This window comes from Neoarius graeffei, chromosome 17 (genome assembly GCF_027579695.1).
Source record: "Neoarius graeffei isolate fNeoGra1 chromosome 17, fNeoGra1.pri, whole genome shotgun sequence".
NCBI classification, from domain to species: domain Eukaryota; kingdom Metazoa; phylum Chordata; class Actinopteri; order Siluriformes; family Ariidae; genus Neoarius; species Neoarius graeffei.
In genome coordinates, this window is record NC_083585.1 from 19,211,683 (window position 1) to 19,283,771 (window position 72,089).

General features: G+C 42.4%; 5 protein-coding genes across 5 annotated transcripts in view; 4 read left to right on the forward strand and 1 right to left on the reverse strand.

The window, feature by feature from the left end:
- The first annotated feature begins 21,887 nt into the window (after positions 1 to 21,887).
- LOC132901116 (odorant receptor 131-2-like) lies at positions 21,888 to 24,025 on the forward strand. The gene is made up of 2 exons (XM_060943476.1): positions 21,888 to 22,804; positions 23,983 to 24,025. The coding sequence occupies exons 1-2, from the start codon at positions 21,888 to 21,890 to the stop codon at positions 24,023 to 24,025; spliced, it is 960 nt and encodes a 319-aa protein (XP_060799459.1).
- A 3,444-nt stretch (positions 24,026 to 27,469) lies between these two features.
- On the forward strand, positions 27,470 to 28,474 carry LOC132901118 (odorant receptor 131-2-like). Its single transcript, XM_060943477.1, has one exon. It carries the CDS (start codon positions 27,470 to 27,472, stop codon positions 28,472 to 28,474), a length of 1,005 nt encoding a protein of 334 aa, XP_060799460.1.
- A 7,943-nt stretch (positions 28,475 to 36,417) lies between these two features.
- On the reverse strand, positions 36,418 to 38,115 carry LOC132901119 (zinc finger BED domain-containing protein 5-like). Its single transcript, XM_060943478.1, has one exon. The coding sequence runs from the start codon at positions 38,113 to 38,115 to the stop codon at positions 36,418 to 36,420; it is 1,698 nt and encodes a 565-aa protein (XP_060799461.1).
- A 20,184-nt stretch (positions 38,116 to 58,299) lies between these two features.
- LOC132901120 (odorant receptor 131-2-like) lies at positions 58,300 to 59,304 on the forward strand. The gene has a single exon (XM_060943479.1). It carries the CDS (start codon positions 58,300 to 58,302, stop codon positions 59,302 to 59,304), a length of 1,005 nt encoding a protein of 334 aa, XP_060799462.1.
- A 50-nt stretch (positions 59,305 to 59,354) lies between these two features.
- Positions 59,355 to 72,089, forward strand: part of LOC132901121 (odorant receptor 131-2-like) — a gene marked incomplete at its 3' end in the record, with an annotated part of 20,401 nt that continues 7,666 nt past the window's right edge. Inside the window, exon 1 of the mRNA XM_060943480.1 lies at positions 59,355 to 59,386. Within this exon, the coding sequence (XP_060799463.1) occupies positions 59,355 to 59,386 (32 nt within the window). The remainder of the gene's footprint in view (positions 59,387 to 72,089) is intronic.

Sequence of the window (72,089 nt, forward strand, 5' to 3'; positions counted from 1 at the left end):
CATCGCGCCCTCTCCGGCCGAGCCGGGAGCCATCGCGCCCTCTCCGGCCGAGCCGGGAGCCATCGCGCGCTCTCCGGCCGAGCCGGGAGCCATCGCGCGCTCTCCGGCCGAGCCGGGAGCCATCGCGCGCTCTCCGGCCGAGCCGGGAGCCATCGCGCGCTCGCTCAGTAAACTAGCAAATCCAGTAAAGGAAAAACTTGAGACTGAAAGGTTTTAACAGTCATCCAAATGACTGAACGTAAATATTGCTACAGTAACATACTAGCTACTGTTGTTGACATTAACTAGCTTGCTGTCCAAAATGGTGGACACCGGGGCGTCACGTGACCCTGTGACGTCAGGTGAAATACCTCAATAGTCCACACAGAACCGGCCCGACCCATCGGTCTTGGGCACCAGGACCACCAGGCTATTCCAGTCACTGTGGAACTCCTCGATTATGCCCATTTTGAGCATGGCCTTGAGTTCATCCCAGACCACCTTTTTTTTGTGTTTGGGCAGGCGTTAAGGGTGGTTGTGCACTACCACCCCCAGGGGCATCTCAATATGGTGTTCTATGAGGTGGGTACGGCTGGGCAGGGGTGAAAACACATCGGAAAATTCCTTCTGCAACTGGGCCACCTCTGTGAGTTGGGCCAGTGAGAGGTGGTCTCCACAAGGGACCGGAGTCGATTAATTTGGAGCTCAACGTGGGCAATAATACAAGCACTTTGTCTCCCGGCGTGAACGCTCTAAGGCGCGTGCCCCTGTCATACAGTCGGACTTGATGTTCTTGTGCCTGCCACAAATTCTCCTGGGTTAAGTGAGTGAGTGTGTGGAGTTTTGCCCTCAGGTCGAGAACATATTGAATTTTGTTATTACTAGGCGAAGGTCCCTCATCCCAATTTTCACGTAGTATGTCCAAAATTCCACGAGGCTTACACCCATATAATTACGCATCACAGTCGTCTGCCCTCAGCCACCACCGGCAGGCGTCCCGGAGTTTGTTGGCCAAACGTGAACAGCCAGACAACCTCCTCCAAGCACAGTGCATGGAAGCTGTTCCGGGGAGCAGCCAACATGCTGGAGAACGGTTCTCTAAGTCCACGTGCACAAGCCAGCTGTTGGCGGGGAGCTGCAGTGGGGCAAGCTGTGCCTCGACGGTCAGAAGGGGAAGCAGGCGTGCTGCGTGCTGCTCGCCCAGCCAACCCCACACCTCGGCTACTTGCTTAAAGAGTGCGAGGAAGGCTTCTGGATTGTTGTGCGGACCCATCATTGTTAGGGTGAGGTGGGAAGGGTCCGCTGCAGTGGCGGTCAGGGACCCCGCTGACGCGAGCAGGTGCCGGAACGCCTGGCGGGCTTCTTGTTGGGCCAGCCTCAAAGCTTCGAAGCATTGTTCCTGATCCTTTCGGAGGGCGATCAGTGCTTAATGCTGGTTCTGCTGTATCATGGCGAGGGCATGAAAGAGGTCTTTGAAGGGTGAGGACTCCATGGAGGGGCTCCCTATTGCACTCCCAGGTTTCAGCACTACTGTGGAAGCTGCCCAGATGCGGGTAGAAGACAGAAGTACAGCAGGCAGTTGTTAGCATTTAGATGCACTTTATTATGCTTTTCAGCACAACACTTTCCCAACTGGGACAGTCACATGCACACACAGACATACGCACACACCGTTGTGTTCTGGTCCCAATCCACCACTCCTCTGCTCTCCTACTCCTTTTATACAGTGCCGTCACTGCAAGAGACATGCAGACACACATTAATTGACAACAGGTGTAGCAATTTGGCCACTCACCTTCCCTGACTCCGCTCTCCATTCACAAACCGATGCTCAGCCACGCCCCCACTGCCACAAAATTCTTTCACATTCTTGCTTGATATACAACCTTAATAGTACAACAGTCTGGGGTCTTCGTTGTCCTTTTTTGCACTTTATAATGCACCACACATTTTGTCCACTGCTTTTTTCTTTATATATGTTACCTCTGGGTGATATTATTCATAAACATTGTATTAGTTTCCACTGTTATGCTGATGACACACAGTTGTATGTGTCTGCAAAACCTGATGAGAGACACCAGCTTAATAAAATTGAGGAATGTGTAAAGGACATTAGACACTGGATGCTTATTAACTTCCTTCTGCTTAACTCTGACAAGACTGAAGTATTTTATTAGGACCACATGCAGCTAGAAGTAAGTTTTCTGATTACACAGTAACTCTGAATGACCTTTCTGTTTCTTCGCATGCAGCAGTAAAAGACCTCGGAGTGATTATTGACCCCAGTCTTTCATTCAAATCTCACATTGATAACATTACTCGGATAGCTTTCTTTCATCTCAGAAATATTGCTAAGATAAGAAATTTAATGTCACTACATGATGCAGAAAAACTAGTTCATGCTTTCTTTACCTCCAGGTTGGATTATTGTAATGCCTCAGCTTTACTCTCTGGATGTTCCAATAAGTGCATAAATAAGCTCCAGTTAGTTCAAAATGCAGCAGCAAGAGTCCTTACTAGAAAATATGACCACATCACCCCTATCTTAAAGATTTTTGGGAGGGGCTTTTTTCACCTCCATTGGACAGGACAGAGACAGGAAACGAATAGGAGAGAGAGATGGGGAGGGATCGGGAAACGACCCCAGGTCGGGTTCAAACCCGGGTCCCTGGACCCACAGCACGGCACACCATCCACCCGAGCCATGACGCCCCACATCACCCCTAGCTTATCCACACTGCATTGCCTCTCAATCAAATTTCATATTGATTATAAAATACTACTATTGACCTTTAAAGCACTGAATGGTCACGCACAACAGTACCTGACTGAACTTCTGCTCCTCAAAGACCCGCCATGCCTACTGAGATCAAAAGGTGCAGGCTATCTGCTGGTACCTCATATAGTGAAGGCTACATCAGGGGGCAGAGCCTTTTCTTACAAAGCCCCACAGTTATGGAACAGCCTTCCAAGTAGTGTTCGGGAATCAGACACAGTCTCAGTGTTTAAGTCAAGGCTGAAAACATATCTGTTTAGTCAAGCCTTTTGTTAATGGTGTTTATAAGGTAAAGGTGTAGATCTGGAGGGTCCTCAGACATGGAGTGTTTTGGTAAACTGGGATGTACGGATGCTGTCAGTTTCCACTCACTTGTTCACTCGAGTTTGTTGACGGTGTAGTGGCTGGCTGCTTTATGTCCCGGGGCTCCCTCATGCCTGTGTTACGTTCTGGCTCTCCCCTTTTAGTTATGCTGTCATAGTTACTTGCTGGAGTCCCTGCTTGTACTCCGTGCAATATGTAAACTGTTTCTACTTATTCAGGTGACATTGGGCATACCTAACAACCTGTGTTTTTTCTCTCTTCTCCCCCACCCCGAAATCTGTCCCTCTGAGTTACATGTCGGTCCTGGGATCGAGATGCTGACCTCTTCTGCTCTTCGAACCTGCCTGATCCATCCTGGTGCCCTGTGTCTGGTTGGAGTCTCATCGCATCACTCCTGTGGAGGGCGGCCCCATGTGGACAGTTGGGGGTCGCGCCTGGAGGACGCTCTGGACTCTTGCAGTGGTGTTTTTGTGGCTGGGGACTGCAGTTGACTTGTTGACTTTGGGACTGCAGTTGACTTGCTGACGTTGGGACTGTGGTTGTCGTGAATGGTTTTGCACTCGGGTTTCCATTGGCGGGGGGTTTATAACATCAACGAAGCTGACTTTGTTAGGACTGTTAATGTTAGTCATGTTGTCTGTTGTTGCCCGGATGGGGATGGGTTCCCTTTTGAGTCTGGTTCTTCTCGAGGTTTCTTCCTCGTGTCATCTGAGGGAGTTTTTCCTTGCCACCGTCGCCACAGGCGTGCTCATTGGGGATAGATTGGGGATAAAATTAGCTCATATTTTAAGTTGTTCAAATTCTGTAAAGCTGCTTTGCGACAATGTTTATTGTTAAAAGTGCTATACAAATAAACTTGACTTGACTTAACCATACATTTTCAATGGGAGGCAGACAGGGCTATTTAGCACTGCAATCTATTACTACAAAGTCATACTGTTGTAACACATGCAGAATGTGGCTTGGCATTGTCTTGCTGGAATAAGCAAGGAATTTCCTGAAAAAAATATGCCGTCTGGCAGCATCTGTCTGGGTTAACCCATGTGGACACTTACAAGGACATAGATAGGCTACAAGTGGGGCCCATGTGACCACCATCCTCTAGCCCCACATGGTCGCCAATATATCTCATCCCGTGCGGACCATAAGTAAAGCCAAAAAGTGGGGCTTATGTGGACCAAAATCCCTTGGTCCTACGTGGGAACCTTATTCTGTTAAATTATAAGAACTTAAATTGGAACCACTCTGGGTTACTTTATTTTATAGTACATGCCCATGATAGCCTCAGATTCTTGATTTTTACTGACAAGAGTGGAACCTGATATGGTCTTCTGCTGTTGTAGCCCATCCACCTCAATATTTGATGTATTGTACATTCTGAGATGCTGTTCCACTTTCCACAGTTGTAAAGAGTACATACAGTATTTGGATTAATATAGACTTCCTGTCAGCTCTGAACAGCATGGTCATTCTCCGCTGACCTATCTCTCATCGAAAATGTGGTTCAGCCTGCAGACCCTCTGCTCACAGGATGGGTTTTGTTGTTCGCATGATTCTGTTTAAACTCTCAATACTTGTGCTTGAAATTCAACAACCATGCCACGATCAAAGTCACAGAAATCACATTTTGAAAAATTTTTTCTTCATTCTGATGTTTTATGTGAATGTTAACTAAAGCACTCAGCTGGTATCTGTTTTTTTGCATGCATACGCACACATGTTTAGAATACTGTAAAAAAGTTCAAATTTTTGAAAAAATAGCCAGATGGGAAGAGTTGAGACAGCTCGTATCACGGGTTTTTTTCTTGTGGTTTACAAATATAAAATTGTTTAAAAATGTGGGCATGTACCTGCATGAGGATTAAGCCATTTCATTTCTTTTTGAGAATGGAACTGTTTTGTCAAGTCAGGTTTTGGGTAAACTGACAATTTTCTATAACTGTACCAGTATTGAATGGTCATACAGTTCATATGTTACAGGTATTGATAACAAATAAAAATTAAACATGTAGACCTAGGTATTTTATTTTTTCTCCACTTCTGTCCACCATGGCTCAAGGTTCCGAACATAATGTCTCATGTCTCCCCACAAAAAAAAATGACAGAAAAAGTGAAGTCAGTATATGAGACAAGCTGAGAAATGAATGTTGTGGTAAGAGGGTATAGGAAATACTTTCTAATGCAATATAAATGTGTTGCTACCTGCAAAGAATTTCACACAATCTGCAAAAGCTGAAAACTTGTCCCAAGTCTCCCCACTGTATCCTACCCTGACATTAAGGATGAGGATGATAATAAACTGAAGTACTAATTGTTGGTAACTCAACTTGTTTGGAAAACAAGCTTTTCAATATGAAATATTTCACAAGACTGTGACTCTAAGCAGTATAAAGTAGTGAGATTGATTGATTGATTGATCTGCCTAATTTGACTTGTTTTAGTCGTCACTGGATGATACTTTAAAGAGAACATGCTGTACATGGCCAAAGTATGCAGATACCTAACATGACATCCATAGGCGTTTGTGGTCCCATTGCAAAACAGTGCGCATTAAAATGGAGTTAGTACTCCCATTGCTGCTATAACAGTCTCCAATCATTTGGGAAGATTTCCACTAGATTGGGGAATGTGGCTATACAGTAGGGAGTTGAGCCCGTTCAGCTACAAGAGCAACAGTGTGGTTGAAGCCATGATCTTGGGCAAGAAAGCCTGGCACTGTTTTAATTTATCCCAAATGTGTTCAGCAGTGGGTTTGAAGTCAAGGTTCTCTGCTGGCCACTTAACATCTTCTACACCAACCTGACAAGCCATGATTTTATGGACCTCGTTTTGTGCACAGCGTATTGCCTTAAAGTGAAGTTCTTTTATACACACAGTGTGTATATATAATATGTGTATATATACACACTGTGTAATATATATATCTCATCTCATTATCTCTAGCCGCTTTATCCTTCTACAGGGTCGCAGGCAAGCTGGAGCCTATCCCAGCTGACTACGGGCGAAAGGCGGGATACACCCTGGACAAGTCGCCAGGTCATCACAGGGCTGACACATAGACACAACCATTCACAGCTATGGTCAATTTAGAGTCACCAGTTAACCTAACCTGCATGTCTTTGGACTGTGGGGGAAACCGGAGCACCCGGAGGAAACCCACGCGGACAGAATATGCAAACTCCGCACAGAAAGGCCCTCGCCGGCCACGGGGCTCGAACCCGGACCTTCTTGCTGTGAGACGACAGAGCTAACCACTACACCACCATGCCGCCCAGGCTTATTCTATTAACTGTTATAAAAATAAATTGCATAGAAAGTCTATTTTCTGTATTGAATTTCAGTAATAAAAAAATATATATTTGTATCTGTCCCAATGTTCTTGTCAACACTTAACTCTGTTATAAATTGCATAAAATCTACAAAGACTTTGAATAATATACATGACACCTGCACTGAGAGAGGTCACATCCTCTGGCAGGAAACTTCAGAAAGGCAGTGAGGTATGAAGTGTCCCATTCATTTGAACAAAATATTTAGGATACACCAACAGTTGATTAATTATTCATCAAATCTTTTATAACATTCTGCTTATGTACATGCCATGTGGTAGCTAGTTTGAGGTTAGCATTCCACACAAAATGGTGGAAAATGTCAACTCTGTTATCAATTCTGTTAATGGATTGCCCATTTTAATGATAACAGAGTTGATGCCGACTAAGAGAGTCAACACTTGAAATACACCAACAATTTTATATGAGAAAAAGTTGGAAACAGGTCAACATTTTAGTTTGCCAGCCGCTCACACCAAGGTCCAATTTGTAAATCAATGCATCAATACTGGAAGCAGCAAGATATTTGCCTCTCCTTTGCATCACTTTATTGAGTGAGTTTTTTCAGTCAAAACTGTCCACTAGATATGACAGCTGCACGACCCAAAGAGGGTCATCGTGTAACTTGCAAGTTCAGACTTAGTATCATATAGAAAGGATTTGACCTCTGCACGCATTTCATACAAGTGTTGCAGTACTTTACCTCTGGAAAGCGAGCTCATGTCTATGTGAAAGAGGAGTTGTTCATGCTCAGACCTCATATCCTGACAAAGCAGTGAAAATAACAGATTATGCTTTGATAGATTTCATTTTCTTTCATCTTTCTTATATATTGCTCAGTTATGGACATTTGGGAATTCATAGAACAATCAAAATGGTCAGTATGGCCTTCCCTTGCTCATGACACAAGTTTCAACATTGCCATATCTACGTATACACAGCTCTGAACCACTAGACACTTGGCCACTGTACTACTTGAGTCCCTTCCAATACCACACCTAAACTTCCTACAGCCATGGAAACCACTATTTATGGCCCTTTTCCACTACCCTTTTTCAGCTCACTTCAGCTCGCTTCAGCTCACTTCAGCCCGACATGGCTCACGTTTCGACTACCAAAAACCAGCACGACTCAGCTCGCTTCAGCCCTGCTTAGCCCCTAAAACTCGCACCGTATTGGAGTGGGGCTGAAGCGAGCCAAGCCGTGCCGAGTGAGGTTGGGGGCGTGAGCAGACACTCCCCTGTGCACTGATTGGTGAGGAGGAGTGTCCTCACATGCCCCGCGAGCACGCTGGGATCTGTAAACACCGCAAACCCGGAAGGAGAATAATTACGAATTACGAGAATTTCTGAAGCCTTATGCGCCTCGCCTCATCTATACGCTCTTGCCAGTATCTGTCCGCGTTGTCGGTGACAACAAGCCACAGAACCAAGACCAGCAACACTAACGACTCCATGTCCTCCATGTTTATTGTTTACTATTCGGGTCGTGAGACTACTGCTTAAAAGACCACTGATGTCACTGTTTGCGCTGCTTAACAACATCACGTGACGTCCACCCACTTTCGCTAACTCCACCCAATGTGTCCACCCACTTCCAGCCAGCACGGTTCAGCGCGGTTGTAGTCGAAATGCAACTCCAACAGCCCCGCTCAGCCCGACTCAGCACGGCACGGCTCAGCCCGACTCAGCCACGTTTGTAGTGGAAAAGCGGCATTAGTTATGTGTTTCTGCATTATGGCATACCAGAAGATATTGTGTCTGACAATTTACCTCCAGTGGGGAGGCCAGTTTACCTCCTATGTATGGAAGGCAACAGCTCAAATTTAAGGTAACAATATCTGAAAGGGACCATCTGCTTTCTAACAGACAAGTAGAGCAGTTGGACTAGAAAATAGGAAGATACCTCAGGTCCTATTGCATCCCAGATATTTTAAGAATCATATGCCCTGAAATAAACTGTTCTGATCCTCATTGTTAGGTTTTATTATATGTAGGTTTATATAAGTATTAATTCTTGGCCAAGAAGTTAGCAAATTATTTTGTGACAAAATTATATTATTAGTTGAAATGACCTTATGTCTCGGCTGGACATTGTTTGGGAACATTTTGTTTATTTTGATATGAAATGTGTATTTTTGATCAGAGATGTGTCTGAACTACGCCAAGGTCTGTTTTGATGTCAGATCGACCCACACACACTTTAATGTTGAATCTGAAATCTGTAATGGTAGAATTAAAGCTGCATTAAGTGATTCATGTTAGTTAAGACTTTATATTTTAGAGCTTTTTTAAAGATCCTTTTTTGGACTATTGCATATACTATGGTAGTGTTATGGTATGGATTTAATCGATGCATTTAGTGATTAATGTTAGTTTTATAGTTTTAAGTTAGTTTTATAATTACAGAATATAATTTAGGATTGTTAAGACTTTATGATTCTAAGGTTTTTAGCTTAAAAACATGAAACTAATTTAGTTTTAGTTTTTGTAATGAGTTTAATTCTGAATCCTGTTAGTTGTTTAATTGTTTTCTCTCTGACATATTCTCATTTTTCTTATGTTTCGTGTGACTTTCTTGTTTGAGTTTGTTGTTGTTTTTTGTTTACTTTCTTGTGGCGTTCTTTGTTTTGACATTGTTGAAGACATGTTGTTATTTGTTGTTTTGCTTGTGATTGTCTTGCTGTGTGTTAGTGAAGTCGGGATGTGATTTGCTGACTTAGCACGCATTCATGTGTTAAGAAATTATGGTTTTAATATGTTAGCTATTAGATCCTTTTCTGTGTAATTTGGCATTCATTTCTGATGTATTTGACCTTCTTTGAATAGACTTCGTAGACTAGACATATCTGTGTTTAAAAATTCCATGCTCTATGTTCTATCTGACCTGAAGTGGTGTACGTAGGCAAAGACCTTTAAAATCTGTCTGTACCTTGCTGTCATGTCATATCATCAGAAATATGTTATTATATTATGATTGATTCAAGATTTATACACACACTGATGGAGATTATTATTATTATTTCCAGATCAAGGTCCCCTCAATTGCACGCAAGTGAGGAGACGAGCATAGCTGATGTCACAAGCTGACATTCCTACACAGACGCACACACATAACACACACACGCTAGCACACATACACACACACACATACACACACATATGTAGACAAAACATAAACACAGAGATAAATGGATGCTATAAAATGTTTTCAAAAATGTTTTCATTTCGACGAAGTGACTGTGAAAAACTGGCTGTGAAACCTTTCTGGTTTTCCTGGTCTGTTTCTCTCGCGGTATTTCGTCCCAGATCCGAGGGGCACGAAGGCATCAGGGGTCTCGAGAATTAAGGACCGTTCAGACTGGGTTGGACCCTAACAATTTGGTGGCCCGTATGGGGATTACTTCCAATCAGGTAAGGAGTAAATTATTTTAATTGATTAATTTGATTGGTTAGACTTCCGCCTGGTTGGTAGTAATAAAAAGAAAAACCCAGTTGTTTATTATTTTGGTTATGTTATTGGTAATCCTCGTGAATAGGCACGGGACGTTTTTGGTGAACCTCATAGACTTTTGTTCATGGAAAGATTAGATTTTTTGGTGAACCTCGTGGAAGAGCCATGAGAAGATTGGTTATCCTCGTGTAAAAACACAGGACGGTGACCCTCGTAATTTGTTTATGGGAAGAGTGCGCTTTATGAGTTAACCCATAATAATAATTAATCTCGAGACTGATTCCTTCGTGCAGCCATTATGGGGGGTAATTGTAATAAGGAGGTACTCAGACCCGATTCTGAAGATACTCCACGGGATTGGATGAATCGATGTGATTTAGAACTCTACACTACTCCTTGGTTAGACCATTTAGCCGAATGGTCAGGAATACAACCTCAGTCTTTAATTCATCCTCGTGCAGGAACTTTTAAATCAGACTACCCTGTTTCGGCACATAAACAGATATATGAAGGATTTGGCAACCCAGAATGGGATTATGATTATATGACCAGAGGCTATTTAGAATGGATTAAAATGAAACCAATATGGGATGATTTTCATGGAATTAAAGAAACTAAAGAGCAAAAGAATTCAGTACCACACCCTAAGCCTGACGAGAAAGTAAAACCTGCTTTGTTTAGATCTACAGCCTCTGCTCTCCCGCCGATGTCCGGGAGAGCAAGAAACACACCTGCAAACATTCCTGTAAATACACCGGCAAATACTTCATGTCCCGCTGATAGCGTTCCTAGCGTATCTCTTAACACAGGTGCTAAAAGTAAAAACCCCTCTGTAAGCTTAAGAACGCTGTTAAAAAGAAACGAGACGAACGATTCCAATACAGACGATGACTCTGATGATGATAGCCCCATAAATGCAGCTTGTGTGTGGGCCCGAAGAGGAAGAGGATATAAGATCGATCCGCCTTCGGCATCAGAATTAAAAGATATTATTAAGTTGTTGCCTTCGATAAACAACCCACTTAACTTTGTAGAAATGCTCTTAAGAATGTGTAGACATAAACAGCTGGTTGGTGCAGATTATAGTTTTATCATGCATGCCGTTCTAAGTGATAGTTATGATGAAGCTGCATTGCTGGCTGCAGTGCCCTGCCTAGGTCCTGAGAATGATGAATACGAAGTAGTTGAAACTAAAATAGAAGAAGGCGGCAAAACCATCACAAAGCATGTGCTTAAGTTCTACTGGAAAGAGACTGATAGAGCTATGACAGAATTAAAGGACCAATTGACGCGCTATCTGCTCTCACGAAAACAGGCTAGCCGTGATCTTTCACAGGTTACTAATTGTAAACAGGAGAAGGCTGAACTCACTTCAAAGTTTCTGACATGTTTTAGCGAGACGTGGACTTGTTTGGGAAATATGCAACTGAATCAGCAGCAAAGCAATCCTCTCTTTATTTCGACATTTTTGAATAATTGTCATCCTGATATACAGAAGGTTTTGAAAAATCATTTGAGTGACTGGAGTAATATGATAGTGAGAGCCCTAGGGGATAAAAATAGAACTTTGGAGGGAGATGGTATTCTGGATGGTAAGCAGGTGGCTTGCCTTTCTGTTGCTGGTGGTTACTCACAGCCCCATGAGGACATGAATAGACAGAAGAATCGGAATTGGGGTAATCCACAAGCCAGGGCGGGGCCCTGGAATAAGGGATGCCCTGGTAGTAGATTGTGCTATTATTGTGGTAAAGAAGGACATTGGCGACGTGAGTGTCGAAAGAAAAGGGCAGATGAAGACAAGGCATGGCATATGTTCCCCCCTTCTTCTTCTAATCTTCAGCGTGATGTGTCTCTTCCTCCTCCTCCCCCTCTTGCTTTGCCTGCCCCTACGGCAAACCCCATAGGTCCATATCGAGCATAGAGCTGCCTACAGAGCTGTGACCCCATGATGCTACATTGTTCTTTTGACTCTTATCTAACCAGTGATTTGCCTGTCATGGAATTAGCTGTAAATGGAGAGGTGCTTCCTTTCCTAATTGACACTGGTGCTACGATGTCCTCAGCGGGAAATTCCTACGAGGGTCCGATTTCTAACAAAACTGTTCGCTCTGTGGGAATTGATGGGGTCCCTTTTTCCTCGCCTTGCACTCCTCCGTTATTGGTAACCTGTCCCGCTGACACAGCACTTCGTAAACATCACTCTTTTGTGTTGATGCCACAGTGTCCTTTTAATCTAATGGGGCGGGATCTAATGAGTCTGTTACATTTATCCATTTCATTTCAGGGATCAAAAATGACTATTTGCACTCCTGACTCACTGCCTCCTGCTTTATCTTATCTTTCTTCACATGTGACTGTGCCAAATATCTCCGCTGTTTGCATGGCTTCTGTAAACACTGTTATTTCCTCTACGGACCCTTCTACAGCTTTGACTGAAATCCCCTCCTCTCTTTGGGCTGAACAGAAGGACGAGGTAGGCCTAGTTCATTGTGTTCCTTATGAGGCTAAGCTCAAACACATGTTTCCTGTCTATGTTAACCAGTATCCTCTCTCTGAGGACAAAGCCAAAGGAATTGATGTCATCCTCCAATCCCTCCTTGAACAAGGGGTGGTGAGAGAGTGTACCAGCCCGTACAATACACCTGTCAATCCAGTACCTAAACCTGATGGTACCTGGCGTTTTACGCAGGACTTGCGTAATATTAATGAACTGATTGTCCCTGTGGCACCCATTGTACCTGATGTTTCCTCTGTAATATCACAAGTTCCTGCTGATCATTGCTGTTTTTCCGTTATTGATCTCTGTTCTGCTTTTTTCAGTGTTCCCGTTGAAGAAAACACACAGCCTTTGTTTGCGTTTATGCACAGACGGAAGCAGTATACTTGGACACGCCTACCGCAAGGTTTTATTGATTCTCCGGCTGTGTTTTCAGCTGTAATTCGTAATGCACTTTGTGACCTCTCCCTCCCCCAGGGCTCTGTGGTCCTGACATACGCAGATGATCTTCTGGTATCCGCCGAGTCACCGGAAATCTGCCGAGACGCATCCTTGCGCCTGCTCCAACATCTGGCGCAAAAGGGCTTCAAGGTTTCCAGAACCAAGCTCCAGTTCTGCAAGGACACTGTTAAGTACCTGGGCTTTGAACTTTCACAAGGTTGTTGTAAGCTGTCAGCTGATCGGGTGCAGGTGATTCTAGACACAAAACGCCCTGCAACTAAACATGCACTGATGTCTTTTCTGGGTCTTATCAACTACTGCAGACAATGGATCCCTGACTGCTCCTCATAAGACAAGATTCTCCGTTCTGCAATCTCTCATCAAGATCCACAGCGACATCCTTTGACCTGGACTGACACTATGATTAACGCTTATCACTCCATCAAAAGCGCTCTCTGCTCAGCCCCAGCTCTGGGTTTACCTGACTACTCAAAGCCCTTTCATCTCTACGCCTGTGAACAACAAGGTACGGCGTCTGGTGTTTTGGCTCAGGAGCATGGAGGGGGGATTCGTCCGTGTGCGTTCTTATCTAAAACATTAGACACTGTTGCTCAAGGCTTGCCTGCGTGTTTAAGGGCTGTCGCCACCTGTGCTATGATGGATTTAGATGCAGAGAAATTGGTTTTGTCTCACCCACTGATCTTGTACTCGTCACATCAAGTTAAACAGGTATTGCAAAATTTACAGACTCAACATATGACTGCGCAGCGATGCTCCGGGTATGAAACCATTCTCTTTTCTACTGACAATCTCGAAATTCGTGCGACATCCTCTAATACTGTAGGTCACACTCTCGAACGCCTTCTTAATTCTCAGGGTGACACTCTGGAGTACACCGATCATGATTGTCTATCTGAAATCTTGCATACTACCAGTATCAGGCCTGATCTCTCCTCCAGCCCTCTGGAGATGGGGGAAGTACTCTTTGTTGATGGCTCTTGTTCTAAACCTTCAGATGGTGTTTTCCTCTGTGGTTATTCTGTGTGTTCCCTGCCCGATATTGTGCACGAGGCCTATGCTCTCCCTTTCTGTTCCGCTCAGGCAGCCGAGTTGTATGCACTAATGCGTGCTTGTATTTTGTCTCAGGGCAAGGATGTCACAATCTACACAGACTCTCATTATACCTTTGGGGTGGCTCATGATTTCGGGAAGATTTGGCAGTCTCGAGGCTTCCACGCCGCAGACGGGAAGCCCATTTCACACTCTACCTTAGTACAAAACCTTATTGATTCTTGTCATCTCCCTAGGTCACTTGCCATAATTAAGACTAAAGCGCATACCTCGGGAAACACTCCTGAACTCGTGGGTAATTCTCTTGCTGATCGTATGGCAAAACTTGCTGCTGCTTCTGGTGTCATGTCTCCTGGCCTAGACCCTTCATCATGTAATACGTCTTGTCTTGCTAGTAGCCTGATCCCAGATTTAGACCTTATTTCTTTACAGGCTTCAGCTTCTCCAAATGATTCTGCCTTTTGGCAGTTACAAGGCGCTTATGTCGCCTCTGATGGCCTATGGTACGGCCAGGATGGCCGCCTTTGTCTTCCATCACATTGCCTTCCCTTCCTCGTGCGTGAATTTCACGGCATGACACACCGTGCACGAAGGGGGGTGAAGGGGGACATGAACAAACTTTTTTGTATAGCCAATCTAAACAGTTTGGTGGACTCAATTCTTGAGAGATGCCTCATCTGCGCACAAAATAATCCCTCTAAAGCAGTCGCGAAACATGAGTGTTTACCCATACCTACGTCTCCATTCTTAGAATGGCAAATCGACTTCACACACATGCCTCCCTGTGGGCCGTTTAAATATCTCCTGGTGATTGTGGACAAATTCTCTAAATGGGTAGAAGCCTTTCCGTGTTCTAGAGAGAATGCAAAGGTAGTTACTCGTATTCTGGCAAAAGAAATAATACCTCGTTATGGGGTTCCAGATGCCATAGACTCAGACAAGGGTACCCCTTTCACCTCAAAGGTCACACAAGACCTTTGTAAGTATCTCTCACTAAACTGGCGTTTTCACATTCCGTACCACCCTCAATCTTCTGGTATTGTAGAATGTACTAATCGAACATTTAAAGACAAACTAACTAAGGCTATGCAGACCAAAGGTTCAAAAAATTGGGTAGACCTATTGCCAGCCACCCTGGCTGAAATTCTCATGACATCAAAACCTAGTCTCGGCGGCTATTCCCCCTACGAGATTATTTTTGGACGACCTTTCCCTCTCCCCTGGAGGAAGGGGACTCTGGCTCTGGGTACCTCTGATTTGAAGACACATATGGATGAGCATTCTGCAGCCCTTATCAATAAATTGCATGAAATTTGTACTAAGGTCAATAGTACAATATCATTTCCACCATCAGCAAACACACACCCCTTCCAAGTGGGAGACAAGGTGCTGGTGCGACTTTTTAAACGATTTGGACAATTGGGAGAACCTAGATATAGTGAGCCTGCAGAAATAGTTGCCATTACTCTTACTGCTGTTTTAACTGACCTTTTTCCACAGTGGAGCCATGCCACACGACTGAAAAAGGCTCCATAACAAAGTTGTGTTACAATGATCAGTTTATTATTAACGCTTTTTTGTGTCCCTACACAGTCTCTGTTCTCTCTCTCTTTCTCTCACTGTGCTCTACATAGATTTGACCTGTGTGCAGCCCTGGCTGACTGAGAATCGGGTTGCTGTCTGCGAGACGTTGTGAACAAAAAGGGGAAGAGATCTCACGCCCAGTTTGGAACCAATCATCCACACTACAACCATGATAGTCCTCATCACGGGTTTCGTGACTTCATCTTTGCTCGGGGCAGGGCTACCCGCCCGAGCTTTTGTGGCTGCTTCATCTCTGCTCGGGGCAGGGCTACCCGCCCGAGCCTTCGTGACTATTTTCTTATTGCTCAGAGCAGGGTTACCCGCTGGAGCTGGACCTCGAGACAACATCTTCTGGCAATTCGCTAACTGGACTGCACGGACTCACACAAACGAAAGTTGTTATGTATGTCATTTGATGCCGTCTTCTACTATTATTACACGCCCACCTTTGCCGCTATGCTCTGAAGCTTTATATTATGCTTGGGGCCCAAAAGGCCAACCTTTTAAATTTTGGGGCCCTTTCTGTAATTACTCTCCGCACCCTTCTGTGGTAGCAATGTTAAACCAGACTTCTTTAGCATATGGCACAGATACCCCTGATATTATACTGCAAGATTCTATCCTCACTACCCTGCAAGTAGATATGCCTTCCAATTTCACTTTCCCTCACTGTTTTAGAACGAATTACTCTAAAAAAAGTAACGTTTATTTGGGACACATTCCTAAGTCTCAATGTAAGCAGATATATGATCAGAATTCCGCCACCTCTCCATGTCCTCGCTGGGTCCCGAATTCATGCCAATGTAACCCTCCGCTAACTGATTGTACACGCAACAGTATCGGGTATGTCAATAACACATGTAGGGCTCATCCTAATTGTGTTCCACCACACCCTAATAATTATCCTGGTGTTAAATTAGCATTAAACTGGTACTGGTACTGCAGTAATAGTAATCTCCTTGTTTCTTTTCCCATCAAGTGGCATTTGTGCTCCCATACGACTCAAAAACGCTATGACTGCTATCCATCCTCTCTCTGCTCATCGCCCAAAACAAGATGTCTATCATAATTTCCCACCCTTGGAACATCATCTTACTACTAGGTGGCACCGTTTTTGGACATCAATGTGTCCTCATTTTGGCGTAGCTGATCTATGGAGGAATGTAGAAATAACACATTATCGCTTAGCCAGCTTTGTTAATGAAACCATTAGAGCTGTCGATGGTATTAGGACTGAGTTAACCGCCGTACATCAAATGAAACAGATCGCTCAACAACTAGAGCATGATGAACATGGGGATACGGCAGGGTGGGTGTGGTTTTCTAGACTGTTTGGTAAATGGTCTGCTATTCTTTCTATGTGTATCCCTGTAGTGGTGATTTTTCTCTTGTTTATTTTCCTGGGACCTTGCATTTTGAAATGCTTAATGGACAGAATGCATAAGATGAAAATTTTCTTACCCACAAACCCCTGCAGAGAGAAAACAATGTATATTATCATCCTGCTAGGGTGTAACACTAATCTAATTAAAATCTAGTTAATACTGTAATTAGTATTAAAGGGGGGGATTGTTAGGTTTTTTTATATGTAGGTTTATATAAGTATTAATTCTTGGCCAAGAAGTTAGCAAATTATTTTGTGACAAAATTATATTATTAGTTGAAATGACCTTATGTCTCGGCTGGACATTGTTTGGGAACATTTTGTTTATTTTGATATGAAATGTGTATTTTTGATCAGAGATGTGTCTGAACTACGCCAAGGTCTGTTTTGATGTCAGATCGACCCACACACACTTTAATGTTGAATCTGAAATCTGTAATGGTAGAATTAAAGCTGCATTAAGTGATTCATGTTAGTTAAGACTTTATATTTTAGAGCTTTTTTAAAGATCCTTTTTTTGGACTATTGCATATACTATGGTAGTGTTATGGTATGGATTTAATCGATGCATTTAGTGATTAATGTAGGTTTTATAGTTTTAAGTTAGTTTTATAATTACAGAATATAATTTAGGATTGTTAAGACTTTATGATTCTAAGGTTTTTAGCTTAAAAGCATTAAACTAATTTAGTTTTAGTTTTTGTTATGAGTTTAATTCTGAATCCTATTAGTTGTTTAATTGTTTTCTCACTCAGACATATTCTGATTTTTCTTATGTTTCGTGTGACTTTCTTGTTTGAGTTTGTTGTTGTTTTTTGTTTACTTTCTTGTGGCGTTCTTTGTTTTGACATTGTTGAAGACATGTTGTTATTTGTTGTTTTGCTTGTGATTGTCTTGCTGTGTGTTGGTGAAGTCGGGATGTGATTTGCTGACTTAGCACGCATTCATGTGTTAAGAAATTATGGTTTTAATATGTTAGCTATTAGATCCTTTTCTGTGTAATTTGGCATTCATTTCTGATGTATTTGACCTTCTTTGAATAGACTTCGTAGACTAGACATATTATCTGTGTTTAAAAATTCCATGCTCTATGTTCTATCTGACCTGAAGTGGTGTACGTAAGCAAAGACCTTTAAAATCTGTCTGTACCTTGCTGTCATGTCATATGATCAGAAATAAGTTATTATATTATGATTGATTCAAGATTTATACACACACTGATGGAGATTATTATTATTACTTCCAGATCACACACATACATACACACACATATGTAGACAAAACATAAACACAGAGATAAATGGATGCTATAAAATGTTTTCAAAAATGTTTTCATTTCGACGAAGTGACTGTGAAAAACTGGCTGTGAAACCTTTCTGGTTTTCCTGGTCTGTTTCTCTCGCGGTATTTCGTCCCAGATCCGAGGGGCACGAAGGCATCAGGGGTCTCGAGAAATAAGGACCGTTCAGACTGGGTTGGACCCTAACACTCATGTTTGTATCTTTATGTAAATTACTACCTAACCATACAAGAATAGTGAGAAAATGGGGGGGGGGGATGCGAATAAAACAATAAAACATACATGTCAAGTTATATGGTTTCCCTGTATTTTGAACAGGAAAATGCAGTTTTTTGGCTAATACGGCGTACACTGATTTTCATACAGGAAAATTCCATTTTGTATCAGAGATTTTTTCCGTTACTCCGAGAAAATTAGCATCCATCATTTATTTTTTCAAACACGCATGCCCAGTGAAACGGAACTATTTTTGATTTATCTGGTTTTATAGTTGCACGTGGTTTGCTCTGTCATTTAAGTCCATCGGCTCAGACTGCCCATACTTCTGTGATGGCTGCAGAAGTTATGTTCTGCCAATTTCTCGTGGAACACAACATCCCCCCGACTGTGACAGACCATTTTTCGCAGCTAGCAAAAAAAATGTTTCCCGATTCAAAGACTGCACAGGTAAGCATTTGTGGGGTTTTTATTATTATTTTTTTCTTTTTAAGTTTTTACTATTTGCATTTAGGAAACCTTCCTCCATTATGATGATAATTTAGGGAGGCGATACTGGGAGTCACCATTTATACAACAGCAACTGTAGTTACCCGGCAATTTCTGGTTTCGCTTCCCTAAACATTTTAATTGCTGATAGACATTATATGTAGACGCAGATGACCAACACCTGTTACTACCATCAGTCGTCAGTAAACTGGAAAATGACTGAATGAAGAGTAATGGTGGTAACGACCTTTGGTAACCTGTCTCTAAAATGTGCAGTAGGGGATGGAAGCAATTTAACACCTTTATTTGTCACATGCACACTTCAAGCACAGTGAAATTCATCCTCTGCATTTAACCCATCTGAAGCAGTGAACACACTCAGAGCAGTAGGCAGCCACACCAGAGCACCCACCTTGCTCAAGGGCACCTCAGCCCAAGGCCACCCCACATCAACCTAACTGCATGTCTTTGGATTGTGCAGGAAACCAGAGCACGCAGAGGGAACCCACACAGACAACATGCAAACTCCACACAGAAAGGCCATCGCCAGCCGCTGGGTTCGAACCCAGTACCTTCTTACTGTGAGGCGACCGTGCTAACCACTACACCACCATGCTGCCCATCTACATGTTTGCCATGGAAAATAATAGATGTATATTGGGGAAAGGTCTTCGCTGTAAAAACTGCTCTGGGTGTTGCCAGGTTTCCAATGCTGAAACAACTTTTTACTGCTTTGCTGTGCCTCCCACATAGCAATGCAGATAGTGAGAGGGCTTTTTCATTGGTTAGGAAAATTCATACTGAGTACAGAAAAAATATGGCTGCAGACACATTAACTGCATATCTGCAAATTAAAATGAAGTGTGATGAGGAGCTACAACTGCTACCCAAGCAGTGATATTATAGCTAGTGCCAAATATGCAACATCTTTGTACAACAAAGTACTCTCCAAAAAGGAATAAGATTTAAATTCTTGTTATAAATTACTGGGAAGGGCGGCATGGTGGTGTAGTGGTTAGCGCTGTCGCCTCACAGCAAGAAGGTCGGGGTTCGAGACCTGTGGCCGGCGAGGGCCTTTCTGTGTGGAGTTTGCATGTCCTCCCCGTGTCCGCGTGGGTTTCCTCCAGGTGCTCCGGTTTCCCCCACAATCCAAAGACATACAGGGTAGGTTAACTGGTGACTCTAAATTGACCGTAGGTGTGAATGTGAGTGTGAATGGTTGTCTGTGTCTGTGTCAGCCCTGTGATGACCTGGCGACTTTTCCAGGGTGTACCCTGCCTTTCGCCCGTAGTCAGCTGGGATAGGCCCCAGCTTGCCTGCGACCCTGTAGAAGGATAAAGCGGCTAGAGATAATCAGATGAGATGAAATTACTGGGAAGATTTTCAATTCCATAATTTATTAATATTTTCACTTATCCTTGTTTGCATAATATACTTGATGTGGTTCAGTCATCTTTAGTTGGATCTAACACTGCTTGTGGTGTCAAGTCTTTTTTCTCAAATGGAACTTTTAGTAACCTTCATATACTGTTTGACATGATTATATATAATTTATTACATGTAACCTACTATTTTAATTAACATACCTACTTTGTACTGCTGTTAAATTTCAAGTCATTTTCTTTGGTGGAATGTAATATTGTAGGTGATGTCAATACTTGTCAAATAGAAGTCTGTGTAATTTTTATGAACTATTTAATATTAATACAATTTATTTGCAAAATTTACATCAATAATTCTGGTATTACTGATACAATATATATTTAAGAATTAAGTTTATAGTTCAGTCATTCTCTTTAGTAGATAATTGTTTACTTGACTGTACATATAGTCCTTTTTAATTCAGTTGTTTTCTCTGGGATCTAAAATTTATTTTTATTCAGTATATACTTATTTGATCCCTTTAACTTGATGCAGTGTGATAAATATGCCTATTACAATTGGAGTATATAATGTGGAATAAAACAATTGGGGCTTTGGATTATATATTTGAATTTTTTCTCTTGTATAAGGGCTCATGGGTGTATGTAAGGAAAAAGTACAGATTTTGTAAGGGCATGGGTAACTAAAGGTTGACATGTATGATAAAACTTGATTACCTCATAGTTATGATTTGTTTCCAAAAGGTCTCCTGTTTGTAAATGCATGACTGAATGAAGACCATTACATCTTGAACTAGAAGGGCACTTGGTAGAGTGCATATGTCTGCTAAGCCACATATTAGAATAACCACAAAAAACCCTCCTGGATCTGCGTGCATTGCTGGATCCCGAATCCACATACATACCTGGATTTGCATCAACATCTAATCAATTGATCCTTGGCCCATGGACCGCATTTCTTCAAAGTTCATCAAAATCCTTTCAGGACTGTTTGAGTTATGTTTGGAACAGACAAACAAACGGAGGCAAAGAAACAAACAAACCGGAAGTGAAAACATAACCTTCTTCTCCAAAGTTGGTGGAGGTAAACATTTAAGATGTACAAATACTAATCCTGTTTGCATCTTTATATAAATCACCATCCTAACATACAAGACTAGTGAGAAAATGGGGAAAAATACAAAATGGAAAAATGAAAAAAGCTTGATTACCTCAGTTATGATTTGTTTCCAAAAGGTCTCCTGTTTGTAAATGCATGACTGAATGGCTCACATTACATATTGAAACATTCAGTAAGTACTGGTATTATTCATATGTTGAAATTGAGATGTTAACTTTGTTGGGAAGAAAAATTGCATTAAGAGTACAAAGAAAAGCTCTGCATCAAAAGGATATAATTAAATATTACTACTAACAGCACCAATACTGGTCATTCTCTGAGCATAGTGAACTACTGTTAGACCCACTCCCCTCCCACTCACCACACCACCACCACGTGAAAAGTATAAATCCCTGAAAAGCAAACATTCCCCATATCATATTGCTTTGCACACACTGGAACAATTTATGTCCTCCAGCAGCCTGTTTATTCCCTCCTATACACATAAGTATATTTTTGGTGTTGTACAGTGTCTTTTACTTAGAGGTCTTTATTCTACAGACATGCAAAGTGCAGGAGCAAACAGTAACTCAAGCAATAATTTGTTATTTAATTTTTCAAGCTCAATGACTGAAAGACTATTGTTGTTGCAGGTCCTGGTTGGGGTTTTCCTCTATATAAACTGCTTGATGATATACACATTTTTTAAAAAGGAGGTTTTTAGGGAAGAAACGCGATACATTTTGTTTGTACAAACCCTATTTGTGGACTCTGCTCTTATGCTGTTAAGTGACTTGCTTTCAGTTGGAACTTTTTTTCAGTATGCCATGCACATAATTCCTTGCAGTATCATTTGTACAGTTTCGGTTTTTCTGATCTGCTGTACACCACTGACTTTGGTGGCAATGTGTCTGGAACGCTATGTGGCTATATGCATGCCTTTGAGACATGCTGTCATCTCCACAAGCAGGACCAGATTATATGGGGGTTTTATCATATGGACTGTCAGTTCTATAATTCCATTGTTCAATTTCATAGGATATTGGGCAGTAGTCCCACCTGCTGCTCAGTACTCCTATACAGTGTGCACTGTGGAGCTAATTTTAGGTGAATCATGGCAGGCACACGGACGTGCCATCATTTTTATTATCTTTTTCCTTTTTTTAATCATTATCATTGTCTTCACCTACATCAAGATAATGATTGCAGCTAGAGCTGCTTCCTCTGAGAAAAAGAAATCAACCAGTAAGAGTCTCAGGACTGTGCTGCTTCATGCATTTCAGTTGTTTCTGTGCATAATGCAGTTTTTAAACCCATATATTGAAATGGCATATTGGAGGGTTGAAGAAATAATGTTCCGGAAAATACGATATTCCATGTTTATAGCTTTTGTGATTGCATCACGTTGTCTCAGCCCATTGATTTATGGTCTCAGAGATGAACATTTTTTTCATGCTTTAAGACATTATGCTATGTGTGGCACTGATTGCCATTTCCCAACATTGCTTGAAGTCAAAAAATTGAAAATAAGACCAATTTAAATACAATGCAGGACATAACTAATAAGTGATTATTTTATGTGATTTTTAGATTGCTTGATGAAAACAGATGCTTTAATGACTGTGCTAAAATTTTCTAACAACTTTTGGTGAATTGAATATTTTGGAATTTGCTTATACAACAAAAAATGTGGAAAAATATATGCCCCTGAGGCTGAATTGTCTTAAATACATTTTGATCAAGGCGTATTGTTGAAATGTGTTATGGTTTGAATGTTGAGTATCAAATGTCATTTCACTGTTACTGTCAAACACACACACACACCAACAACAACAACTATTAGCTGACAGTGTCTAAAAAGTATCCATTGTATGGGGTACACAATGATGTCTCATTATTTTTTTTTTATTTAACAGTCTGTGTGTTGTGTGTCCTTGTTGTTTGTACAAAATTTATGTAGAAATAGATGTACCATGCTTTAAAATAGAAATTCACAAAAATCAGATACTAATTTTGCTATTCACATAGCAAATACTTAATTTATAAAAGAATCAAATTATTGTCAGTCCATCCTAATATGTCAAATGCTGGTTATGGATGACGCCAGATACAACCTCAAATGCAAAAAAAGTTGGGATTCTTGGTAAAATGTAAATCAAAACAGAATGCAATAATTTGCAAATCCTTTTCAAACGGCAGCTCTGGAAAAAATTAGAAGACAGCTGCAAAATTATCAGTTTCTCTTGTTTTACTATTTACAGATATGTGTTTGAGGAGCCGTGGTGCAGTTGTTAGCACTGTTGCTTCACAGCGAGAAGGTTCTGGGTTCGATCCCAGTGGTTGACAGGGTTCTTTCTGAGTGGAATTTGCATGTTCTCTTTGTGTCTGTGTGGGGATGCAGAAACGAACTGTCTGCAATTCTGGCAAAGCCAACCAAACATGGCTTGCCTCCATCCTGGATTAGGTTTGGCCATGATGACGATGTTTGAAGAACATGGACTTCTTAAAAAAAATTTCCTTGAACTTACAATGTTTCCTCCAAACTCTATATAAAAATATTGTCACCTACAGTATTTAGTGGCAGAAAATGAAAACTGGTCAAAATAACAAAAATGATTAAGTGTTTTCAGACCTTGAGTAATGCATAGAAATCAAAATCATATTCAATTTTAAACAACACAATACTTTGAACTTAGCATGAGTTCAGAAATCAATATTTGGTGGAAGAACCCTGACATTTAATCACAGCTTTCATGCGTCTTGGTATGCTCTCCACCAGGCTTTCACATTGCTCTTGGGTGACTTTTATGCCACTCCTGGCACAAAAATTCAATCAGCTAAGCTTTGCTTGGTGACTTTTGACCATCCATCTTCCTCTTCATCACATTCCAGAGTTTTTCAATGATGTTCAGATCTAGAGATTGGGCTGGGCATGACAGGGTCTTGATCTTGTGGCCCTCCATTCACAACTTGACTGACCTGACTGTGTGGCATGGAGCATTGTCCTGCTGGAAAACCCAATTCTCAGAGTTAGGAAACACTGCCAGAGCAGAAGGAAGCAAGTTTTCTTCCAGGATAAAATTGTACATGGCTTGATTCATGTGTCCTTCACAAAAAAAAAAAAAACTCTGCCCATTCCAGCCTTGCTCAAACACCCCCAGATCACTGACCCTTCACCAAATTTTACAATGGGTGTGAGACACTCAGTACGTTTACATGCACATCCAAATCGAGCTGCTGTCAGTAATCAAGCAAAGGGTCCCAGCAGGGGTGCCAGAGAAATCCAATCCAACATGCACACAAGAAAATCGAGCTATTGTGTGAGGTACATTGTGCACTCGAGCCACAGGTGGTGCTACACGCCCCATCGTGTTGGTACACTTCCGGTTGTCGTCATGAAGAAGAGCTATTCAAGAGTATAAACAAAGTTATCAGTTCCGTGTTCACAAGAAATTTTACTGGTCTAAATCACTACAAATTGCTCTAATGACAGATTTGATGACATTTCCTGTACATTTTATTTATCTTTTTATTACATCCACCTGCCAAGGGACTACAGGCAGAAATTAGCATGTACTGCTATAACCTGGTACAGACATCTGTCCTTGCCACAAGGATAATGTTTAATTTGTACATTGTCCCTTTTAAAAATAAAATAAACTCTAAACTCTAAGAAGAGTGTTTGTAGTTTGTATGTACGAACAGAAGTGTTCCTAATAAAGTGGGCGGCTAAGGTGAAGTGTCATGCCGACCGAGGCTGGTTTTTTTTTTTTTTTTTCAACCGGGGCTGTTGTGTTTCCCGCTTGTGGTCTTATCACTCGTCACTTCCGGAAGGGGCAGTGCTGAAGTAAGTAGCTGGACTACGTAGCTCGATAGGGTTTACATGCACTAAGTAGCTCGGCAAAAATCGCATAATCTAGGTCGTGTAGCTCGATTACGAGAAATCAAGTTCGGTTCGATTTCAGCCTAGCTAAGGTGTTTCCATGCCATTTAGAACTTCGATTTCAGTCGAGCAACGGCAGAAATTCGATTTTCTCTATGTGCATGTAAACGCACTCACTGTGGCTTGTAGGACTCTCCAGGCCTCCGTCTAACCATTAGATGACCAGGTGATGGGAAAAGCTGACAACAGGACTTATCAGAGAAGATAACCTTCCTCCAGTCTTCAACGATCCAATCCTTATGGTCATTAGTAAACCTTAGCCAGGCTCTTTGCTTCTCATTGATGAAAGGCTTTTTTTCTAGCTTTCCATGACTTCAACCCTACTGTGTCAAACCAACCTTGCCATGCACTTAACCCCAGCTGACATTTTTTTTTTGGGTCACTTGATGTCATCTGACAGTTGTTGAGTGCCATTCAAAGGAGTTGATTATCCTGGTCAGTGGGGTGTCATTTTCGCCTTCTGCCAGTCTGTAACTTTGTTGTCCTCAATGTCTGCTGCTTGACCTTGTTCTTATGAACTGCTGTCTTTGAAATTGAGGATGGAAGCAACCTAACACTCACTGTATCCTCCTGCCAGTAAAGCCAGAATTGAGTGCTTCTTTTTCTCACTCAATACTTTTCTTTTTAACTCTTTTGGCATGATGAATAAATATTTTTGTATTCCAAGTTTGAGGTACTACTAGCACTGATTTTGCCATCAAACTGCTACTATTGCAAGAGGATAGTAATGACCACAGCAGTGGTTTTTATACTTTTCCTCTTTAAATAAGATTTGGTTCAGGTGATCACCTAATCAGTACCTCATTCAGTCAAATGAGATGTGCTTGTATTGGAATTACAACACAGACACTAGAATAAAATGGCTGCTATACCTATGTATGGAAGGCAACAGCTCAAATTTAAGGTAACAATATCTCAGGTCCTATTGCCTCTCAGTTATTTTAAGGATCATATTCCCTGAAATAAACTGTTCTGATCCTAGTGTTTGTATCTTTATGTAACTTACTACCTTAACATACAAGAATAAAAAGAAAATGGAAAAAAAATTACTAAATGGAAATGTGAATAAAGCCTGATTACCTAAAGTTATGATTTGTTTCAAAAAGGTCTACTGTTTGTAAATGTATGACTGAATGATGACCATTATATTTTGAACTAGAAAGGCACTTGGTGGTAGAGTGCATGTCTGTTGAGCTAGTACATTTTAGAATAACCACAAAAAAAAAAAAACTCCTGGATCTGCATACAGTACCTATCTTGGTCCTGGCTCCACATACATACAGTATCTGGATTTGCATCAAAATTTAATCATTCCTTGGACCATGGCCCACCTTTCCTCAAAAGTTCATAAAAATCCATTCACTACTTTTTGTGTTATGTCAGGAACAGACAAAATAAATTCTGGATCTGCATGCATAGCTTTATCCTGAATCCACATACATATCTGGATTTGCATCAATATCTAATCAATTGATCCTTGGCCCATGGGCTGCATTTCTTCAAAGTTCATCAAAATCCTTTCACTACTTTTTTGAGTTATGTTGGGAACAAACAAACAGAGGTAAAAACAAAGTTGGCAGAGGTAAAAAACGGGAGTGGAAACATAACCTCATCCAAGAAAGTTGGTGGAGGTAAAGATTTAATATGTACAAATACTAATCCTGTTTGCATCTTTATATAAATTATCATCTTAACGTACAAGACTAGTGAGAAAATGGAAGAAAATGGAAAAATAAAAAAAAGCTTCATTACCTCATTTATGATTTGTTTTGGGAAGGTCTGCTGTTTGTAAATGCATGACTGAAAGACTACCATTACATATTGAAACATTCAGTAAGTACTGGTATTATTCATATGTTGAAATTGAGATGTTAACTTTGTTGGGAAGAAAAATTGCATTAAGAGTACAAAGAAAAGCTCTGCATCAAAAGAACATCATTAAACATGACGACTACCAGAACCAATACTGGTCGTTCTCTGAGCATAGTAAACTACTGTTACACCCACTCCCCTCCCACTCACCACACCACCACGAGCAGTTGAAAAGTATAAATCCCCGAAAAACATTCCCCAGATCATGTTCCCTTGCACACACTGGAACAATTTATGTCCTCCAGTAGCCTGTTTATTCCCTCCTATACATATAAGTATATTTTTAATGTTGTACAGTGTCTTTTCCTTAGAGGTCTTTATTTTACAGACATGCAAAGCGCAGGAGCAAACATTAACTCAAGCAATAATTTGTTATTTAATTTTTCAAGCTCATTGAATGAAAGACTATTCTTGTTGCAGGTCCTGGTTGGGGTTTTCCTCTGTATAAACTGCTTGATGATATACACATTTTTTAAAAAGGAGGTTTTTAGGGAAGAAACGCGATACATTTTGTTTGTACAAACCCTATTTGTGGACTCTGCTTTTATGCTGTTAAGTGACTTGCTTTCAGTTGGAACTTCCTTTCAGTATGCCATGCACATAATTCCTTGCAGTATCATTTGTACAGTTTTGGCTTTTCTGACCTGCTGTACACCACTGACTTTGGTGGCAATGTGTCTGGAACGCTATGTGGCTATATGCATGCCTTTGAGACACGCTGTCATCTCCACAAGCAGGACCAGATTATATGGGGGTTTTATCATATGGACTCTCAGTTCTATAATTCCATTGTTCAATTTCATAGGATATTGGGCAGTAGTTCCACCTGCTGCTCAGTACTCCTATGCAGTGTGCACTGTGGAGCTAATTTTAGGTGAATCATGGCAGGCACACGGACGTGCCATCATTTTTATTATCCTTTTCCTTTTTTTAATCATTATCACTGTCTTCACCTACATCAAGATAATGATTGCAGCTAGAGCTGCTTCCTCTGAGAAAAAGAAATCAACCAGTAAGAGTCTCAGGACTGTGCTGCTTCATGCATTTCAGTTGCTTCTGTGCATAGTGCAGTTTTTAAACCCATATATAGAAATGGCATATTGGGGGGTTGAAGCAATGATGTTGCGGAAAATAAGATATTCCATGTTTATAGCTTTTATAATTGTACCACGTTGTCTCAGTCCATTGATTTATGGTCTCAGAGATGAAATTTTTTTTCATGCTTTAAGACATTATGCTATGTGTGGCACTGATTGCATTTTCCCAACATTGCTTAAAGTTAAAAAAATTGAAAATAAGATCAATTTAAATACAAAACAGGACATAATTAAATAAGTGATTACTGTATGTGATTTTTAGATTGTTTGATGAAAACAGATGCCTTAATGACTGTGCTAAAATTCTCTATCAACCTTTGGTGAGTTGAATATATTGGAATTTATTTATACAACAAAAAATGTGGAAAAATATATGCCCCTGAGGCAGAATTGTCTTAAATACATTTTGATCAAGGCTTATTGTTGAAATGTGTTATGGTTTGAATGTTGAATATCAAATGTCATTTCACTGTTACTGTCAACACACACACACACACACACACACACACACACACACACACACACACACACACACCAACAACAACTTTTAGCTGACAGTGTCTAAAAAGTATCCATTTTATGGGGTATACAATGTTGTCACATTATATTTTTTTTATTTAACAGTCTGTGTGTTGTGTGTCCTTGTTGTTCATACAAAATTTATGTAGAAATAGATGTACCATGCTTTAAAATGGAAACACACAAAAATCAGATACTAATTTTGCTATTCACATAGCAAATACTTAATTTATAAGAGAATCAAATTATTGTCAGTCCTTCCTAATATGTCAAATGCTGGTTATGGATGATGCCAGATACAACCTCAATTACAAAAAAAGTTGGGATTCTTGGTAAAATGTAAATTAAAACAGACTGCAGTAATTTGCAAATCCTTTTCAAACGGCAGCTCTGGAAAAAATTAAAAGACCGCTGCAAAATTATCTGTTTCTCTTGTTTTACTATTTATAGTTGTGTTTGAGGAGCCGTGGTGCAATCGTTAGCACTGTTGCTTCACAGTGAGAAGGTTCTGGGTTCGAGCCCAGTGGTTGACAGGGTTCTTTCTGGGTGGAGTTTGCATGTTCTCCTTGTGTCTGTGTGGGGATGCAGAAAGGAACTGTCCACCCTACTGCTGCAATTCTAGCAGAGACAACCAAACATGGCTTGCCTCAATCCTGGATTAGGTTTGGCCATGATGACGATGTTTGAAGAACATGAACTTTTTTTAAAAAAAATTACCTTGAACTTACAATGTTTCCTCCAAACTCCATATAAAAAATTGTCACAGCATTTAGTGGCAGAAAATGAAAACTGGTCAAAATAACGAAAACGATTAAGTGTTTTCAGACCTTGAGTAATGCATAGAAATCAAAATCATTTTCAATTTTAAACAACACAATACTTTGAACTTAGCATGAGTTCAGAAATCAATATTTGGTGGAAGAACCCTGACATTTAATCACAGCTTTCATGTGTCTTGGTATGCTCTCCACCAGGCTTTCACATTGCTCTTGGGTGACTTTTATGCCACTCCTGGCACAAAAATTCAATCAGCTCAGCTTTGCTTGGTAGCTTGTGACCATCCATCTTCCTCTTCATCACATTCCAGAGTTTTTCAATGGTGTTCAGATCTAGAGATTGGGCTGGGCATGACAGGGTCTTGATCTTGTGGTCCACCATTCACAACTTGACTGACCTGGCTGTGGGGCATGGAGCATTGTCCTGCTGGAAAACCCAATTCTCAGAGTTAGGGAACACTGCCAGAGCAGAATGAAGCAAGTTTTCTTCCAGGATAAACTTGTACATGGCTTCATTCATGTGTCCTTCACAAACAAAAAAAAAAATCTGCCCCATTCCAGCCTTGCTGAAACACCCCCAGATCACTGACCCTCCAACAAATTTCACAATGGGTGTGAGACACTGTGGCTTGTAGGACTCTCAAGGTCTCCCTCTAACCATTAGATGACCAGGTGATGGGAAAAGCTGACAATTGGACTCATCAGAGAAGATAACCTTCCTCCAGTCTTCAACGATCCAATCCTTATGGTCGTTAGTAAACCTTAGCCAGGCTCTTTGCTTCTCATTGATGAAAGCCTTTTTTTCTAGCTTTCCATGACTTCAACCCTACTGTGTCAAACCAGCCTTGCCATGCACTTAACCCCAGCTGCCATTCTTTTTTGGGTCACTTGATGCTGAAGTTTTGAACATGAAATTTGTGGAAGCTGCCCAGATGTGGGTGGAGTACAGAAGTACGGCAGGCTGTTGTTAGTGTTTAGATACACTTTTTATGCTTTTCAGCACAACACTTTCCCTACAGGGACAGTCACATGCACACAGTGACACACGGACACACCTCCATGTTCTAGTCCCAGTCCCCCACTCCTTTACTCTCCTACTCCTTTTATTCAGCACCATCACTGCAAGAGACACACAGACACACATGAATTGACAACAGGTGTAGCAATTTGGCCACTCACTTTCCCTGACTCTGCCCTCCATTCACAAACCGAAGCTCGGCCACGCCCCCACTGCAACATACCCCCACCACCCGATTCAGGCCGGGGAGCCGTTCAGCCTGCACCGGACTCCCCCCCTGACAGGACAGGAAGTCCACCACCACCATCTGTGCCCCTAGCCTGTGGACCACCTCAAATTTGAACAGCTGGAGGGCAAGATACCAACGGGTGATCCGCGGATTGGTCGCCTGCATGCAATGGAACCACTGTAGGGGTGCGTGGTCCGAACAGAGGGTGAAATGGCATCCCACTTGGTAGTACTGAAGTGCGAGGACTGCCCACTTGATAGCCAGGCACTCTTTCTCTATCATGCTGTACTTTCTTTCACTCATTGACAACTTCCGGCTAATGTACAGCACAGGACATTCCTCCCCCTCCACCTTCTGGGACAGAATGGCCCCCAGCCCCCTGTCATGTCTGTCTGTAAAATAACGGGGAGAGAAAAGTCAGGGGAGTGTAAAAGTGGCCCCCCACACAGTGCAGCCTTTACCCTAGAGAAAGCCTGTTGGCATTGCTCCGTCCACTGGACCGGACCTGGTGCTCCCTTTTTCGTGAGATCAGTCAGCGGGCTGATGACGTCCGAATTATTAGGTATGAACCTACGATAGTAGCCAGCCAGCCCCAGGAACTGTCTCACCCCCTTTTTGGTCTTGGGCCTCGGGCAGGCCGCAATCAGTCTTGTTAATTTGGGGGTGCACCTGGCCATGACCCAAGTGGAAACCCAGATACCGTACTTCCACCCACCCAATTGCACACTTTTTAGGGTTAGCTGTGAGACCCGCATGCTTCAGCAACTTTAGGATGACCCTAAGGTGTTCTCGTTGCCACAGCCAATCACTGCTACAGATGATGATATCGTCTAGGTATGCAGCCGCGTAGGCAGCATGAGGTCAGAGAACCCTGTCCATGAGCCGCTGGAATGTCACAGGAGCACCAAACAACCCAAAAGGAAGTGTGATGAATTGGTGTAACCCAAACAGTGTGGAAAAGGCCATTTTCTCTCAGGATAGAGGAGTCAAGGGGATCTGCCAATATCCCATTGTTAAATCCAGTGTCGAGTAAAAACAAACAGTGCCTAATCGATCGAGCAGCTGATCAATGCGAGGCATTGGGTATGTGTCAAATTTAGATACCCCATTGACCTTTCTATAGTCCACACAGAACCGGCCCGACCCATCGGTCTTGGGCACCAGGACCACCAGGCTATTCCAGTCACTGTGGGACTCCTCGATTATGCCCATTTTGAGCATGGCCTTGAGTTCATCCCAGACCACCTTTTTTTGTGTGTTTGGGCAGGCAAGGGTGGTTGTGCACTACCACCCCCGGGGGCATCTCAATATGGTGTTCTATGAGGTGGGTACGGCTGGGCAGGGGTGAAAACACATCGGAAAATTCCTTCTGCAACTGGGCCACCTCTGTGAGTTGGGCCAGTGAGAGGTGGTCTCCACAATGGACCGGAGTCGATTAATTTGGAGCTCAACGTGGGCAATAATACAAGCACTTTGTCTCCCGGCGTGAACGCTCTAAGGCGCGTGCCCCTGTCATACAGTCGGACTTGATGTTCTTGTGCCTGCCACAAATTCTCCTGGGTTAAGTGAGTGAGTGTGTGGAGTTTTGCCCTCAGGTCGAGAACGTATTGAATTTTGTTATTACTAGGCGAAGGTCCCTCATCCCAATTTTCACGTAGCATGTCCAAAATTCCACGAGGCTTACACCCATATAATTACGCATCACAGTCGTCTGCCCTCAGCCACCACCGGCAGGCGTCCCGGAGTTGTTGGCCAAACGTGAACAGCCAGACAACCTCCTCCAAGCACAGTGCATGGAAGCTGTTCCGGGGAGCAGCCAACATGTTGGAGAACGGTTCTCTAAGTCCATGTGCACAAGCCGGCTGTTGGCGGGGAGCTGCAGTGGGGCGAGCTGTGCCTCGATGGTCAGAAGGGGAAGCAGGTGTGCTGCGCGCTGCTCGCCCAGCCAACCCCACAACTCGGCTACTTGCTTAAAAAGAGTGCGAGGAAGGCTTCTGGATTGTTGTGCAGACCCATCATTGTTAGGGTGAGGTGGGAAGGGTCCGCTGCAGTGGCGGTCAGGGACCCCGCTGACGCGAGCAGGTGCCGGAACGCCTGGCGGGCTTCTTGTTGGGCCAGCCTCAAAGCTTTGAAGCATTGTTCCTGATCCTTTCGGAGGGCGATCAGTGCTTAATGCTGGTTCTGCTGTACCATGGCGAGGGCATGAAAGAGGTCTTTGAAGGGTGAGGACTCCATGGAGGGGCTCCCTATTGCACTCCCAGGTTTCAGCACTACTGTGGAAGCTGCCCAGATGTGGGTAGAAGACAGAAGTACAGCAGGCAGTTGTTAGCGTTTAGATGCACTTTATTATGCTTTTCAGCACAACACTTTCCCAACTGGGACAGTCACATGCACACACAGACATACGCACACACTGTTGTGTTCTGGTCCCAATCCACCACTCCTCTGCTCTCCTACTCCTTTTATACAGTGCCGTCACTGCAAGAGACATGCAGACACACATTAATTGACAACAGGTGTAGCAATTTGGCCACTCACCTTCCCTGACTCCGCTCTCCATTCACAAACCGATGCTCGGCCATGCCCCCACTGCCACAAAATTCTTTCACATTCTTGCTTGATATACAGCCTTAATAGTACAACAGTCTGGGGTCTTCATTGTCCTTTTTTGCACTTTATAATGCACCACACATTTTGTCCACTGCTTTTTTCTTTATATATGTTACCTCTGGGTGATATTATTTGTAAACATTGTATTAGTTTCCACTGTTATGCTGATGACACACAGTTGTATGTGTCTGCAAAACCTGATGAGAGACACCAGCTTAATAAAATTGAGGAATGTCTAAAGGACATTAGACACTGGATGCTTATTAACTTCCTTCTGCTTAACTCTGACAAGACTGAAGTATTGTATTAGGACCACATGCAGCTAGAAGTAAGTTTTCTGATTACACAGTAACTCTGAATGACCTTTCTGTGTCTTCGCGTGCAGCAGTCAAAGACCTCGGAGTGATTATTGACCCCAGTCTTTCATTCAAATCTCACATTGATAACATTACTCGGATAGCTTTCTTTCATCTCAGAAATATTGCTAAGATAAGAAATTTAATGTCACTACATGATGCGGAAAAACTAGTTCATGCTTTCTTTACCTCCAGGTTGGATTATTGTAATGCCTCAGCTTTACTCTCTGGATGTTCCAATAAGTGCATAAATAAGCTCCAGTTAGTTCAAAATGCAGCAGCAAGAGTCCTTACTAGAAAATATGACCACATCACCCCTATCTTAAAGATTTTTTGGGGGGGCTTTTTTCACCTCCATTGGACAGGACAGAGACAGGAAACGAACAGGAGAGAGAGATGGGGAGGGATCGGGAAACGACCCCAGGTCGGGGTCAAACCCGGGTCCCTGGACCCACAGCACGGCACACCATCCACCCGAGCCATGACGCCCCACATCACCCCTAGCTTATCCATACTGCATTGGCTCTCAATCAAATTTCATATTGATTATAAAATTCTACTATTGACCTTTAAAGCACTGAATGGTCACGCACAACAGTACCTGAGTGAACTTCTGCTCCTCAAAGACCCGCCATGCCTACTTAGATCAAAAGGTGCAGGCTATCTGCTGGTACCTCGTATAGTGAAGGCTACATCAGGGGGCAGAGCCTTTTCTTACAAAGCCCCACAGTTATGGAACAGCCTTCCAAGTAGTGTTCGGGAATCAGACACAGTCTCAGTGTTTAAGTCAAGGCTGAAAACATATCTGTTTAGTCAAGCCTTTTGTTAATGGTGTTTATAAGGTGAAGGTGTAGATCTGGAGGGTCCTCAGACATGGAGTGTTTTGGTAAACTGGGATGTACGGATGCTGTCAGTTTCCACTCACTTGCTCACTCGAGTTTGTTGACGGTGTAGTGGCTGGCTGCTTTATGTCCTGGGGCTCCCTCATGCCTGTGTTACCTTCTGGCTCTCCCCTTTTAGTTATGCGGTCATAGTTACTTGCTGGAGTCCCTGCTTGTACTCCGTGCAATATGTAAACTGTTCCTACTTATTCAGGTGACATTGGGCATACCTAACAACCTGTGTTTTTTCTCTCTTCTCCCCCACCCCCAAATCTGTCCCTCTGAGTTACATTTCGGTCCTGGGATCGAGATGCTGACCTCTTCTGCTCCTCGAACCTGCCTGATCCATCCTGGTGCCCTGTGTCTGGTTGGAGTCTCATCGCATCACTCCTGTGGAGGGCGGCCCCATGTGGACAGTTGGGGGTCGCGCCTGGAGGACGCTCTGGACTCTTGCAGTGGTGTTTTTGTGGCTGGGGACTGCAGTTGACTTGTTGACTTTGGGACTGCAGTTGACTTGCTGACGTTGGGACTGTGGTTGTCGTGAACAGTTTTGTACTCGGGTTTCCATTGGCAGGGGGTTTATAGCATCAACGAAGCTGACTTTGTTAGGACTGTTAATGTTATAGTCATGTTGTCTGTTGTTGCCCGGATGGGGATGGGTTCCCTTTTGAGTCTGGTTCTTCTCGAGGTTTCTTCCTCGTGTCATCTGAGGGAGTTTTTCCTTGCCACTGTCGCCACAGGCATGCTCATTGGGGATAGATTGGGGATAAAATTAGCTCATATTTTAAGTTGTTCAAATTCTGTAAAGCTGCTTTGCGACAATGTTTATTGTTAAAAGTGCTATACAAATAAACTTGACTTGACTTAACCACACATTTTCAATGGGAGGCAGACAGGGCTATTTAGCACTGCAATCTATTACTACAAAGTCATACTGTTGTAACACATGCAGAATGTGGCTTGGCATTGTCTTGCTGGAATAAGCAAGGAATTTCCTGAAAAAAAGATGCCATCTGGCAGCATCTGTCTGGGTTAACCCATGTGGACACTTACAAGGACATAGATAGGCTACAAGTGGGGCCCATGTGACCACCATCCTCTAGCCCAGGGGTGCCCAACCTTTTTTTAGCCAAGATCTACTTTTGAAGTTGATGGCATGCCGAGAACTACCAAGTCAAGATCAAGGGCCGGGCAATAATTCAAACAAGGAGCCGCAATCGCAGATCACACGTAGTTGAGTTTTTATTTGCACAGGAGGAGAATAGGCAGTATAAATGCACAAAAAAATGAGGAACTGATCAACATGTCACAAATAGGTTGTCCAAAACAGAACTTCAGAGGCACATCATCTCTCTCTCTCTCTCTCTCTCTCTCAACCACACACACACACACACACACACACACACACACACACACAACTACAGAAAAGAACACTCCAAAAACTCCATAACAGAAATCCAAAATTGGAAAACATCAATTCAACATGAATTCAACAGATTAACACACACACACACACACACACACACACACACACACACCAGAAGAGATAACTTCAAAGCAGGAAGGAGGAGAAGAGAAGTCCAATATTTCAAAATGATAAACTTCCCTGGAGAGTGGCAATAGCAGGGAAACCAGCAGTTGGATTTAAATGAATCTGGAAAACAGATAAAATACTCCTCTAAGTATATGGATATGATATGAATATGTCATTCAAGATACTACTACTACTACTAATAATAATAATAATAATAATAATAATAATAATAAACACTTCTCTACCTTAGTGGGACTTCTAGCACTGGGAGGAGGCAGCTAGCTTCTCGTAATCCGGACAGTAGGAGTTGAGTGCCAGCCTTAAGCAGGCCGCGAGGTGGTCATCAGTCAGTGTGGTTCTGTACTTGGACTTGATTATTTTCATGTGTGAAAAGGCAGACTCACACAAATATGTTGATCCAAAAAGGGAAGTCATATTCAGTGCGCATTGTCTGAGGTTTGGATACTTCTCTTCCAGCAGCAGGTTCCAGAATTCGCCAGTTATCCCAGGTGTTGCTCTGCATTTGATCTCAATGTCATTTTGCAGTGTAAGAATTTCATTCTCGACAGCACTGGAGTCCAGGCTGAAGAGTGTGGCTACTTTGGGCGCAATGCAATCCACATCAACATTTTCACCAAATGGAAAGCACAGAAACTGAGCAACAGGCTCAATGGACGCAAAGTCAGTAAACCGGCGTTCAAACTCCAAAAGAATGTTTTGGATCTGTTGCTCATAACGAGCAAGTTCCACACTGTCTTTGCCCTGACGGCGGAGCTCAGCCTCCAAGTGCGGAAAGTTCCTGACATCACACTGTTGCAACCTGCGTACCAGCAGGCGCAACTTCGTTTTAAAGGTGTTCACTGAACTGATCATGTTGGCGATGTGCTTTCCTTTCCCCTGCAGCTCGAGATTCAAGTCATTGATCTTATTGGTGACATCTGTGAGAAAAGCCAAATCAGCGAGCCACTGACCGTCCTCCAGCTGAGTATAAGCAGCAGCATGGGTAGTTGTGTGCTTCAGGAACTCTTTAATTTCGGGCAAAAGTTCCAAAAATCTTTCGAGGAATTTGCCTCGGCTCAACCACCTGACGTCGGTGTGCAGCAGCAGATCAGTGTGGTCTGCACCTGCCTCCTTGAGCTGGGCACGGAATAAGCGCCTCTGTAAACTCCTGGCCCGAAAAGAGCACGCGATTTTTATAGCTACGTCCATGACGTCCTTCATGTTCAAAATCTTCCTGCACAGCCCTTGTTGGTGAATGATACAGTGATAGTTCAAAAAATCAGGGAAAGATTCCGACTGCTTGCACAAAGCAACGAACCCAGCAGTATGCCCAACCATAGATGGAGCCCCATCAGTTGTGATTGACGTAAGTTTGAAGAGGGGTAAATGCGACTTACTGACAAACTCCATAAACGTGTCAAAAACATCCGACCCTCTTGTGTGCCCTTTCAAAGGCAAAATTGTCAGAATCTCTTCTTTTGCCATCATGTTATGAAAAACCATCCGAATGAAAACACATAACTGCGCCACATCCACAGCATCAGTTGATTCGTCAAATTGCAGCGAAAAACAAAGACAGCTCTCAATGTCATTTCTAAGCTGTCGTTCAATGTCCTCTGACATGGTCTCGCACCGCCTTGTAATGGTGTTCCTGGATAGCTGGGTTTCTTGAATAGCCGACATGATCTCCTTCTTGTTCTTGAAGTCAGCAAAAAGTGCATCCGTGGCCTCCACAAAGGCTTCTTTGAAAACTTCGCCGTCTTTAAAACATTTCTTGTGCTTTGCCAGAACACGACTCACACGGTAAGACGCTATCGTGGCAGTTTTACTCTTATTAACAGGTCGCGTAAACACTGCCTGCTTTGCGGCTAGCTGTCTCCTCAGGTTGTTTACCTTTTCAGTTCGTAGAGCTGATTTCGCCAGGAAGTCTTTAGCATAGCTCTTGTGAACTGTCATGAAATGTCGCTCCAAATTTCCCTTCTTTGGAATAGCCACGGTAGCATTACAGATCAAACACACTGGCTTTGAATTCGAAAAAACAAAAAAGTAATCCTCTTCCCACTCAGGATGAAAGTGATAATTTTTAGCTTTTTTGGTTTCCGCCATTATCTTCTCAGATTCCACTACACTGGTTGCAAGGTTGTAACTAGGCGGACTCTAAAGCTTCTTCGCGCTTTAGGCCCCTAGTTACAACCTAGCAACCATGGCAAACCCCCAGCATGCAACAGAATAGGATTCAGAATTATTTATATATTTAAGAATTATTTATATATTTCTTAATTTTATTAATATGAAAATATATTCTGGTCACTCATGAACGATGGTTTTATTAGTGTGCTTTTTGAACAAGTTTTTTTTTTTTTGTCATTCTCGCGATCGACTGAAACTCCGCCTGCGATCGACTGGTAGACCGCGATCGACTGGTTGGGCACCCTTGCTCTAGCCCCACATGGTCGCCAATATATCTCATCCCGTGCGGACCATAAGTAAAGCCAAAAAGTGGGGCTTATGTGGACCAAAATCCCTTGGTCCTACGTGGGAACCTTATTCTGTTAAATTATAAGAACTTAAATTGGAACCACTCTGGGTTACTTTATTTTATAGTACATGCCCATTATAGCCTCAGATTCTTGATCTTGACTGAGAAGAGTGGAACCTGATATGGTCTTCTGCAGTTGTAGCCCATCCACCTCAATATTTGATGTATTGTACATTCTGAGATGCTGTTCCACTCTCCACAGTTGTAAAGAGTACATACAGTATTTGGATTAATATAGACTTCCTGTCAGCTCTGAACAGCATGGTCATTCTCCGCTGACCTATCTCTCATCGAAAATGTGTTTCAGCCTGCAGATCCTCTGCTCACAGGATGGGTTTTGTTTTTCGCATGATTCTGTTTAAACTCTCAATACTTGTGCTTGAAATTCAACAACCATGCCACGATCAAAGTCACAGAAATCACATTTTGAAAAATTTTTTCTTCATTCTGATGTTTTATGTGAATGTTAACTAAAGCACTCAACTGGTATCTGTTTTTTTGCATGCATACGCACACATGTTTAGAATACTGTAAAAAAGTTCAAATTTTTGAAAAAATAGCCAGATGGGAAGAGTTGAGACAGCTCGTATCACGGGTTTTTTTTCTTGTGGTTTACAAATATAAAATTGTTTAAAAATGTGAGCATGTACCTGCATGAGGATTAAGCCATTTCATTTCTTTTTGAGAATGGAACTGTTTTGTCAAGTCAGGTTTTGGGTAGTGACATTCCATGTCCCAACAGCCAGCCGCTGTGTCCGGGGATCAGGTTGTCGAGGCCCCTGCCTTCGACTGCCACCCAATCCACATTGCACCAGTCCCCTACTGCTACCTCTGTGGGTGGTGAACCCACAGGAGGTCGGGCCCACGTCACCTCTTCGGGCTGAGCCCGGCCGGGCCCCATGGGCAAAGGCCCGGCCACCAAGCGCTCGCATACGAGCCCCAACCCCGGGCCTGGCTCCAGGGTGGGGCCCCGGCTGCGTCATCCCGAGCGACATCACGGTCCTCAGATTTTTCTCCATGGTTATGGTCATGAGCTTTGGGTAATGACCGAAAGGACAAGATCGCGGATACAAGCGGCCGAAATGAGTTTCCTTCGCAGGGTGGCTGGGCGCTCCCTTAGAGATAGGGTGAGAAGCACAGTCACTCGTGAGGAGCTCGGAGTAGAGCCGCTGCTGCTCCACATCGAGAGGAATCAGCTGAGGTGGCTCGGGCATCTTTTTCGGATGCCTCCTGGACGCCTCCCTCGGGAGGTGTTCCAGGCATGTCCCCCCGGGAGGAGGCCCCGGGGAAGACCCAGGACACGCTGGAGGGACTATGTCTCTCGGCTGGCCTGGGAACGCCTCTGTGTTCTTCCCGAGGAGCTGGCCGAGGTGTCTGGGGAAAGGGAAGTTTGGGCTTCCCTGCTTAGACTGCTGCCTCCGCGACCCGGTCCCGGATAAAGCGGAAGAAGATGAGACGAGACGAGAGGTTTTGAGTAAACTGACAATTTTCTATAACTGTACCAGTATTGAATGGTCATACAGTTCATGTGTTACAGGTATTGATAACAAATAAAAATTAAACATGTAGACCTAGGTATTTTATTTTTTCTCCATTTCTGTCCACCATGGCTCAAGGTTCCGAACATAATGTCTCATGTCTCCCCACAAAAAAAAATGACAGAAAAAGTGAAGTCAGTATATGAGACAAGCTGAGAAATGAATGTTGTGGTAAGAGGGTATAGGAAATACTTTCTAATGCAATATAAATGTATTGCTACCTGCAAAGAATTTCACACAATCTACAAAAGCTGAAAACTTGTCCCAAGTCTCCCCACTGTATCCTACCCTGACATTAAGGATGAGGATGATAATAAACTGAAGTACTAATTGTTGGTAACTCAACTTGTTTGGAAAACAAGCTTTTCAATATGAAATATTTCACAAGACTGTGACTCTAAGCAGTATAAAGTAGTGAGATTAATTGATTGATTGATTGATTGATTGATTGATTGATTGATTGATTGATTGATTGATCTGCCTAATTTGACTTGTTTTAGTCGTCACTGGATGATACTTTAAAGAGAACATGCTGTACATGGCCAAAAGTATGCAGATACCTAACATGACATCCATAGGAGTTTGTGGTCCCATTGCAAAACAGTGCGCATTAAAATGGAGTTAGTACTCCCATTGCTGCTATAACAGTCTCCAATCATTTGGGAAGATTTCCACTAGATTGGGGAATGTGGCTATACAGTAGGGAGTTGAGCCCGTTCAGCTACAAGAGCAACAGTGTGGTTGGAGCCATGATCTTGGGCAAGAAAGCCTGGCACTGTTTTAATTTATCCCAAATGTGTTCAGCATTTGATTGATTGATAATTTATCCCACATTTATCCCAAATGTGTTCAGCAGTGGGTTTGAAGTCACGGTTCTGTGCTGGCTACTTAACATCTTCTACACCAACCTGACAAGCCATGATTTTATGGACCTCGTTTTGTGCGCAGCGTATTGCCTTAAAGTGAAGTTCTTTTATACACAAAGTGTGTATATATAATATGTGTATATATACACACTGTGTAATATATATATATATATATATATATATATATATATATATATATATATATATAGTCTCCCTTTTATATAAACACAGTGTCTCTCTCTCTTTTATATACATATAAAAGAGACAGAGAGTGGGACAGAGAGAGCACGGTGGTATAGTGGTTATCACTGTCACCTCACAACAAGAAGGTTCTGGGTTTGAGCTCAGTGGCCAACAAGGGCCTTTCTGTGTGGAGTTTGCATGTTCTTCCCGTGTCTGTGTGGGCTTCCTCCGGGTCCTCCGGTTTCCCCCACAGTCCAAACACATGCAGGTTAGGCTAATTGGTGACTCTAAATTGACTGTAGATGTGAATGTGAATGGTTTTCTCTATATCTCAAGCCTGCGATTATCTGGAGACTTGTCCAGGGTGTACCCCGCCTCTCGCCCATAGTCAGCTGGGATAGGCTCCAGCTAGCCTGTGGCCCTGTAGAACAGGATAAGCGGCTACAGATAATGGATGGATAGATGGATTTTTTTTGAATGGGTCATTCTTGAATTCAGGGTACATTTCTCATCTCCGAGATGTACCTTTTTTTATATTGCACAAAGGAAATCTTTATTAAATCAGTTTTGAACAATAATGCAAATTATGACAAACTTTCACCAATAGCATTGCTTGATGTATATTTTTGACCAAATTTATCCATAAAACATTAGCTAAATGACTTCCACCCCCATCAGTAGTCTTCGACTACTGATTCATACATTCAACTTGAATAAGCATGAAGTGATTCAGTCTAACAATCTGTTTTTGGGCATATTCTCATCTCATCTCATTATCTCTAGCCTCTTTATCCTGTTCTACAGGGTTGCAGGCAAGCTGGAGCCTATCCCAGCTAACTACGGGCGAAAGGCGGGATACACTCTGAACAAGTCGCCAGGTCATCACAGGGCTGACACATAGACACAACCATTCACACTCACAGCTATGGTCAATTTAGAGTCACCAGTTAACCTAACCTGCATGTCTTTGGACTGTGGGGGAAACCGGAGCACCCGGAGGAAACCCACGCGGACAGAACATGCAAACTCTGCACAGAAAGGCCCTCGCCGGCCACGGGGCTCGAACCCAGACCTTCTTGCTGTGAGACTACAGAGCTAACCACTACACCACCGTGCCGCCCGGGCTTATTCTATTAACTGTTATAAAAATAAATTGCATAGAATGTCTATTTTCTGTATTGAATTTCAGTAATAAAAAAATATATATTTTTATCTGTCCCAATGTTCTTGTCAACACTTAACTCTGTTATAAATTGCATAAAATCTACAAAGACTTTGAATAATATGCATGACACCTGCACTGAGAGAGGTCACATCCTCTGGCAGGAAACTTCAGAAAGGCAGTGAGGTATGAAGTGTCTCATTAATTTGAACAAAATATTTAGGATACACCAACAGTTGATTAATTATTCATCAAATCTATTATAACATTCTGCTTATGTACATGCCATGTGGTAGCTAGTTTGAGGTTAGCATTCCACACAAAATGGTGGAAAATGTCAACTCTGTTATCAATTCAGTTAATGGATTGCCCATTTTAATGATAACAGAGTTGATGCCGACTAAGAGAGTCAACACTTGAAATATACCCACAATTTTATATGAGAAAAAGTTGGAAACATGTCAACATTTTAGTTTGCCAGCCGCTCACACCAAGGTCCAATTTGTAAATCAATGCATCAATACTGGAAGCAGCAAGATATTTGCCTCTCCTTTGCATCACTTTATTGAGTGAGTTTTTTCAGTCAAAACTGTCCACTAGATATGACAGCTGCGCGACCCAAAGAGGGTCATCATGTAACTTGCAAGTTCAGACTTAGTATCATATAGAAAGGATTTGACCTCTGCACGCATTTCATACAAGTGTTGCAGTACTTTACCTCTGGAAAGCGAGCTCATGTCTATGTGAAAGAGGAGTTGTTCATGCTCAGACCTCATATCCTGACAAAGCAGTGAAAATAACAGGTTATGCTTTGATAGATTTCATTTTCTTTCTTCTTTCTTATATATTGCTCAGTTATGGACATTTGGGAATTCATAGAACAATCAAAATGGTCAGTATGGCCTTCCCTTGCTCATGACACAAGTTTCAACATTGCCATATCTACGTATACACAGCTCTGAACCACTAGACACTTGGCCACTGTACTACTTGAGTCCCTTCCAATACCACACCTAAACTTCCCACAGCCATGGAAACCACTATTTAGTTATGTGTTTCTGCATTATGGCATACCAGAAGATATTGTGTCTGACAATTTACCTCCAGTGGGGAGGCCAGTTTACCTCCTATGTATGGAAGGCAACAGCTCAAATTTAAGGTAACAATATCTGAAAGGGACCATCTGCTTTCTAACAGACAAGTAGAGCAGTTGGACTAGAAAATAGGAAGTTACCTCAGGTCCTATTGCATCCCAGATATTTTAAGAATCATATGCCCTGAAATAAACTGTTTTGATCCTGATTGTTAGGTTTTATTATATGTAGGTTTATATAAGTATTAATTCTTGGCCAAGAAGTTAGCAAATTATTTTGTGACAAAATTATATTATTAGTTGAAATGACCTTATGTCTCGGCTGGACATTGTTTGGGAACATTTTGTTTATTTTGATATGAAATGTGTATTTTTGATCAGAGATGTGTCTGAACTACGCCAAGGTCTGTTTTGATGTCAGATCGACCCACACACACTTTAATGTTGAATCTGAAATCTGTAATGGTAGAATTAAAGCTGCATTAAGTGATTCATGTTAGTTAAGACTTTATATTTTAGAGCTTTTTTAAAGATCCTTTTTTGGACTATTGCATATACTATGGTAGTGTTATGGTATGGATTTAATCGATGCATTTAGTGATTAATGTTAGTTTTATGTTAGTTTCATAATTACAGAATATAATTTAGGATTGTTAAGACTTTATGATTCTAAGGTTTTTAGCTTAAAAACATGAAACTAATTTAGTTTTAGTTTTTGTTATGAGTTTAATTCTGAATCCTGTTAGTTGTTTAATTGTTTTCTCTCTGACATATTCTCATTTTTCTTATGTTTCGTGTGACTTTCTTGTTTGAGTTTGTTGTTGTTTTTTGTTTACTTTCTTGTGGCATTCTTTGTTTTGACATTGTTGAAGACGTTGTTATTTGTTGTTTTGCTTGTGATTGTCTTGCTGTGTGTTAGTGAAGTCGGGATGTGATTTGCTGACTTAGCACGCATTCATGTGTTAAGAAATTATGGTTTTAATATGTTAGCTATTAGATCCTTTTCTGTGTAATTTGGCATTCATTTCTGATGTATTTGACCTTCTTTGAATAGACTTCATAGACTAGACATATTATCTGTGTTTAAAAATTCCATGCTCTATGTTCTATCTGACCTGAAGTGGTGTACGTAAGCAAAGACCTTTAAAATCTGTCTGTACCTTGCTGTCATGTCATATGATCAGAAATATGTTATTATATTATGATTGATTCAAGATTTATACACACACTGATGGAGATTATTATTATTATTTCCAGATCAAGGTCCCCTCAATTGCACGCAAGTGAGGAGACGAGCATAGCTGATGTCATAAGCTGACATTCCTACACAGACACACACACATAGCACACACACACTCACACACATACACACACACACATACACACACATATGTAGACAAAACATAAAAACAGAGATAAATGGATGCTATAAAATGTTTTCAAAAATGTTTTCATTTCGACGAAGTGACTGTGAAAAACTGGCTGTGAAACCTTTCTGGTTTTCCTGGTCTGTTTCTCTCGCGGTATTTCGTCCCAGATCCGAGGGGCACGAAGGCATCAGGGGTCTCGAGAAATAAGGACCGTTCAGACTGGGTTGGACCCTAACAATTTGGTGGCCCGTATGGGGATTACTTCCAATCAGGTAAGGAGTAAATTATTTTAATTGATTAATTTGATTGGTTAGACTTCCGCCTGGTTGGTAGTAATAAAAAGAAAAACCCAGTTGTTTATTATTTTGGTTATGTTATTGGTAATCCTCGTGAATAGGCACGGGCCGTTTTTGGTGAACCTCATAGACTTTTGTTTATGGGAAGATTAGATTTTTTGGTGAACCTCGTGGAAGAGCCATGAGAAGATTGGTTATCCTCGTGTAAAAACACGGGACGGTGACCCTCGTAATTTGTTTATGGGAAGAGTGCGCTTTATGAGTTAACCCATAATAATAATTAATCTCGAGACTGATTCCTTCGTGCAGCCATTATGGGGGGTAATTGTAATAAGGAGGTACTCAGACCCGATTCTGAAGATACTCCACGGGATTGGATGAATCGATGTGATTTAGAACTCTACACTACTCCTTGGTTAGACCATTTAGCCGAATGGTCAGGAATACAACCTCAGTCTTTAATTTATCCTCGTGCAGGAACTTTTAAATCAGACTACCCCGTTTCGGCACATAAACAGATATATGAAGGATTTGGCAACCCAGAATGGGATTATGATTATATGACCAGAGGCTATTTAGAATGGATTAAAATGAAACCAATATGGGATGATTTTCATGGAATTAAAGAAACTAAAGAGCAAAAGAATTCAGTACCACACCCTAAGCCTGACGAGAAAGTAAAACCTGCTTTGTTTAGATCTACAGCCTCTGCTCTCCCGCCGATGTCCGGGAGAGCAAGAAACACACCTGCAAACATTCCTGTAAATACACCGGCGAATACTTCATGTCCCGCTGATAGCGTTCCTAGCGTATCTCTTAACACAGGTGCTAAAAGTAAAAACCCCTCTGTAAGCTTAAGAACGCTGTTAAAAAGAAACGAGACGAACGATTCCAATACAGACGATGACTCTGATGATGATAGCCCCATAAATGCAGCTTGTGTGTGGGCCCGAAGAGGAAGAGGATATAAGATCGATCCGCCTTCGGCATCAGAATTAAAAGATATTATTAAGTTGTTGCCTTCGATAAACAACCCACTTAACTTTGTAGAAATGCTCTTAAGAATGTGTAGACATAAACAGCTGGTTGGTGCAGATTATAGTTTTATCATGCATGCCGTTCTAAGTGATAGTTATGATGAAGCTGCATTGCTGGCTGCAGTGCCCTGCCTAGGTCCTGAGAATGATGAATATGAAGTAGTTGAAACTAAAATAGAAGAAGGCGGCAAAACCATCACAAAGCATGTGCTTAAGTTCTACTGGAAAGAGACTGATAGAGCTATGACAGAATTAAAGGACCAATTGACGCGCTATCTGCTCTCACGAAAACAGGCTAGCCGTGATCTTTCACAGGTTACTAATTGCAAACAGGAGAAGGCTGAACTCACTTCAAAGTTTCTGACATGTTTTAGCGAGACGTGGACTTGTTTGGGAAATATGCAACTGAATCAGCAGCAAAGCAATCCTCTCTTTATTTCGACATTTTTGAATAATTGTCGTCCTGATATACAGAAGGTTTTGAAAAATCATTTGAGTGACCGGAGTAATATGATAGTGAGAGCCCTAGGGGAAAAAATTAGAACTTTGGAGGGAGATGGTATTCTGGATGGTAAGCAGGTGGCCTGCCTTTCTGTTGCTGGTGGTTACTCACAGCCCCATGAGGACATGAATAGACAGAAGAATCAGAATTGGGGTAATCCACAAGCCAGGGCGGGGCCCTGGAATAAGGGATGCCCTGGTAGTAGATTGTGCTATTATTGTGGTAAAGAAGGACATTGGCGACGTGAGTGTCGAAAGAAAAGGGCAGATGAAGACAAGGCATGGCATATGTTCCCCCCTTCTTCTTCTAATCTTCAGCGTGATGTGTCTCTTCCTCCTCCTCCCCCTCTTGCTTTGCCTGCCCCTACGGCAAACCCCATAGGCCCAGGTCGAGCATAGAGCTGCCTACAGAGCTGTGACCCCATGATGCTACATTGTTCTTTCGACTCTTATCTAACCAGTGATTTGCCTGTCGTGGAATTAGCTGTAAATGGAGAGGTGCTTCCTTTCCTAATTGACACTGGTGCTACGATGTCCTCAGTGGGAAATTCCTACGAGGGTCCGATTTCTAACAAAACTGTTCGCTCTGTGGGAATTGATGGGGTCCCTTTTTCCTCCCCTTGCACTCCTCCGTTATTGGTAACCTGTCCCGCTGACACAGCACTTCGTAAACATCACTCTTTTGTGTTGATGCCACAGTGTCCTTTTAATCTAATGGGGCGGGATCTAATGAGTCTGTTACATTTATCCATTTCGTTTCAGGGATCAAAAATGACTATTTGCACTCCTGACTCACTGCCTCCTGCTTTATCTTATCTTTCTTCACATGTGACTGTGCCAAATATCTCTGCTGTTTGCATGGCTTCTGTAAACACTGTTATTTCCTCTACGGACCCTTCTACAGCTTTGACTGAAATCCCCTCCTCTCTTTGGGCTGAACAGAAGGACGAGGTAGGCCTAGTTCATTGTGTTCCTTATGAGGCTAAGCTCAAACACATGTTTCCTGTCTATGTTAACCAGTATCCTCTCTCTGAGGACAAAGCCAAAGGAATTGATGTCATCCTCCAATCCCTCCTTGAACAAGGGGTGGTGAGAGAGTGTACCAGCCCGTACAATACACCTGTCAATCCAGTACCTAAACCTGATGGTACCTGGCGTTTTACGCAGGACTTGCGTAAGATTAATGAACTGATTGTCCCTGTGGCACCCATTGTACCTGATGTTTCCTCTGTAATATCACAAGTTCCTGCTGATCATTGCTGTTTTTCCGTTATTGATCTCTGTTCTGCTTTTTTCAGTGTTCCCGTTGAAGAAAACACACAGCCTTTGTTTGCGTTTACGCACAGACGGAAGCAGTATACTTGGACACGCCTACCGCAAAGTTTTATTGATTCTCCGGCTGTGTTTTCAGCTGTAATTTGTAATGCACTTTGTGACCTCTCCCTCCCCCAGGGCTCTGTGGTCCTGACATACGCAGATGATCTTCTGGTATCTGCCGAGTCACCGGAAATCTGCCGAGACGCATCCTTGCGCCTGCTCCAACATCTGGCGCAAAAGGGCTTCAAGGTTTCCAGAACCAAGCTCCAGTTCTGCAAGGACACTGTTAAGTACCTGGGCTTTGAACTTTCACAAGGTTGTTGTAAGCTGTCAGCTGATCGGGTGCAGGCGATTCTAGACACAAAACGCCCTGCAACAAAACATGCACTGATGTCTTTTCTGGGTCTTATCAACTACTGCAGACAATGGATCCCTGACTGCTCCTCATAAGACAAGATTCTCCGTTCTGCAATCTCTCATCAAGATCCACAGCGACATCCTTTGACCTGGACTGACACTATGATTAACGCTTATCACTCCCTCAAAAGCGCTCTCTGCTCAGCCCCAGCTCTGGGTTTACCTGACTACTCAAAGCCCTTTCATCTCTACGCCTGTGAACAACAAGGTACGGCGTCTGGTGTTTTGGCTCAGGAGCATGGAGGGGGGATTCGTCCGTGTGCGTTCTTATCTAAAACATTAGACACTGTTGCTCAAGGCTTGCCTGCGTGTCTAAGGGCTGTCGCCGCCTGTGCTATGATGGATTTAGATGCAGAGAAATTGGTTTTGTCTCACCCACTGATCTTGTACTCGTCACATGAAGTTAAACAGGTATTGCAAAATTTACAGACTCAACATATGACTGCGCAGCGATGCTCCGGATATGAAACCATTCTCTTTTCTACTGACAATCTCGAAATTCGTGCGACATCCTCTAATACTGTAGGTCACACTCTCGAACGCCTTCTTAATTCTCAGGGCGACACTCTGGAGTACACCGATCATGATTGTCTATCTGAAATCTTGCATACTACCAGTATCAGGCCTGATCTCTCCTCCAGCCCTCTGGAGATGGGGGAAGTACTCTTTGTTGATGGCTCTTGTTCTAAACCTTCAGATGGTGTTTTCCTCTGTGGTTATTCTGTGTGTTCCCTGCCCGATATTGTGCACGAGGCCTATGCTCTCCCTTTCTCTTCCGCTCAGGCAGCTGAGTTGTATGCACTAATGCGTGCTTGTATTTTGTCTCAGGGCAAGGATGTCACAATCTACACAGACTCTCATTACACCTTTGGGGTGGCTCATGATTTCGGGAAGATTTGGCAGTCTCGAGGCTTCCACGCCGCAGACGGGAAGCCCATTTCACACTCTACCTTAGTACAAAACCTTATTGATTCTTGTCATCTCCCTAGGTCACTTGCCATAGTTAAGACTAAAGCGCATGCCTCGGGAAACACTCCTGAACTCATGGGTAATTCTCTTGCTGATCGTATGGCAAAACTTGCTGCTGCTTCTGGTGTCATGTCTCCTGGCCTAGACCCTTCATCATGTAATACGTCTTGTCTTGCTAGTAGCCTGATCCCAGATTTAGACCTTATTTCTTTACAGGCTTCAGCTTCTCCAAATGATTCTGCCTTTTGGCAGTTACAAGGCGCTTATGTCGCCTCTGATGGCCTATGGTACGGCCAGGATGGCCGCCTTTGTCTTCCATCACATTGCCTTCCCTTCCTCGTGCGTGAATTTCACGGCATGACACACTGTGCACGAAGGGGGGTGAAGGGGGACATGAACAAACTTTTTTGTATAGCCAATCTAAACAGTTTGGTGGACTCAATTCTTGAGAGATGCCTCATCTGCGCACAAAATAATCCCTCTAAAGCAGTCGCGAAACACGAGTGTTTACCCATACCTACGTCTCCATTCTTAGAATGGCAAATCGACTTCACATACATGCCTCCCTGTGGGTCATTTAAATATCTCCTGGTGATTGTGGACAAATTCTCTAAATGGGTAGAAGCCTTTCCGTGTTCTAGAGAGAATGCAAAGGTAGTTACTCGTATTCTGGCAAAAGAAATAATACCTCGTTATGGGGTTCCAGATGCCATAGACTCAGACAAGGGTACCCCTTTCACCTCAAAGGTCACACAAGACCTTTGTAAGTATCTCTCACTAAACTGGCGTTTTCACATTCCGTACCACCCTCAATCTTCTGGTATTGTAGAACGTACAAATCGAACATTGAAAGACAAACTAACTAAGGCTATGCAGACCAAAGGTTCAAAAAATTGGGTAGACCTATTGCCAGCCACACTGGCTGAAATTCTCATGACATCAAAACCTGGTCTCGGTGGCTATTCCCCCTACGAGATTATTTTTGGACGACCTTTCCCTCTCCCCTGGAGGAAGGGGACTCCGGCTCTGGGTACCTCTGATTTGAAGACACATATGGATGAGTATTCTGCAGCCCTTATCGATAAATTGCATGAAATTTGTACTAAGGTCAATAGTACAATATCATTTCCACCATCAGCAAACACACACCCCTTCCAAGTGGGAGACAAGGTGCTGGTGCGACTTTTTAAACGATTTGGACAATTGGGAGAACCTAGATATAGTGAGCCTGCAGAAATAGTTGCCATTACTCTTACTGCTGTTTTAACTGACCTTTTTCCACAGTGGAGCCATGCCACACGACTGAAAAAGGCTCCATAACAAAGTTGTGTTACAATGATCAGTTTACTATTAACGCTTTTTTGTGTCCCTACACAGTCTCTGTTCTCTCTCTCTCTTTCTCTCACTGTGCTCTACATAGATTTGACCTGTGTGCAGCCCTGGCTGACTGAGAATCGGGTTGCTGTCTGCGAGACGTTGTGAACAAAAAGGGGAAGATATCTCGCGCCCAGTTTGGAACCAATCATCCACACTACAACCATGATAGTCCTCATCACGGGTTTCGTGACTTCATCTTTGCTCGGGGCAGGGCTACCCGCCCGAGCTTTTGTGGCTGCTTCATCTCTGCTCGGGGCAGGGCTACCCGCCCAAGCCTTCGTGACTATTTTCTTATTGCTCAGAGCAGGGTTACCCGCTGGAGCTGGACCTCGAGACAACATCTTCTGGCAATTCGCTAACTGGACTGCACGGACTCACACAAATGAAAGTTGTTATGTATGTCATTTGATGCCGTCTTCTACTATTATTACATGCCCACCTTTGCTGCTATGCTCTGAAGCTTTATATTATGCTTGGGGCCCAAAAGGCCAACCTTTTAAATTTTGGGGCCCTTTCTGTAATTACTCTCCGCACCCTTCTGTGGTAGCAATGTTAAACCAGACTTCTTTAGCATATGGCACAGATACCCCTGATATTATACTGCAAGATTCTATCCTCACTACCCTGCAAGTAGATATGCCTTCCAATTTCACTTTCCCTCACTGTTTTAGAATGATTTACTCTAAAAAAAAAACAGTAACGTTTATTTGGGACACATTTCTAAGTCTCAATGTAAGCAGATATATGATCAGAATTCCGCCACCTCTCCATGTCCTCGCTGGGTCCCGAATTCATGCCAATGTAACCCTCCGCTAACTGATTGTACACGCAACAGTATCGGGTATGTCAATAACACATGTAGGGCTCATCCTAATTGTGTTCCACCACACCCTAATAATTATCCTGGTGTTAAATTAGCATTAAACTGGTACTGGTACTGCAGTAATAGTAATCTCCTTGTTTCTTTTCCCATCAAGTGGTCAGGCATTTGTGCTCCCATACGACTCAAAAACACTATCACTGCTATCCATCCTCTCTCTGCTCATCGCCCAAAACGAGATGTCTATCATAATTTCCCACCCTTGGAACATCATCTTACTACTAGGTGGCACCGTTTTTGGACATCAATGTGTCCTCATTTTGGCGTAGCTGATCTATGGAGGAATGTAGAAATAACACATTATCGCTTAGCCAGCTTTGTTAATGAAACCATTAGAGCTGTCGATGGTATTAGGACTGAGTTAACCGCCCTGCATCTAATGACTACTCAAAATCGTATGGCCCTTGATATTTTGTTAGCAGAAAAGGGGGGTGTTTGTGCTATGGTCGGAGACAGCTGTTGCACTTTTATTCCTACTAATGATAACCCAGATGGTGAAATAGGTGCAGCCGTACATCAAATGAAACAGATCGCTCAACAACTAGAGCATGATGAACATGGGGATACGGCAGGGTGGGTGTGGTTTTCTAGACTGTTTGGTAAATGGTCTGCTATTCTTTCTATGTGTATCCCTGTAGTGGTGATTTTTCTCTTGTTTATTTTCCTGGGACCTTGCATTTTGAAATGCTTAATGGACAGAATGCATAAGATGATAAATGTTCTTACCCGCAAACCCCTGCAGAGAGAAAACAATGTATATTATCGTCCTGCTAGGGTGTAACACTAATCTAATTAAAATCTAGTTAATACTGTAATTAGTATTAAAGGGGGGGATTGTTAGGTTTTATTATATGTAGGTTTATATAAGTATTAATTCTTGGCCAAGAAGTTAGCAAATTATTTTGTGACAAAATTATATTATTAGTTGAAATGACCTTATGTCTCGGCTGGACATTGTTTGGGAACATTTTGTTTATTTTGATATGAAATGTGTATTTTTGATCAGAGATGTGTCTGAACTACGCCAAGGTCTGTTTTGATGTCAGATCGACCCACACACACTTTAATGTTGAATCTGAAATCTGTAATGGTAGAATTAAAGCTGCATTAAGTGATTCATGTTAGTTAAGACTTTATATTTTAGAGCTTTTTTAAAGATCCTTTTTTGGACTATTGCATATACTATGGTAGTGTTATGGTATGGATTTAATCGATGCATTTAGTGATTAATGTTAGTTTTATAGTTTTAAGTTAGTTTTATAATTACAGAATATAATTTAGGATTGTTAAGACTTTATGATTCTAAGGTTTTTAGCTTAAAAGCATTAAACTAATTTAGTTTTAGTTTTTGTAATGAGTTTAATTCTGAATCCTATTAGTTGTTTGTTTTCTCACTCAGACATTCTGATTTTTCTTATGTTTCGTGTGACTTTCTTGTTTGAGTTTGTTGTTGTTTTTTGTTTACTTTCTTGTGGCGTTCTTTGTTTTGACATTGTTGAAGACATGTTGTTATTTGTTGTTTTGCTTGTGATTGTCTTGCTGTGTGTTGGTGAAGTCGGGATGTGATTTGCTGACTTAGCACGCATTCATGTGTTAAGAAATTATGGCTTTAATATGTTAGCTATTAGATCCTTTTCTGTGTAATTTGGCATTCATTTCTGATGTATTTGACCTTCTTTGAATAGACTTCGTAGACTAGACATATTATCTGTGTTTAAAAATTCCATGCTTTATGTTCTATCTGACCTGAAGTGGTGTACGTAAGCAAAGACCTTTAAAATCTGTCTGTACCTTGCTGTCATGTCATATGATCAGAAATATGTTATTATATTATGATTGATTCAAGATTTATACACACACTGATGGAGATTATTATTATTACTTCCAGATCAAGGTCCCCTCAAATGCACGCAAGTGAGGAGATGAGCATAGCTGATGTCATAAGCTGACATTCCTACACAGACGCACACACATAACACACACACGCTCACACACATACACACACACATACATACACACACATATGTAGACAAAACATAAACACAGAGATAAATGGATGCTATAAAATGTTTTCAAAAATGTTTTCATTTCAACGAAGTGACTGTGAAAAACTGGCTGTGAAACCTTTCTGGTTTTCCTGGTCTGTTTCTCTCGCGGTATTTCGTCCCAGATCCGAGGGGCACGAAGGCATCGGGGGTCTCGAGAAATAAGGACCGTTCAGACTGGGTTGGACCCTAACACTCATGTTTGTATCTTTATGTAAATTACTACCTAACCATACAAGAATAGTGAGAAAATGGGGGGGGGGGGGGGATGCGAATAAAACATACATGTCAAGTTATATGGTTTCCCTGTATTTTGTATGGGAAAATGCAGTTTTTTGGCTAATACGGCGTACACTGATTTTCATACAGGAAAATTCCATTATGTATCAGAGATTTTTTTCCATTCCTCCGAGAAAATTAGCATCCATCATTTATTTTTTCAAACACGCATGCCCAGTGAAACGGAACTATTTTCGATTTATGTGGTTTTATAGTTGCACGTGGTTTGCTCTGTCATTTAAGTCCATCAGCTCAGACTGCCCATACTTCTGTGATGGCTGCAGAAGTTATGTTCTGCCAATTTCTCGTGGAACACAACATCCCCCCGACTGTGACAGACCATTTTTCGCAGCTAGCAAAAAAAAGTTTCCCAATTCAAAGACTGCACAGGTAAGCATTTGTGGTTTTTTTTTTTTTCTTTTTAAGTTTTTACTATTTGCATTTAGGAAACCTTCCTCCATTATGATGATAATTTAGAGAGGCGATACTGGGAGTCGCCGTTTATACAACAGCAACTGTAGTTACCCGGCAATTTCTGGTGTTGCTTCCCTAAACATTTTAATTGCTGATAGACATTATATGTAGACACAGATGACCAACACCTGTTACTACCATCAGTCGTCAGTAAACTGGAAAATTACTGAATGAAGAGTAATGGTGGTAACGACCATTGCTAACCTGTCTCTAAAATGTGCAGTAGGGGATGGAAGCAATTTAACACCTTTATTTGTCACATGCACACTTCAAGCACAGTGAAATTCATCCTCTGCATTTAACCCATCTGAAGCAGTGAACACACTCAGAGCAGTAGGCAGCCACACCAGAGCACCCACCTTGCTCAAGGGCACCTCAGCCCAAGGCCACCCCACATCAACCTAACTGCATGTCTTTGGATTGTGCAGGAAACCAGAGCACCCAGAGGAAACCCACACAGACAACATGCAAACTCCACACAGAAAGGCCAGCGCCAGCTGCTGGGTTTGAACCCAGTACCTTCTTACTGTGAGGCGACCGTGCTAACCACTACATCACCATGCTGCCCATCTACATGTTTGCCGTGGAAAATAATAGATGTATATTGGGGAAAGGTCTTCGCTGTAAAAACTGCTCTGGGTGTTGCCAGGTTTCCAATGCTGAAACAACTTTTTACTGCTTTGCTGTGCCTCCCACATAGCAATGCAGATAGTGAGAGGGCTTTTTCATTGGTTAGGAAAATTCATACTGAATACAGAAAAAATATGGCTGCAGACACATTAACTGCATATCTGCAAATTAAAATTAAGTGTGATGAGGAGCTACAACTGCTACCCAAGCAGTGATATTAAAGCTAGTGCCAAATATGCAACATCTTTGTACAACAAAGTACTCTCCAAAAAGGAATAAGATTTAAATTCTTGTTATAAATTACTGGGAAGGGCAGCACGGTGGTGTAGTGGTTAGCGCTGTCGCCTCACAGCAAGAAGGTCCGGGTTCGAGACCTGTGGCCGGCGAGGGCCTTTCTGTGTGGAGTTTGCATGTCCTCCCCGTGTCCGCGTGGGTTTCCTCCAGGTGCTCCGGTTTCCCCCACAATCCAAAGACATGCAGGGTAGGTTAACTGGTGACTCTAAATTGACCGTAGGTGTCAGTGTGAATGGTTGTCTGTGTCTGTGTCAGCCCTGTGATGACCTGGCGACTTTTCCAGGGTGTACCCTGCCTTTCGCTCGTAGTCAGCTGGGATAGGCTCCAGCTTGCCTGCGACCCTGTAGAAGGATAAAGCGGCTAGAGATAATGAGATGAGATGAGATAAATTCTAAACTCTAAGAAGAGTGTTTGTAGTTTGTATGTACGAACAGAAGTGTTCCTAATAAAGTGGGCGGCTAAGGTGAAGTGTCATGCCGACCGAGGCTGTTTTTTTTTTTTTTTCAACCGAGGCTGTTGTGTTTCCCGCTTGTGGTCTTATCACTCGTCACTTCCGGAAAGGGCAGTGCTGAAGTAAATAGCTGGACTACGTAGCTCGATAGGGTTTACATGCACTAAGTAGCTCGGCAAAAATTGCATAATCTAGGTCGTGTAGCTCGATTACGAGAAATCAAGTTCGGTTCGATTTCAGCCTAGCTAAGGTGTTTCCATGCCATTTAGAACTTCGATTTCAGTCGAGCAATGGCAGAAATTCGATTTTCTCTATGTGCATGTAAACGCACTCACTGTGGCTTGTAGGACTCTCCAGGTCTCCGTCTAACCATTAGATGACCAGGTGATGGGAAAAGCTGACAACAGGACTTATCAGAGAAGATAACCTTCCTCCAGTCTTCAACGATCCAATCCTTATGGTCGTTAGTAAACCTTAGCCAGGCTCTTTGCTTCTCATTGATGAAAGTCTTTTTTTCTAGCTTTCCATGACTTCAACCCTACTGTGTCAAACCATCCTTGCCATGCACTTAACCCCAGCTGCCATTCTTTTTTTGGGTCACTTGATGTCATCTGACAGTTGTTGAGTGCCATTCAAAGGAGTTGATTATCCTGGTCAGTGGGGTGTCATTTTCGCCTTCTGCCAGTCTGTAACTTTGTTGTCCTCAATGTCTGCTGCTTGACCTTGTTCTTATGAACTGCTGTCTTTGAAATTGAGGATGGAAGCAACCTGACACTCACTGTATCCTCCTGCCAGTAAAGCCAGAATTGAGTGCTTCTTTTTCTCACTCAAAACTCTTCTTTTTAACTCTTTTGGCATGATGAGTAAATATTTTTGTATTCCAAGTTTGAGGTACTACTAGCACTGATTTTGCCATCAAACTGCTACTATTGCAAGAGGATAGTAATGACCACAGCAGTGGTTTTTATACTTTTCCTCTTTAAATAAGATTTGGTTCAGGTGATCACCTAATCAGTACCTCATTCAGTCAAATGAGATGTGCTTGTGTTGGAATTACAACACAGACACTGGAATAAAATGGCTGCTATACCTATGTATGGAAGGCAACAGCTCAAATTTAAGGTAACAATATCTCAGGTCCTATTGCCTCTCAGTTATTTTAAGGATCATATTCCCTGAAATAAACTGTTCTGATCCTAGTGTTTGTATCTTTATGTAACTTACTACCTAAATATACAAGAATAAAGAAAAAATGGAAAAAAAAATTACAAAATGGAAATGTGAATAATGCTTGATTACCTAAAGTTATGATTTGTTTCAAAAAGGTCTACTGTTTGTAAATGCATGACTGAATGATGACCATTATATTTTGAACTAGAAAGGCACTTGGTGGTAGAGTACATGTCTGTTGAGCTAGTACATTTTAGAATAACCACAAAAAAAAAAAAACTCCTGGATCTGCATACAGTACCTATCTTGGTCCTGGCTCCACATACATACAGTATCTGGATTTGCATCAAAATTTAATCATTCCTTGGACCATGGCCCACCTTTCCTCAAAAGTTCATAAAAATCTATTCACTACTTTTTGTGTTATGTCAGGAACAGACAAAATAAATTCTGGATCTGCATGCATAGCTTTATCCTGAATCCACATACATATCTGGATTTGCATCAATATCTAATCAATTGATCCTTGGCCCATGGGCTGCATTTCTTCAAAGTTCATCAAAATCCTTTCACTACTTTTTTGAGTTATGTTGGGAACAAACAAATGGAGGTAAAAACAAAGTTGGCAGAGGTAAAAAACAGGAGTGGAAACATAACCTCCTCCAAGAAAGTTGGTGGAGGTAAAGATTTAATATGTACAAATACTAATCCTGTTTGCATCTTTATATAAATTATCATCTTAACGTACAAGACTAGTGAGAAAATGGAAGAAAATGGAAAAATAAAAAAAAGCTTCATTACCTCATTTATGATTTGTTTTGGGAAGGTCCGCTGTTTGTAAATGCATGACTGAAAGACTACCATTACATATTGAAACATTCAGTAAGTACTGGTATTATTCATATGTTGAAATTGAGATGTTAACTTTGTTGGGAAGAAAAATTGCATTAAGAATACAAAAAAAAAGCTCTGCATTAAAAGAACATCATTAAACATGACGACTAACAGAACCAATACTGGTCGTTCTCTCAGCATAGTAAACTACTGTTACACCCACTCCCCTCCCACTCACCACACCACCACGAGCAGTTGAAAAGTATAAATCCCCGAAAAACATTCCCCAGATCATGTTGCCTTGCACACACTGGAACAATTTATGTCCTCCAGTAGCCTGTTTATTCCCTCCTATACACATAAGGATATTTTTAATGTTGTACAGTGTCTTTTCCTTACAGGTCTTTATTTTACAGACATGCAAAGCGCAGGAGCAAACATTAACTCAAGCAATAATTTGTCATTTAATTTTTCAAGCTCATTGAATGAAAGACTATTCTTGTTGCAGGTCCTGGTTGGGGTTTTCCTCTATATAAACTGCTTGATGATATACACATTTTTTAAAAAGGAGGTTTTTAGGGAAGAAACGCGATACATTTTGTTTGTACAAACCCTATTTGTGGACTCTGCTCTTATGCTGTTAAGTGACTTGCTTTCAGTTGGAACTTCCTTTCAGTATGCCATGCACATAATTCCTTGCAGTATCATTTGTACAGTTTTGAGTTTTCTGACCTGCTGTACACCACTGACTTTGGTGGCAATGTGTCTGGAACGCTATGTGGCTATATGCATGCCTTTGAGACATGCTGTCATCTCCACAAGCAGGACCAGATTATATGGGGGTTTTATTATATGGACTCTCAGTTCTATAATTCCATTGTTCAATTTCATAGGATATTGGGCAGTAGTCCCACCTGCTGCTCAGTACTCCTATGCAGTGTGCACTGTGGAGCTAATTTTAGGTGAAGCATGGCAGGCACACGGACGTGCCATCATTTTTATTATCCTTTTCCTTTTTTTAATCATTATCACTGTCTTCACCTACATCAAGATAATGATTGCAGCTAGAGCTGCTTCCTCTGAGAAAAAGAAATCAACCAGTAAGAGTCTCAGGACTGTGCTGCTTCATGCATTTCAGTTGTTTCTGTGCATAGTGCAGTTTTTAAACCCATATATAGAAATGGCATATTGGGGGGTTGAAGCAATGATGTTGCGGAAAATAAGATATTCCATGTTTATAGCTTTTATAATTGCACCACGTTGTCTCAGTCCATTGATTTATGGTCTCAGAGATGAAATTTTTTTTCATGCTTTAAGACATTATGCTATGTGTGGCACTGATTGCATTTTCCCAACATTGCTTAAAGTTAAAAAAATTGAAAATAAGACCAATTTAAATACAAAACAGGACATAATTAAATAAGTGATTACTGTATGTGATTTTTAGATTGTTTGATGAAAACAGATGCCTTAATGACTGTGCTAAAATTCTCTATCAACCTTTGGTGAGTTGAATATATTGGAATTTATTTATACAACAAAAAATGTGGAAAAATATATGCCCCGGAGGCAGAATTGTCTTAAATACATTTTGATCAAGGCTTATTGTTGAAATGTGTTATGGTTTGAATGTTGAATATCAAATGTCATTTCACTGTTACTGTCAAACACACACACACACACACACACACACGCGCACACACACACACACACACACACACACACAACAACAACTTTTAGCTGACAGTGTCTAAAAAGTATCCATTGTATGGGGTATACAATGTTGTCTCATTATATTTTTTTTTATTTAACAGTCTGTGTGTTGTGTGTCCTTGTTGTTCGTACAAAATTTATGTAGAATGTAGCATGCTTTAAAATAGAAAGACACAAAAATCAGATACTAATTTTGCTATTCACATAGCAAATATTTAATTTATAAGAGAATCAAATTATTGTCAGTCCATCCTAATATGTCAAATGCTGGTTATGGATGACGCCAGATACAACCTCAATTGCAAAAAAAAGTTGGGATTCTTGGTAAAATGTAAATCAAAACAGACTGCAGTAATTTGCAAATCCTTTTCAAACGGCAGCTCTGGAAAAAATTAAAAGACCACTGCAAAATTATCTGTTTCTCTTGTTTTACTATTTATAGATATGTGTTTGAGGAGCCGTGGTGCAGTCATTAGCACTGTTGCTTCACAGCGAGAAGGTTCTGGGTTCGAGCCCAGTGGTTGACAGGGTTCTTTCTGGGTGGAGTTTGCATGTTCTCCTTGTGTCTGTGTGGGGATGCAGAAAAGAACTGTCCACCCTACTGCTGCAATTCTAGCAGAGACAACCAAACATGGCTTGCCTCAATCCTGGATTAGGTTTGGCCATGATGACGATGTTTGAAGAACATGAACATTTTTTTAAAAAAATTACCTTGAAATTACAATGTTTCCTCCAAACTTCATATAAAAAATTGTCACAGCATTTAGTGGCAGAAAATGAAAACTGGTCAAAATAACGAAAACGATTAAGTGTTTTCAGACCTTGAGTAATGCATAGAAATCAAAATCATTTTCAATTTTAAACAACACAATACTTTGAACTTAGCATGAGTTCAGAAATCAATATTTGGTGGAAGAACCCTGACATTTAATCACAGCTTTCATGTGTCTTGGTATGCTCTCCACCAGGCTTTCACATTGCTCTTGGGTGACTTTTATGCCACTCCTGGCACAAAAATTCAATCAGCTCAGCTTTGCTTGGTAGCTTGTGACCATCCATCTTCCTCTTCATCACATTCCAGAGTTTTTCAATGGTGTTCAAATCTAGAGATTGGGCTGGGCATGACAGGGTCTTGATCTTGTGGTCCACCATTCACAACTTGACTGACCTGGCTGTGGGGCATGGAGCATTGTCCTGCTGGAAAACCCAATTCTCAGAGTTAGGGAACACTGCCAGAGCAGAAGAAAGCAAGTTTTCTTCCAGGATAAACTTGTACATGGCTTCATTCATGTGTCCTTCACAAACAAAAAAAAATCTGCCCCATTCCAGCCTTGCTGAAACACCCCCAGATCACTGACCCTCCAACAAATTTCACAATGGGTGTGAGACACTGTGGCTTGTAGGACTCTCAAGGTCTCCCTCTAACCATTAGATGACCAGGTGATGGGAAAAGCTGACAATTGGACTTATCAGAGAAGATAACCTTCGTCCAGTCTTCAACGATCCAATCCTTATGGTCATTAGTAAACCTTAGCCAGGCTCTTTGCTTCTCATTGATGAAAGGCTTTTTTTCTAGCTTTCCATGACTTCAACCCTACTGTGTCAAACCAGCCTTGCCATGCACTTAACCCCAGCTGCCATTCTTTTTTGGGTCACTTGATGCTGAAGTTTTGAACATGAAATTTGTGGAAGCTGCCCAGATGTGGGTGGAGTACAGAAGTATGGCAGGCTGTTGTTAGTGTTTAGATACACTTTTTATGCTTTTGAGCACAACACTTTCCCAACTGGGACAGTCACATGCACACAGTGACACACGGACATACCTCCATGTTCTAGTCCCAGTCCCCCACTCCTTTACTCTCCTACTCCTTTTATTCAGCACCATCACTGCAAGAGACACACAGACACACATGAATTGACAACAGGTGTAGCAATTTGGCCACTCACCTTCCCTGACTATGCCCTCCATTCACAAACCGAAGCTCGGCCACGCCCCCACTGCAACATACCCCCACCACCCGATTCAGGAGCCGTTCAGCCTGCACCGGACTCCCCCCCGACAGCACAGGAAGTCCACCACCACCATCTGTGCCCCTAGCCTGTGGACCACCTCAAATTTGAACAGCTGGAGGGCAAGATACCAACGGGTGATCCGCGGATTGGTCACCTTCATGCAATGGAACCACTGGAGGGGTGCGTGGTCCGAACAGAGGGTGAAACGGCATCCCACTTGGTAGTACTGAAGTGCGAGGACTGCCCACTTGATAGCCAGGCACTCTTTCTCTATCATGCTGTACTTTCTTTCACTCATTGACAACTTCCGGCTAATGTACAGCACAGGACATTCCTCCCCCTCCACCTTCTGGGACAGAATGGCCCCCAGCCCCCTGTCTGATGTGTCTGTCTGTAAAATAAAGGGGAGAGAAAAGTCAGGGGAGTGTAAAAGTGGCCCCCCACACAGTGCAGCCTTTACCCTAGAGAAAGCCTGTTGGCATTGCTCCGTCCACTGGACCGGACCTGGTGCTCCCTTTTTCGTGAGATCAGTCAGCGGGCTGATGATGTCCGAATAATTAGGTATGAACCTACAATAGTAGCCAGCCAGCCCCAGGAACTGTCTCACCCCCTTTTTGGTCTTGGGCCTCGGGCAGGCCGCAATCAGTCTTGTTAATTTGGGGGTGCACCTGGCCATGACCCAAGTGGAAACCCAGATACCGTACTTCCACCCACCCAATTGCACACTTTTTAGGGTTAGCTGTGAGACCCGCATGCTTCAGCAACTTTAGGATGACCCTAAGGTGTTCTCATTGCCACAGCCAATCACTGCTACAGATGATGATATCGTCTAGGTACGCGGCCGCGTAGGCAGCATGAGGTCAGAGAACCCTGTCCATGAGCCGCTGGAATGTCACAGGAGCACCAAACAACCCAAAAGGAAGTGTGATGAATTGGTGTTACCCAAACAGTGTGGAAAAGGTCATTTTCTCTCAGGATAGAGGAGTCAAGGGGATCTGCCAATATCCCATTGTTAAATCCAGTGTCGAGTAAAAACGAACAGTGCCTAATCGATCGAGCAGCTGATCAATGCGAGGCATTGGGTATGTGTCAAATTTAGACGCCCCATTGACCTTTCTATAGTCCACACAGAACCGGCCCGACCCATCGGTCTTGGGCACCAGGACCACCAGGCTATTCCAGTCACTGTGGAACTCCTCGATTATGCCCATTTTGAGCATGGCCTTGAGTTCATCCCAGACCACCTTTTTTTTGTGTTTGGGCAGGCGTTAAGGGTGGTTGTGCACTACCACCCCCGGGGGCATCTCAATATGGTGTTCTATGAGGTGGGTACGGCTGGGCAGGGGTGAAAACACATCGGAAAATTCCTTCTGCAACTGGGCCACCTCTGTGAGTTGGGCCAGTGAGAGGTGGTCTCCACAAGGGACTGGAGTCGATTAATTTGGAGCTCAACGTGGGCAATAATACAAGCACTTTGTCTCCCGGCGTGAACGCTCTAAGGCGCGTGCCCCTGTCATACAGTCGGACTTGATGTTCTTGTGCCCGCCACAAATTCTCCTGGGTTACGTGAGTGAGTGTGTGGAGTTTTGCCCTCAGGTCGAGAACGTATTGAATTTTGTTCTTACTAGGCGAAGGTCCCTCATCCCAATTTTCACGTAGCATGTCCAAAATTCCACGAGGCTTACACCCATATAATTACGCATCACAGTCGTCTGCCCTCAGCCACCACCGGCAGGCGTCCCGGAGTTGTTGGCCAAACGTGAACAGCCAGACAACCTCCTCCAAGCACAGTGCATGGAACCTGTTCCGGGGAGCAGCCAACATGTTGGAGAACGGTTCTCTAAGTCCACGTGCACAAGCCGACTGTTGGCGGGGAGCTGCAGTGGGGCGAGCTGTGCCTCGACGGTCAGAAGGGGAAGCAGGCATGCTGCGCGCTGCTCGCCCAGACAACCCCACACCTCAGCTACTTGCTTAAAGAGTGCGAGGAAGGCTTCTGGATTGTTGTGCGGACCCATCATTGTTAGGGTGAGGTAGGAAGGGTCCGCTGCAGTGGCGGTCAGGGACCCCGCTGACGCGAGCAGGTGCCGGAACGCCTGGCGGGCTTCTTGTTGGGCCAGCCTCAAAGCTTCGAAGCATTGTTCCTGATCCTTTCGGAGGGCGATCAGTGCTTAATGCTGGTTCTGCTGTACCATGGTGAGGGCATGAAAGAGGTCTTTGAAGGGTGAGGACTCCATGGAGGGGCTCCCTATTGCACTCCCAGGTTTCATCACTACTGTGGAAGCTGCCCAGATGTGGGTAGAAGACAGAAGTACAGCAGGGAGTTGTTAGCATTTAGATGCACTTTATTATGCTTTTCAGCACAACACTTTCCCAACTGGGACAGTCACATGCACACACAGACATACGCACACACCGTTGTGTTCTGGTCCCAATCCACCACTCCTCTGCTCTCCTACTCCTTTTATACAGTGCCGTCACTGCAAGAGACATGCAGACACACATTAATTGACAACAGGTGTAGCAATTTGGCCACTCACCTTCCCTGACTCCGCTCTCCATTCACAAACCGACGCTCGGCCACGCCCCCACTGCCACAAAATTCTTTCACATTCTTGCTTGATATACAACCTTAATAGTACAATAGTCTGGGGTCTTCGTTGTCCTTTTTTGCACTTTATAATGCACCACACATTTTGTCCACTGCTTTTTTCTGTATATATGTTACCTCTGGGTGATATTATTCGTAAACATTGTATTAGTTTCTACTGTTATGCTGATGACACACAGTTGTATTTGTCTGCAAAACCTGATGAGAGACACCAGCTTAATAAAATTGAGGAATGTGTAAAGGACATTAGACACTGGATGCTTATTAACTTCCTTCTGCTTAACTCTGACAAGACTGAAGTATTGAATTAGGACCACATGCAGCTAGAAGTAAGTTTTCTGATTACACAGTAACTCTGAATGACCTTTCTGTTTCTTCGCGTGCAGCAGTAAAAGACCTTGGAGTGATTATTGACCCCAGTCTTTCATTCAAATCTCACATTGATAACATTACTCGGATAGCTTTCTTTCATCTCAGAAATATTGCTAAGATAAGAAATTTAATGTCACTACATGATGCGGAAAAACTAGTTCATGCTTTCTTTACCTCCAGGATGGATTATTGTAATGCCTCAGCTTTACTCTCTGGATGTTCCAATAAGTGCATAAATAAGCTCCAGTTAGTTCAAAATGCAGCAGCAAGAGTCCTTAGTAGAAAATATGACCACATGACCCCTATCTTAAAGATTTTTGGGGGGGGCTTTTTTCACCTCCATTGGACAGGACAGAGACAGGAAATGAACAGGAGAGAGAGATGGGGAGGGATCGGGAAACGACCCCAGGTCGGGTTCAAACCCGGGTCCCTGGACCCACAGCACGGCACACCAGCCACCCAAGCCATGACGCCCCACATCACCCCTAGCTTATCCATACTGCATTGGCTCTCAATCAAATTTCATATTGATTATAAAATACTACTATTGACCTTTAAAGCACTGAATGGTCACGCACAACAGTACCTGAGTGAACTTCTGCTCCTCAAAGACCCGCCATGCCTACTTAGATCAAAAGGTACAGGCTATCTGCTGGTACCTCATATAGTGAAGGCTACATCAGGGGGCAGAGCCTTTTCTTACAAAGCCCCACAGTTATGGAACAGCCTTCCAAGTAGTGTTCGGGAATCAGACACAGTCTCAGTGTTTAAGTCAAGGCTGAAAACATATCTGTTTAGTCAAGCCTTTTGTTAATGGTGTTTATAAGGTAAAGGTGTAGATCTGGAGGGTCCTCAGACATGGAGTGTTTTGGTAAACTGGGATGTACGGATGCTGTCAGTTTCCACTCACTTGCTCACTCGAGTTTGTTGACGGTGTAGTGGCTGGCTGCTTTATGTCCCGGGGCTCCCTCATGCCTGTGTTACCTTCTGGCTCTCCCCTTTTAGTTATGCTGTCATAGTTACTTGCTGGAGTCCCTGCTTGTACTCCGTGCAATATGTAAACTGTTCCTACTTATTCAGGTGACATTGGGCATACCTAACAACCTGTGTTTTCTCTCTCTTCTCCCCCACCCCCAAATCTGTCCCTCTGAGTTACATGTCGGTCCTGGGATCGAGATGCTGACCTCTTCTGCTCCTTGAACCTGCCTGATCCATCCTGGTGCCCTGTGTCTGGTTGGAGTCTCATCGCATCACTCCTGTGGAGGGTGGCCCCATGTGGACAGTTGGGGGTCGCGCCTGGAGGACGCTCTGGACTCTTGCAGTGGTGTTTTTGTGGCTGGGGACTGCAGTTGACTTGTTGACTTTGGGACTGCAGTTGACTTGCTGACGTTGGGACTGTGGTTGTCGTGAACAGTTTTGTACTCGGGTTTCCATTGGCAGGGGGTTTATAGCATCAACGAAGCTGACTTTGTTAGGACTGTTAATGTTATAGTCATGTTGTCTGTTGTTGCCCGGATGGGGATGGGTTCCCTTTTGAGTCTGGTTCTTCTCGAGGTTTCTTCCTCGTGTCATCTGAGGGAGTTTTTCCTTGCCACCGTCACCACAGGCATGCTCGTTGGGGATAGATTGGGGGATAAAATTAGCTCATATTTTAAGTTGTTCAAATTCTGTAAAGCTGCTTTGCGACAATGTTTATTGTTAAAAGTGCTATACAAATAAAGTTGACTTGACTTAACCACACATTTTCAATGGGAGGCAGACAGGGCTATTTAGCACTGCAATCAATTACTACAAAGTCATACTGTTGTAACACATGCAGAATGAGGCTTGGCATTGTCTTGCTGGAATAAGCAAGGACTTTCCTGAAAAAAAGATGCCATCTGGCAGCATACTGTATGTTTCTCTGTCTGGGTTAACCCATGTGGACCCTTACGAGGACATAGATAGGCTACAAGTGGGGCCCATGTGACCACCATCCTCTGGCCCCACATGGGCCCCAATATATCTCATCCTGTGTGGACCATAAGTAAAGCCAAAAAGTGGGGCTTATGTGGACCAAAACCCCTTGGTCCTACGTGGGAACCTTATTCTGTTAAATTATAAGAACTTAAATTGGAACCACTCTGGGTTACTTTATTTTATAGTACATGCCCATGATAGCCTCAGATTCTTGATCTTGACTGACAAGAGTGGAACCTGATATGGTCTTCTGCTGTTGTAGCCCATCCACCTCAATATTTGATGTATTGTACATTCTGAGATGCTGTTCCGCGCTCCACAGTTGTAAAGAGTACATACAGTATTTGGATTAATATAGACTTCCTGTCAGCTCTGAACAGCATGGTCATTCTCCGCTGACCTATCTCCCATCGAAAATGTGTTTCAGCCTGCAGACCCTCTGCTCACAGGATGGGTTTTGTTTTTCGCATGATTCTGTTTAAACTCTCAATACTTGTGCTTGAAATTCAACAACCATGCCACGATCAAAGTCACAGACATCACATTTTGAAAATTTTTTTCTTCATTCTGATGTTTTATGTGAATGTTAACTAAAGCACTCAACTGGTATCTGTTTTTTTGCATGCATACGCACACATGTTTAGAATACTGTAAAAAAGTTCAAATTTTTGAAAAAATAGCCAGATGGGAAGAGTTGAGACAGCTCGTATCACGGGTTTTTTTTCTTGTGGTTTACAAATATAAAATTGTTTAAAAATGTGGGCATGTACCTGCATGAGGATTAAGCCATTTCATTTCTTTTTGAGAATGGAACTGTTTTGTCAAGTCAGGTTTTGGGTAAACTGACAATTTTCTATAACTGTACCAGTATTGAATGGTCATACAGTTCATATGTTACAGGTATTGATAAAAAATAAAAATTAAACATGTAGACCTAGGTATTTTATTTTTGCTCCACTTCTGTCCACCATGGCTCAAGGTTCCGAACATAATGTCTCATGTCTCCCCACAAAAAAAAAATGACAGAAAAAGTGATGTCAGTATATGAGACAAGCTGAGAAATGAATGTTGTGGTAAGAGGGTATAGGAAATACTTTCTAATGCAATATAAATGTGTTGCTACCTGCAAAGAATTTCACACAATCTACAAAAGCTGAAAACTTGTCCCAAGTCTCCCCACTGTATCCTACCCTGACATTAAGGATGAGGGTGATAATAAACTGAAGTACTAATTGTTGGTAACTCAACTTGTTTGGAAAACAAGCTTTTCAATATGAAATATTTCACAAGACTGTGACTCTAAGCAGTATAAAGTAGTGAGATTGATTGATTGATTGATTGATTGATTGATTGATTGATTGATTGATTGATTGATTGATTGATCTGCCTAATTTGACTTGTTTTAGTCATCACTGGATGATACTTTAAAGAGAACATGCCGTACATGGCCAAAAGTATGCAGATACCTAACATGACATCCATAGGAGTTTGTGGTCCCATTGCAAAACAGTGGGCATTAAAATGGAGTTAGTACTCCCATTGCTGCTATAACAGTCTCCAATCATTTGGGAAGATTTCCACTAGATTGGGGAATGTGGCTATACAGTAGGGAGTTGAGCCCGTTCAGCTACAAGAGCAAAAGCGTGGTTGAAGCCATGATCTTGGGCAAGAAAGCCTGGCACTGTTTTAATTTATCTCAAATGTGTTCAGCAGTGGGTTTGAAGTCAAGGTTCTGTGCTGGCCACTTAACATCTACACCAACCTGACAAGCCATGATTTTATGGACCTCGTTTTGTGCACAGCGTATTGCCTTAAAGTGAAGTTCTTTTATACACACAGTGTGTATATATAATATGTGTATATATACACACTGTAATATATAGTCTCCCTTTTATATAAACACAGTGTCTCTCTCTCTCTCTCTTTTATATACATATAAAAGAGACAGAGAGAGGGACAGAGAGAGCACGGTGGTGTAGTGGTTATCACTGTCACCTCACAACAAGAAGGTTCTGGGTTTCAGCTCAGTGGCCAACAAGGGCCTTTCTGTGTGGAGTTTGCATGTTCTTCCCGTGTCTGTGTGGGTTTCCTCCGGGTGCTCTGGTTTTCCCCACAGTCCAAAGACATGCAGGTTAGGCTAATTGGTGACTCTAAATTGACCATAGATGTGAATGTGAATGGTTTTCTCTATATGTCAAGCCTGCGATGATCTGGCGACTTGTCCAGGGTGTACCCCGCCTCTCGCCCATAGTCACCTGGGATAGGCTCCAGCTAGCCTGTGGCCCTGTAGAACAGGATAAGCGGCTACAGATAATGGATGGATAGATGGATTTTTTTTTTAATGGGTCATTCTTGAATTCAGGGTACATTTCTCATCTCCGAGATGTACCTTTTTTTATATTGCACAAAGGAAATCTTTATTAAATCAGTTTTGAACAATAATGCAAATTATGACAAACTTTCACCAATAGCATTGCTTGATGTATATTTTAGACCAAATTTATACATAAAACATTAACTAAATGACTTCCACCCCCCATATTATTGGCTGTCTTCGACTACTGATTCATACATTCAACTTGAATAATCATGAAGCGATTCAGTCTAACAATCTGTTTTTGGGCTTATTCTCATCTCATCTCATTATCTCGAGCTGCTTTATCCTGTTCTACAGGGTTGCAGGCAAGCTGGAGCCTATCCCAGCTGACTACGGGCGAAAGGCAGGGTACACCCTGGACAAGTCGCCAGGTCATCACAGGGCTGACACATAGACACAACCATTCACACTCACAGCTATGGTCAATTTAGAGTCACCAGTTAACCTGACCGCATGTCTTTGGACTGTGGGAGAAACCGGAGCACCCGGAGGAAACCCACGCTGACAGAACATGCAAACTCCGCACAGAAAGGCCCTCGCCGGCCACAGGGCTCGAACCCGGACCTTCTTGCTGTGAGACGACAGACCTAACCACTACACCACCGTGCCGCCCGGGGTTATTCTATTAACTGTTATAAAAATCAATTGCATAGAAAGTCCATTTTCTGTATTGAATTTCAGTAATAAAAAAATATATATTTTTATCTGTCCCAATGTTCTTGTCAACACTTAACTCTGTTATAAATTGCACAAAATCTACAAAGACTTTGAATAATATGCATGACACCTGCACTGAGAGAGGTCACATCCTCTGGCAGGAAACTTCAGAAAGGCAGTGAGGTATGAAGTATCTCATTAATTTGAACAAAATATTCAGGATACACCAACAGTTGATTAATTATTCATCAAATCTATTATAACATTCTGCTTATGTACATGCCATGTGGTAGCTAGTTTGAGGTTAGCATTCCACACAAAATGGTGGAAAATGTCAACTCTGCTATCAATTCTGTTAATGGACTGCCCATTGTAATGATAACAGAGTTGATGACCACTAAGAGAGTCAACACTTGAAATATACCCACAATTTTATATGAGAAAAAGTTGGAAACGTCAACATTTTAGTTTGCCAGCCGCTCACACCAAGGTCCAATTTGTAAATCAATGCATCAATACTGGAAGCAGCAAGATATTTGCCTCTCCTTTGCATCACTTTATTGAGTGAGTTTTTCAGTCAAAACTGTCCACTAGATATGACAGCTGCGCGACCCAAAGAGGGTCATCGTGTAACTTGCAAGTTCAGACTTACTGTAGTATCATATAGAAAGGATTTGACCTCTGCACGCATTTCATACAAGTGTTGCAGTACTTTACCTCTGGAAAGCGAGCTCATGTCTATGTGAAAGAGGAGTTGTTCATGCTCAGACCTCATATCCTGACAAAGCAGTGAAAATAACAGGTTATGCTTTGATAGATTTCATTTTCTTTCTTCTTTCTTATATATTGCTCAGTTATTTGGGAATTCATAGAACAATCAAAATGGTCAGTATGGCCTTCCCTTGCTCATGACGCAACTTTCAACATTGTCATATCTATACACAGCTCTGAACCACTAGACACTTGGCCACTGTACTACTTGAGTCCCTTCCAATACCACACCTAAACTTCCTACAGCCATGGAAACCACTTAGTTATGTTTCTGCATTATGGCATACCAGAAGATATTGTGTCTGACAATTTAACTCCAGGGGCGGCACGGTGGTGTAGTGGTTAGCGCTGTCGCCTCACAGCAAGAAGGTCCGGGTTCGAGCCCCGTGGCCAGCGAGGGCCTTTCTGTGCGGAGTTTGCATGTTCTCCCCGTGTCCGCGTGGGTTTCCTCCGGGTGCTCCGGTTTCCCCCACAGTCCAAAGACATGCAGGTTAGGTTAACTGATGACTCTAAATTGACCGTAGGTGTGAATGTGAGTGTGAATGGTTGTCTGTGTCTATGTGTCAGCCCTGTGATGACCTGGTGACTTGTCCAGGGTGTACCCAGCCTTTCGCCCGTAGTCAGCTGGGATAGGCTCCAGCTTGCCTGCGACCCTGTCGAAGGATAAAGTGGCTAGAGATAATGAGATGAGATGAGAATTTACCTCCAGTGGGGAGGCCAGTTTACCTCCTATGTATGGAAGGCAACAGCTCAAATTTAAGGTAACAATATCTGAAAGGGACCATCTGCTTTCTAACAGACAAGTAGAGCAGTTGGACTAGAAAATAGGAAGATACCTCAGGTCCTATTGCATCCCAGATATTTTAAGAATCATATGCCCTGAAATAAACTGTTCTGATCCTCATGTTTGTATCTTGATGTAAATTACTACCTAACCATACAAGAATAGTAAGAAAATGGGGGGGGGGGGAATGCGAATAAAACATACATGTCAAGTTATATGGTTTCCCTGTATTTTGTACGGGAAAATGCAGTTTTTTGGCTAATACGGCGTACACTGATTTTCATACGGGAAAATTCCGTTTTGTATCAGAGATTTTTTCTGTTACTCCAAGAAAATTTTCTTAGCCTCCAGCATTTATTTTTTCAAACATGCATGCCCAGTGAAACGGAACTATTTTCGATTTATGTGGTTTTATAGTTGCACGTGGTTTGCTCTGTCATTTAAGTCCATCGGCCCAGACTGCCCATGATGGCTGCAGAAGTTATGTTCTGCCAATTTCTCGTGGAACACAACATCCCCCCGACTGTGACAGACCATTTTTCGCAGCTAGCAAAAAAAAATGTTTCCCGATTCAAAGACTGCACAGGTAAACATTTGTGGGGGTTTTAATTTTTTTTTTTTTCTTTTTAAGTTTTTACTATTTGCATTTAGGAAACCTTCCTCCATTATGATGATAATTTAGGGAGGCGATACTGGGAGTCGCCGTTTATACAACAGCAACTGTAGTTACCCGGCAATTTCTGGTTTCACTTCCCTAAACATTTTAATTGCTGATAGACATTATATGTAGACACAGATGACCAACACCTGTTACTACCATCAGTCGTCAGTAAACTGGAAAATTACTGAATGAAGAGTAATGGTGGTAACGACCGTTGGTAACCTGTCTCTAAAATGTGCAGTAGGAGATGGAAGCAATTTAACACCTTTGTCACATGCACACTTCAAGCACAG

Bases quoted from the DNA above. Each gene is read 5' to 3' on its own strand.
- LOC132901116 (XM_060943476.1), top strand. From the start codon at position 21,888: ATGCAAAGTGCAGGAGCAAACAGTAACTCAAGCAATAATTTGTTATTT. The intron at 22,805-23,982 runs CACTGATTGCCA...AGAAATCAAAAT, and splicing joins AGACATTATGCTATGTGTGG to CATATTCAATTTTAAACAAC.
- LOC132901118 (XM_060943477.1), top strand. From the start codon at position 27,470: ATGCAAAGCGCAGGAGCAAACATTAACTCAAGCAATAATTTGTTATTT.
- LOC132901119 (XM_060943478.1), bottom strand. From the start codon at position 38,115: ATGACAGTTCACAAGAGCTATGCTAAAGACTTCCTGGCGAAATCAGCT.
- LOC132901120 (XM_060943479.1), top strand. From the start codon at position 58,300: ATGCAAAGCGCAGGAGCAAACATTAACTCAAGCAATAATTTGTCATTT.